This window comes from Pogona vitticeps, chromosome 1 (assembly GCF_051106095.1).
Source record: "Pogona vitticeps strain Pit_001003342236 chromosome 1, PviZW2.1, whole genome shotgun sequence".
NCBI classification, from domain to species: Eukaryota; Metazoa; Chordata; class Lepidosauria; order Squamata; family Agamidae; genus Pogona; species Pogona vitticeps.
The window spans coordinates 136999947-137072035 of NC_135783.1; the positions used below are offsets into that span (position 1 = coordinate 136999947).

Genomic DNA, 72089 nt, shown 5'->3' on the forward strand with positions numbered 1-72089 from the left:
GGAAAATGAACATTTTATCATTACATGGAAATATAGGAAGGAGCAACACTCAGGGACAGAGGGCATTCATTGTATGCAGAAGACCTCCAGTTCCACTATAGCCATCTTTAGTTAAAAGGATCAGGTGGGAGGTAGTGGGAAATACCTCTGGGTGACACCCCAAAGTAGCACTCTGCCCATCAGTGTCGATGCCACTGGATTAGATGGACTGGGGCTTGGTGTGACCCATTAGAAGCATTGATGCTTTTTGTAACCTATTGGGTGTTGCTTAGTGTGGTGAGTCATATTAGAGCAGGGCCATTAAACCAGTGAGGATTTGATGAGTTGAGGGCCCAAATAGATGGGAAAATTAGGAGTGATCCAGACCACATTTAAAACATCTTTATCTTTGGTGTCACCTATTTTATCTTGCACTTGAGCAATACTTCTATTCACACAGGAGACTTTTCCCCACGAGAAGGATCCAGACAGCATTTCAGAGCACTCCAATTTCTCCCCCTTTCGATTATTGACACTCCTTCCTGGCTCCTTTTCCTGCCCTTTCCTACTGCTGTCATTGCATGGGCCATAGTGACTTCGCTTTTGGGGGTTTAATTTAGGAAGCGACACAGCGCTACTGTAGTACATCAACCTCACATGGATACTCCCTTATACAGTATTTGAACTAATACTGTGTCACTTAGGAGAATATTTTTAAAAAGCGCGAAAAGAAGAAAATAGAGGAGAGGGATTCTCAGCTGTCCTTTCTACTATCACAACCCACTACGTACATCACAGGGCTGTCACTGAAGTGAATGATGCCCACAGCTTTATTTGGGAACAATCTGAGCAACCACACAGTCTGCAGGATGGGATAATCAGGAGTGCTCCCAATCGCATCAAGTAAACTGCAGCCCTAACACTGTACCAGAAAAGATTAGAACAGTTTTCAAAAGAGGTGGGATGGGTTGCTTTTAGTTAAAACACGTGTGGTTGTTGGAAAATAGGACAAACCACAGAAATCTTTAATAAAAGGAGAAAGATTTATACGAGCGGCCTCTCCATGGCTTCCATTTTGGACCAGTACGTGGACTCGCTATCGCACGCTGCTTCCTCGCAGCAGAACCGCACCAGCCTGGGCATTCCGCATATGGGATATGGCAATGCTCAGTGGGAAAAGGAGACACCGATTTTTAACAAACAGAGGATTGATTTCACCCCTCCCGAGAAGATTAATAGCCTGGTAGTCTCCTCCAACCAATTGTGTATGAGCCTTGGAAAAGACATACTTTTTAGACTTGACTTGGCAAAAGCTGATGAGCCTAACCAGGTAGAACTCGGACGAAAGGATGAGGCCAAAGTTTACAAGCTCTTTTTGAATCACACAGGTTCTCACCTTATCATTGCCCTGAATACCAATGAATGCCTGTATCTGAACCGAAGTGCTCAGAAGGTGCCGGTCCTATCCCGCTGGAAAGGTCATTTGATTGGAAGCATAGGGTGGACAAACCAAAGTGCACCAAAAGCAAACCAAATAGCTAGCTACCGTCTATGCTCATCTGATAACTCCCTAAGTTGCGTTGATTTCAATGGACCTATTCTTACTATGCTAAAGTAAGTCACAACAAGCGGAGGACCATTTTAACTGGTGGAACCTAGGGAGGACCTGACTCACCAAATCCCCATTGATCCAATGGACCTATTCTAGTGTGACTTTCTATGCTAAGCAACAGGGTTACATCCACAGGATTACTTCTTTTTTAAAAAATTTCAAGCTCTAGTTTGGTGGTTAGACATTTGCTTTTTATGATCTTACTGATCTTTTCAGAAAATACGTGTTTGTAAAAAACTAACATGCACGGTGCTTCCTCACATAAATTCCACTTGCGCAGAACACCAGAAACTAGTAATGCTTTGCATTATTGATCTCTCTAGCTTATTGTTCTTGAGGCTTGTTTGTTGATAGTCCTCTGATGAGTTCCAGTTATATATAGAGAGAGAGATTCTTAGAGCAAAGGGACTAGCATACTTAACATTTGAGTAAATAAGTAAACAAATGCCATGGCTTATTACTTCAACTGAAGCACAGGACTCTATTAGGATTATAGCACAGGCCGGCTGAGTGCAAGCCCGAGTACTTTATCCATGTTCTTGACTGGATGACTGTTAAATTAGTAAATTGGACCTAGTAATTAGGTTACTGAAGAACATTTAAACTGATGGTTGGGTCTGATGGGGAAAGTATTTGTACAACTAAATGGAGAGTTCAGAATGTTAGCCTGCCTGTTTGACTCTTTTTATTGGTCATTTATTCAAACACAGGTCTATGTTTCTTATTTTTCTTGTGGGGCTAGCTCTGACCGGGGTTTTTGTGAGAATCACCTTAGCTGAGGGGTCAGTCACATCTGTTGTTGCAGTGTAACTTCCATGATATAGTGCCCAATATGGTATTGTGGACAGAGTGATGGACCCTGGCTTCAAATCCCCACTCAGCCATAGAAATTCATTGGATGTGTGTGTGTTGGAACTAGTAGAACCATTCCTTAAATGTTACCTTAAAAGCCACATTAAGATCATTATAAGTCAGTTATGACTTCATGGCACATAAGATACCGTAACTTTCATAATCTCTCACATGGATTCTGCTGGATAAGGCCAATATGAGCTGTGAACCCGCTGTGGGGCCACAGAGTTCACACAGTTCTCACTCTTGCCTTATCTGCTTTTGTACATGCACTTATCTGGAAGTATATATTACTGAACTCAGTGGGACTTACTTCTGGGTACATGCAGCCCAAATATATTGACTGTTTTCTGTAATGTGAAAATAATCCATTGTAGGGCTAAAACCAGAGACCTTGTGATATGACCCGGGTGGGGAGTGGGTGGGAAACCAATGGTATGGATAGGAGTTGGAACTGCTTCTCAGCCAGCTGATTGTAGAAAAGAGCAAGAAGGAAATCTGAGCAAATGGGCCCAAAATTTCAGTAAAACCTGGCTAACCAGGTAGTTAGTCACAGGGAAAAGCCCACCTCCCTTTTTGTAGTCAGGCAGTGGGCAAAAATGCATCAAGCAACTACAGTATAGTGGTTGCTTTTACTCATTGTCAATTGCTGATGTTCTGCCAGGGTTCGCAGCTGGGCACTTGGACTTGCCTACAGAAACCTTGACGCATGGGGAGTTGTTCCAGGGCCTCCCCTGCTCACCAGGAGGAGTCTTTTTCAGGCCCTGTTCTCCATCTGATCTAGAACAGGAAAAAAATAGTATTTGGGTTGTGCTCACTCAGCCTGTGCTATAACATCTACCAAGATTTGCATCACTGAGAAGGCTTAAGCGTAGCAGGGCTAGTCCTGTACTCCCTGCCTTGCTCCAAATGCCCCAACTAGGTCCCTCCTCAGTCCCCTTGGTAGTGCTTTTGGTAGTAGCAGCACTGCATCTTTCATTTGGGCCATTGGGCATTAGTGCCTAGGAATGGGTGGTGATGAGTGCCCGGATTCTAAAACAGAGATGGGCAATCTCCAGAGGTCTAAGGACTGCACACACAGCCTCCATGCCTGGTAGGTATGGCTGTTCCTGCATTTCATTCTACAGAGTATTTTTTTTTATTTACAAGGAAACTTGATTGGGGGACAGAGGTGTTTGGGAACCCCTAGAAGTGTTGGGAGGGCCACATGCATCCCATGGGGTGCTTTTTGACCATCCCTGCTTACCTTGAGATAAGAGGAGTATTTGACACCCCTGTTTACCTTGAGATTTGTCTCTGTAGCTGGAGACCTGGAGAGGCATAGTGATCCCCCAAGATCTCGGGTCACGGCCTCAGACCTGGGCAACCTTGATTGTGACTATCAGGAAGCTACCCCTCCTCAACTTTGCAAAATCAGCTGCAAGGTCTCTCATGCTGGATTGAAGGATGGAAGTGGTGTGAAGCTCAGGGGGCAAATCCCCTTTTTTTTTTTTCCACAAATAAGAGACAAGACGGGAAAATGTAAAGGGAGTAAAGTTCTACCTCCTGGTCTGTACCCTTGGCTAGCAGGGACACGAGAGAAGCAAAGCCATTGTAAGGGCAAAAACTGAGACCTTGTAATACCACAGAGGTAGGACAGGCAATAGCATGAAGGAGAGCTGGAGCTACATGGTATTTACTTCTTATATTTGTGTGATACACAAGAGGTCAACGTGGCTGGCTGAAAAGCTCAGGGATTTAGCTATCTGGCTGCAAAGCCAGAGGCTGGGAGTCTGATTCCTCACTACCTACAAGCACAGCCAGCCTGTGTAGCCTTGGGGGCAAGCTGCACAGTCCCAGGGTGCCCTCAGAAGAAGGGAACACTAAATTGCTTCTGAGTATTGTCTACCTGAGAAACCATGAAAAGGGCTGGCATGAGTCAGAAACTGACTTGACAGCACCTGATTATTATTATAATTAGTGAATAACAAGAACAAAAGTCTTGATAATTTTGCTTTTGGTGTGGCAAATGGATATAATTTCTTATTTCCGCTCCTACACTGATCAGCATATATATGTATATCTCAAATATCTTGCATGCCTCTGAGTTCTGACATGATACCAGATTGTAGTTTTTAGGCAACTAAAATCAAAATAGCATTTGGGAAAAATTAGTTTGAGTCATGCAATAGATCGGTACACCATACAACATTGTTGTTAAGTTTTGGGATACAACTTTCTTTATGCAGACTATGTTCTCTAGCGATTTAAAGTAAGTCTTACTGTTACAAAATAACATAATAAATGAAACAAGAAACTGGAGCCAGATACATGACAAAACAGAGGGACAAGGAAAAGATATTTCATTAGAAAAACCCACAAAAAACACACACAAAAAACAAAACAAAAACAAATCAAGAGACAAAGAAAAAGTCTCTGAATAGCAAGAAATGCAGATTCAAGGGTCTTGGTATATATATATATACCGAGACCCTTCAATTTGTTTGAATGAATGTCTCTGATTGAAATCCCTTCCTCCTAGCCTTCCAGAAAACAATGTTTTCTACTTACTGATAGTTCCCGTTTCTGGGGAACAATATGATCTTTGGCTGAAATAATTATGCACTGAACTTCGTGAGATTATCACAGTTCAGATTCTATGGTGATGCACAGTTCTTTAACAGTGAACAAGAACAACAATTACAATTATAGTCTCCCAAGGGCTGGGTTCACATATTTAGCAAAGGCTTTTTGCTTTTGCTCAAACTGCCTGGAAACCAGGCAGCCATTTTGACTGATTTTGACTTGCCACTCAGGCACTAAAAAGGTCTAAGATAACACCTGAGTTAGAGAGACTTTGGCCCTTCATACAGCCTGGTTTGCAACTAACCATCATTCCCGCCCTCAACATGGCAGGGGGTGAGGACCTATGATAGCTGCTCTCCAAAGCACCTGGAACATTTGCTGTGCTCGCATGAAACCACATTTGAATGCAACCTTCTGTATTCAAGACAGAGAGCAAAAACTGGACCTCCTGTAAATCTTCTACTCGTGGTGTCTCTCGGCACCTGCTGTTTCTTTCTTCTTCAGCGACCCAAAGGGTAACTTAGCAGGCTTTGCTGCTCAGCAGTTCTCCTATCGTTTGGGTCTCAAAGTCTGAGAGGGGCTGGAGTGTCAGTGTGGCTGCAAGGTCACAGTGTCCACCTGGCCTTCTATCAGGAGGAGACGGTCACTGTGGAGTTTTCATGCCCCTGCTGCCTCTTCCCTCCAGAGGTACTGTATTTTTTTTTCTTGTTTCTGTTGCTGTCTTCTGAAAAATCGGGTGTCAACTGCAGAGTCTTCCCTGAAGAGTGAAAGACTGACATCCTTCATGCTGGCTGGCAAAAAACAAGTTCTTCATGCAGGGCTTTAGGAAGCAATTGGTGGCCAGCGAAGGGGGTTTTAATTGGAGGGGACGGGCGGTGGCATCGTGGTTTTTTAAAAAGCGCTGTTGAATTTTTACAATATATATTTTTAATAGTTCTAATTAGGAATGGCTGAATTCTTCTCAGTGTTTGCCTAACACTGGTTTAGATAACTTGCTAAATTCGGCCGGTGGATTCAAGTGGTGGAGCACACACCATTTGTACAATGGGGCACAAGATGAGGCATGTGATTGAGATGCACCCTGGGACCTTAGGTACGTTGAGGGAAGAGCTCAGCATGTGAGGGAAAGTAAACTCTCTTAATTATGCCAAAGTTTGCCAGCCATTGGTAATTCTCAGGATATCTCTCCTATGTATTCTCTCACAATCTGGACGAGGAATGAGATTTTCTTTGCTGTGTTCTATGTGTAAAATGACAATCACAGAGAATAAGATAGCCCTAAAGAAAACCCAGAAAGCAGGAAGCCAGGACGTGTGTGGAAATAGAATAATCAAATGGCTTGGAATTAGTTTTCATTGGTGTACTTTTTCATAGCTGTCCGTCATTTCACATGACAGGGCAGCCGGTGTTTAATGAGTTCCTTCAATCCTTTTCTGCATTGCCTTCATGGTGTCTGGAGCAGCTTTCATTTATCTCCACAAATTGAACTCTTATATGAAGGCTTGTGCAGTTAAATATTATGAAGAGGGATCATTCAAAGCATGGGCTGAATGTACCTCGGCTGCACGTAAGGCTACCTCTATGTAGGATTAACACTCCTTTTCCTCAATAGCTCTTGAGATTGAAACATGGCCTTGTTGGCCTAAAAATATAGGTACCCGTCCTAATGAGCAAATTCTCCAAAGCAATTATGAGTCCTCGACTGAGTTAGAATTTCATTCCATTGTCATTACGACAAACCACCGCAATTTATTTCTTTATAAAAGGCATGGCAAAGTACATGAGATCAATTTTATTATCAAGGAAACTGGGTATTTAAAAGAAAATATCCTGTGGAACACATTCGGCTGCAAATCTCACTCAAAAACACTTTCCCTCTGCTTAATACACAATAATTTCTTCACATCGTATCATGGTGGAGGGCAGTAAGAAAGAAAGACTGAGTTGACCCAGCTTATATAGGAGATCACCTCCCATCGGGCCAATTGGTTACGGGAAAACCTTCACACTTTCAGTGGAGCTCACAAAGGCAGGCAAAATGAATAAACAACATTTAAGGTAACTAGGACTGAATAAGAATTTTCAGGGGGGTGGAAATGATATTTTAAAACTTATGGCAAAATACCATTAATGCACAATGAAAGGCCAGAACGCAAATGGATTGAATACTGGAACCCTGTTCTACTACTTTTTTCCTAGCAGATCTAGGAAAGATTCTTCAAAAATTTATTCAAAATATGGTACTGCTACATTCCTAAAGATTGTGAGCGATCTCAGACACCAGATGCACAAAGAGTTGCAATTTGTGGAACATCTGGTCTTGTAACAAATGTTTGGGTTTCCCCCCCTCCCTTCTTATGGTCAATTATCTAGATAAACACATTTGTTTACTGACACAAATTTTAATTTTCAAAAAAAAATGCTTTATGGAATGAAAGAGGGTTGGGCTTCTTTCTGAAAGGTCCCGCCTTGAGAGGAAGCTCAGTTGTGGTGGCACCACAGCCAAGGAAGCCCTATCGTTTATGCTTAGAGTTTCTCTCATGGATGGGCTGCACCTGATAATAGGCCTTTTCCCATTATCCACCTACCTGGACAAATAATAAACACTTACGTGCCATCAAGTTGATTCTGACCCGCAGCACCTCATTCCAGGCTTTCCTAGGTACAGAGTACTCAGAAGTGGTTTACCAGCTTCTTCTTCTTCTGGGGGTTCTTCTGGACTCTGCTGGTTGCCAAAGGCTCCTGAGGCAGGCTCTTTTACTACAAGGCACTGTGGGGAATGAACTCCTTACCCCTGACTTTGCAGCCTGGTTTTCTGATTCACTGGGATACTCTTAACTCCTAGGGATAGCCTATGATCTGAGAAGGAATGGGCCTTTACCTCACATTGGTAAGGGGATTCCCTCCAGTTTTGCCCATGCTCAGACAGCAGTAAATTGTGCCCCAAATCCTCTTGTACGACATCCAGCAATGGGCATATATAATTGAAAGGAACTGAAAGTTTCCGATCCGCTTCCTTTCAGGTTCTGAGGCTCCCTCAGGCTCTCTGTTGCCATGCAGAAGCCTTTGCTTAGTGACCACAGAATGCAGAGCCATGGCCGGGGGGGGGGGGGGAGAGAAGGGAGATGGGGCGGGAAAAGTCAAATGTCTTTTTCACAAAGAGTGGTTTGGAATTCAGAGCAAAAGAGCACATTTTAGGAAAGAAGGTTACCAGTTTGCACTGTTGGCCACCCAGTTTTGCATCAACCAGCCCAAGTTGTCAACCTGTGTGAAAGAAAAAGAGAAATTAAAATTTTAGAGTACAAATCTCTCCTCCCTATTTAATTACAAATAGTGTAGTGGTCTCAGGGCTCCAGGATTTTCTTATTATTAGGGACTATTACAGCATCTGGTTTTCTGATCTAGCTGTCGTCTTCACAGTAACTGTGAGAGAAATAGATTTTCCCAGGAATCGATCTTGTTGCAAGCTGTCCCTGTTGCCATGTGAAGTGCTGAGGGTGGTTTCATCTTAAATGGGCAAGCAAGAGCCATTCACTTTACAAAAGACCTGCTTCTCAGTTGTTGGTATGGTCCAATGCCGCTGCCTGCATTTTGGGCTCTCTTCAGCCCTGTTATTCTCTAATCCAGTGGTTCTTAACCGGATGTTTTTGAACTGCAACTCCCAGAAACCCCAGCCAGCACAGTTGGTGGTGAAGGCTTCTGGGAGTTGCAGTCCAAAAACACTTGAGTAACCCAAGGTTAAGAACCAGTGCTCTAATCCATCTTCAATCTTATCGCTTTGCTCACACAAGCAGCAGTTTCCTTCCTAATGAGGAAAGGTTCCAGCTTGCATGTATCTTCTACACAGGAAATATAAACTTTGAAAACCTGGGCTTTTGGTTTGTGTGTCAAGCCCACATGTAAGCCAGGTGTCTGTTTCGGACATGCTACTTTTTCATGAGAGGAAAACAAAAAAGAAAGAGGGAGGTTTGGCTTCTCCAGGAATACCTGGATAGGGGTGTTGTGGTGGCTTCAGGGACCCTCATCTTGGACACCCACACGTCCGGATTTACCACTGTACCACTAGGTACTACTCATCCATGAATCCCTTTAAAAACTCTTTAAACAGATGAGAGTAAAAGACACATTTGTCCTCTTAAAGTAGAATAATAGAACTGGTAAGCACGGAGCAAGTGCAGAAGAAAAAGTCAAAAGGAACAGCAGAAAAAAAAAAGGTCTTGTGGTCACACTGATGAAAAACATAATCTTCCTGGCATGCTATGCAGGATTTAATCACTTCCTCCTCTCTTCTGAATTATGCTGCCATTCACTTTGATGTTTCTGAAAGCCAGGCATTGTGAGAAATAAGGCAGAAAGAGCCTGACCAGAGATAGTTCTCTCTATCTGCCTGGGGTGAGTTCTGTTACAAACAGCGTCTCGCCTTTCGTGGCACAAAAAAAAAAAAGTTTGTGCAAAATGCAGAGACGGTGGGAAATTGGATTGGTTCCTGTAACTTCCAAAGAACTGGGTAGCTACACAATTACAGCTGTACTTTCCTTTCTTCTTTTCTTTTCCAAATACTGAACCAGGCCTTTGGGGACTAAAGGCTGCGTGTTTTTTCCCTTTCTTTCCTCGTGGCTACTTCAAGACTAATCTCCATCCTTGTTTCGGTGTTTGTCATTATGTGTTTTAATTATTGCTGTCTTGCCTACCAGGCTTAGAATGCCACTATAATAAAATATTAAGTCTTTTTGTGTGGGGGGGGGGGCGAGCGGAGGAGAGGGATAAACCCTTAACATACTTTTAAAGGCTGCACTAACAAGGTTTCTTTTCCTTCTGTGTTCCAAATGCATGCTCTCTATCAGATGCTTTGACTACGGTCAACTTTTGTCTTGGTCTTTGCTTATTACTTACAGGTTTATGGTTAAGAACTCTTGGCACTTATGCGTTGGAAGGGTAAAGAACATTGAGAATTTTATGAGCTCAGCCTCAGTTGAACTTGAAATGGGACAGTACTTCTAGCTAGTAAAGTCACCCCCAGTACCTGGGTATGTCACAGTTCTGGACTGCTAGCCCAGATTTCTTGAGTTGGGGAGGATTCTGGGAGTTGGACAGTGTGCAAAGAGTCAAAGATACAACCCTTAGAGTGGGTTTGGGATGCGTAGAAGGTTCTTGTGTTAGCCCCACTGCCTATGGAGACATTTAGGAATGTGTTTTTAAAAATGATCTCGGCTTACCATTTTGGATAAGCCCACTAGTTTCTATATAGCTTTGGAGTTGGACAACCTCCCTCATGAGCAGTTTTTGTTGCAGGTGGGTGGTGTCACCAGCCAAGGGCGGGGTGGGGGCTGAACACATGCTAGGTTTTGCTTAAACCAATAATCATCAGGATCCTACCTAGCGCCACTCTTTAGATTTTGGGATAACTAACACGGTATCATGGTGGCTACAGAGGTGGAGCGGAGTATCCAGGAAAGCTGGCAAGCACAACAGAGACAAAGGCATACTTTCGTCAACTTGGAGGCCTGCTTTGGTGCAACCCTGGTTGAAAAGCATGGTTGGGCTCTGACATCCTCTTTTCTGTCTTGTGTCTTGTAAGTTCTTCTCTCGTAGCTGTGATTCAATGATGGAGTTCTCTTCCATTTTCTTGCTCTCATCAGGCATATTTCCTAACAGCCTTAATAAATGTCACTTCAACGTTACCTTATGGTAGCTATGGTTGAGTTCTTTGAGGGTGAAGCACTAAACCAGATTTGGATTCTTTTGATTAATTGGCAAAGTCTCCTCTTGCATTCAAAGGCTGGTGGGGTGTGTGTGTTTATCATTCCACCATTACACTTTCAATATCACAACATCTTCGCTAATGGCTCCTTCCTGTTGTTGTTGTTTTAGTGACCCTAATAGGGCTTTTAAGGTAATTGAGATTTTTAAGGAGTGGTTTTACCACTTCCCCATTACGTTTCCATAGCCAAGCAAGGATTCAAACCCAGGCCTCCTGAGTCCTAGTCCATTACTCTATCCACTACACCACACTGGCTAGAGTAGTGGGTGACCAATCATAAATGCCAGTGTTAGAATTCTACATTTGAAGCTATCTGATGCAATCCATCATCAGACTATTCGACTGGTAGTGCAAGGTTGAGCATAGTTTAATCTTTTCCTTGGTTGTTCCTTTCTCTTCAAGACAGGATGGCTACTCAAGAGGAGCGTGTCTGTCCATCTGTCTGTCTGTCTGTCCATCCACATTCTGATTGGACCTGTCCAGGAGGATTCTCCCCTCCGTTCCCTACTGTGCTGTAGAACTTTGTAGGGTACCAAACATTTCTGCCATGTGCATCACCGGCCAGCGACATCTCTCTTCACCACCTTGACAGATGGGAACAAGATTCAACCCAGCATTTCTATGCTATGGAAGCCTGGCATCTTTGGCTGCCATGGGTTGCAAAATGCCTGAGCTTTCCAGCCTTACCTGCTGGCGTGGAAACTCTTTTGGACTGAACTGTAAACAGATTTTCCCATTTTGACAAGTACTGATTTTTTAGAAGACACTTGACAATTACTTATGAAGAGGCTACTACTGAGGAATGTGTTGGTGTGCAGCAGGAATAGAAATGTGCTGACATACACTACTAAGCATGACCCTTTAACTCAAGTACCGGTATATTTATTTGGTTCCAGTTATTTTTATTTAATGAAATTTAAGAAATTTCGCCTTTCGATTGGACTATTTCAGTGACATGGAGAGGGGGGATTTGCTGCTTGGGTAACAGCCTATCCTCCATATTATTCTACCCAGGCTTCGTGCTCTGGAGTGGACACTCATACAGAGCACGTTACCATAGTCTCTCCAGACTGAAGGATGCCTAACCTTCTTTGTGGAAAGAACTTGAGGGTCAAAAAAGTCACACATGAGACAAATGTAAAGCTTACCCACATCTTTACTCTCAGCAACAGTACTGTCTGGGTAGTATGCAACTGAAACATTAAAATACAGCAACAGTTAAAAATGAAGAATATGTATATTTCAATGGTGGCAGCAACACTAACAGTACATACACATCTGAAAATATAGTGGCTTAAAGGAATATCAATCCAAAATGTTTGAGAGACCAAGAACTTCAGCTAGCACCACTGAAGTACAGTGGGGTCTTGACTTAAGAACGGCTCGAGTTAAGAACATTTTGACTTAAGAACCACTCTCATAGGAAAATATTGACTTGACTTACATACTTAGATTTGAGTTAAGAACTGAAAAAAAAAACACGTGGGAGGCAGGGAAAGTGCAAAATTTGAACTTTCAGTTAACTGTTGACCAGTGAAAAGGGTGCCTGTCTGCTTCCTCACTCCTCCCAGCATTTAGAGAGTGGATTGGGAGACAGTCTTCAGACTGCCTGGTACTGTACTGCCTGGACTGTATTTTCCCTGCCTTCCCTGAACCTTTCTTGACCTAAGAAAAAAAGAAATAAAATATCCCCTTCTAGTGGTCGAAGGCGGAATAGCAACTTCCCATTAGTTTCTATGGACGGAAAAGAGCAGATACGGATCAAATGGTTCTCAATGCATTCCTATGGGAAATGCAGATTTGACCTGAGAACTTTTTGATTTGAGAACCGCCTTCCAATATGGATTAAGTTCTCAAGTCAAGACCCCACTGTATGTTAAAAAAAAAAGATACCATGGTAAGCTTTCTATGGAGGGCACTGCATAAATGGAATGCCACCCAAAAGGTCCATTCTTCACTTAGCATCCATTATGTAGAACTTGTATGGCAAGTCTAATGCACTTTGCAAGATATGTAGCAGAAATGGCCCAAGTTTCCAAAGAAATACCAAAAGGGAAGGAGCTCTGATTTCTATGGTTCGGAAAGAGGGATGTGACAATAGGAGAGCGTGACTCTTAAAATCTGTTTATCAAAATCCCATGCTCTTACTGCATTTCACTTCAATTTTGGGTTGTGACATTGCCCCTCCCCCCAAAAACAAAGAAAAACAAAACCGTGCATCTTTTAATTCACAATTTTTTAGTATGTACACAGTTTTGCATGTGTTTTTCTAATGTATGCATTTAGGTAATTAACTATTTGTTGGATAAAACATGTTTATCTGCATTTTTTTTCAAATGTACATGCTTTAACCATGCATGTACATACGTTAACCCTCATGTACGTATGATTCTATGCAAGTGCTCCAACCTCCAAATATGCCACAGCTCTCCAAAATATAGAGATGTCCAAGGTTAAAGATACTTTCTTCCATTGTCAATCTTAGCAGGTGCACAAAATGTGAACTCAACAAGTTTCTTTTCCAACCGTAATCACAAATATTCACCCTTTTTCCAGTGCTTAGATGTAACTAGTTACAATTAATCTGTAACTAGTTTCTTCTGGAATAACAAGCAATGTAATCAATACTTACAAAATATTTTTTAGGTTTAATATGTAACACTTACATTAGATGTTACAAGGAACATCTAGTTACTTTCAAATGTTACTTTTAAAAAGATATTTAAGGAATTGGGGGCATTTTGGCAGGAATTTCTCAGGTTTTGTATCATTCACATATAAATCCTAACTTGCAAGAGAAACATTCTTCAGCTTTGTTATTTGTATTGTCATAAATACCTCCAAGGTGCAATCTCATAATTGGTCACTAGGGGAAGCCAAAGACTCTTCACCTGTATTTTTCTGTCCTGCTGCTACTGGCAATACAGTTTGTAACAATATACATATATAACAGCCAGTTACTGTATTTGGGAATTTGGAGCAATGATAACAGTAAGGACAACTTGGCTATTGAGAGGAGGTAAGGAACAAAATGGTATAACATTCCAAGCTCCACCCATTTCAAAGCAATGCTGATATTTACAGGAAGGAGAGTCTTTCCTAACATCTGGCATTCAGTGGCATAAAGGATTGGCTGTTCCTCTGGACCTTTCTTGGGTAGCTTAATAATTCTTCAGATAGACTAGAAAAGAGAACATTTATTCTGTTTCCTGTCTGACAACCTGTAAGACTAGAAATGGAGATGTTAAAGGGGGGTGACAGCTCATTCATGACCGTATCTACAATCCAGGGAGCAGGGTTACATTGAGTCATGTGAAAAGCACATCAATATTTTATACTATTTTTAGCGGTGCTTTGCTGAAGCACTTCCATAATTCTAAAACATGTTAAACCTTAAAAAACACTGCAATAAAATAGATATAAAACAATCTGCAGGAGATTGAGCACAAGTCAAGAAAACAGCCTTGGAATATGAATGAAAAAAATATTTAAGAGTGGTCTATTCATCGCAGGCCACACAAAAATATGTGATATGTGGCCTTTTAAAACTAATAGATGACAAGGAGCTGAAATAATAATGTATAAGAATGTCACAATTACATTATTTTATTCCATGCTATGCAAAAGACGAAGTGCCTGAAGGCTGGCTACTACCAAGCCACAGTTCTACATTTGTAAACATGGGTAAGTTCAGTTTTTAATGGGAAAGGTAAATAGATGCTTGAATCTCTCCCAGTGACATCCATTGACCTCACTCTTCAGGATGCAGCCTGTGATGTAACACAATTTTTTTTTTACTTAATGGTTAGAATATAATAAAATTGTTCATCTCAGTATACAGTGGTGCCCCACATGACAATGATAATCCGTCCTGTCAAAATCGCTGTACAGTGAAATCATCGTCATGTGAAAAAACCCCATTGGAATGCATTGAAAACTGGTTAATGCATTCCAATGGGGAAAATACCTGCTTGTCCAGCGAAGATCCTCCATAGGGCGGCCATTTTGTGAGCGCCAATCAGCTGTTTTTAATGCCTCTCTTCCGAAACAAGGGTTGGAAAACAGCGGGAGGCCATTTTAGAAACCCTACGACCAGCTGGGAAAATTGTCATCGAGCGAAAAAACGGTTCCCGAAGCAGGGACCTAATCATCATTAAGAAAAAACCCCATGGGAACCATCGTCGTCAAGTGATTTTGTCGTCATGCGGGATCGTTGTAATGCGGGGAGATACCTTGATTAGGAATCTTCAAGCCACACAAGATGTGAGCAATAAAAGAAGGCTGCTCCTTCTTGTCCAGGTCTCTGTAATTTGTCTTTATACAAACCTGATGTCCTTTCCCTTTGAGAAGCAAGGTGCAGACAGAGAGAAAACGTGGAATGTCTGGCTGATTTATAGAAAAGAGGCAAACAACCCCTCTGAATCTTCTGAGCCTTAAAAATGTAGGCAACAAAAGCGGCCCTTGTCATTTTGCTCAGTGGGTATTATTTGTGCAACCATGTGTAATTTGTGCAAAAATTAACGCTTGTACTCCTCTCCTCTTGTAAAGAGCTACAGAAAATATTTTGTTGTTTTGCAGGCTGAGAAGGATAATTTTCTGCTTCCTCATCATCAGGTGCAACAGTGGAATGGTAGTTTCCTCCCAAGAACTAACAACAGCCGAAATGTCTCCCTTCATAATATGAGAGAAGTTATGTTCATGGAGCATCGAGAGTTACAGTAAAGTGGCAGGCCTGTGTTCAGCTTCTTTTGAAGGGGACCTGAGACATGACGGGATACCTGAGACCACATTATTCCTCCCAGGTATGGTTTTAGGAAGTCCATTCCCCCAAAACTCTAATCCAAGGGTCAACACATTGGGGGATGGAGTTCCTAGAAGGGGATTATGGGTACTAGAAATGGGCAAATGGGCAGCTCAGCATGCATTCTCAGACCATGGAGAACGAGGTTTATGGGAAAATTGTACATGGATGGGTAGGATAATGTGCCTTAGAAATAATCCAAGATCAAATGCAAACCTGAAAAAACAAATTATTTAATGCCAGTCAATGATGGTTGTTGTGGGTTTTTCGGGCTTCTTGGCCGTGTTCTGAAGGTGGTTCTTCTTAACGTTTCGCCAGTCTCTGTGGCCAGCATCTTCAGAGGACAGCAAACTGTGCTCTAGGTAGGCTTGGGAGTGGAGTATTTATGGTTGTGAGAAGGCTAGTTTGCGAGATAGGCTATTGTCCTAATCAGGAGGTGGGTGATTAGTGTGTTTTGTTGTGGGTGTATTGTTCTGATATGGAGGGGGGATTATCTGTCCCTGTGGCTGATGGGTGTCATTAACTGGTCTTTTGTGTGTAGTAATCCCCTGACCTTGTGGCTGGGTGGAGTTCGTTCACCTTTTGCACTCTGTGTTTTTGAGAGCTGGGAGCCAGGTTTTGTTGAGTTTCAAACTTTCCTCCTTCCTGTTGAAGTTTTGTTGGTGCTTGTGGATTTCAATGGCTTCCCTGTGCAGTCTGACGTAATGATTGCTGGTGTTGTCCAGTATTTCAGTATTTTGAAATAGAATTTCATGTCCAGTTTGTTTTAGGGCATGTTCAGCTACTGCAGATTTTTCTGGTTGTTTTAGTCTGCAGTGTCTCTCATGTTCTTTGATTCTGGTGTGGATGCTTCGTTTTGTGGTTCCAATGTATACCTGGCCACAACTGCAAGGTATCCGGTATACTCCTGCAGTGGTGAGGGGGTCCCTTCTGTCCTTTGCTGACCATAACATGCCAGTCAATGATGTCTGAAAGATTTCTAGCTCCTGCACTGGAGATATGCCAAAAGACACTCTCTTACCTAGTTCAAGCATATGCTGATATGAGGCTGGCCCAAGATATTTTGCTGCCAGAAGCATCAAACCAGACAGCCAAAAAATTTCCAGCTCAATCCAAAAAACAGACCACATCTCCCTTCATGTTCCTCCTTGAATGTTCATCAGGAGACGCCTGTCTCTCTTCACAGCTGAGTTTTGTAGGGACACGGGAGAGGCCTTCTCTGTTACTGCTCCCAGACTCTGGAACCCCCTCCCATGGGAGGCCAGCCTCGCCCCATCTTTGCTCTCCTTCCACAAGCATATGAAGAATTTTCCCTTCAGGCAAGCCTTCCCTTAGTGACTGGCTGCCTTAGTAGGGTTTTTAAATGGATTGTTGTACTTTACTGCTCTGAATGCGTTTTGGTGTTACTTATATGTTCTAATATAATATAAAATGTCATCAATGTACCTCAAATAGAGGAATGGGTTTTGTGTGCACTAACATCCCATATAGAGACAAACTACAGGTAATTGCAAATACCATTCAAAACAAGGAAGAAGCCCACACAAAGCTGAGAAAGCATTGTTCTAGATCAGCCATGAATATGTTTGCATATTGTGTGGCCATACAAATGCCCCTGGCAGTTCCCTTGATCTGGAGGTATGTTTTATCGTCAAAGGTGAAATAGTTGTGTGAGCACAAAGCTGAAGAGAGTGGTGATTTTGTGGGCTTCTTCCTTGTATTGAATGGTATTTGCAATTACCTGTAGTCTGTCTCTATATGGGATGTTAGTGTAGAGTGTTTCTATGTCTAGAATGGGAAGTTGTTTGTGGATTGAAGTTTCCTTAGAAAGTTTGTGTTATCTCTTATGTAGCTAGGTGTATCGGTGGCATATGGTTTGAGGATGGAGCACATACCAAGATACCTTGACTGTGACAGTGTTGATGCTAGATACAATGCTAGATATAATGGGTCTACTGGGGTTAGCTTGTTTGTGTATTTTTGGTAGTAGGTAGAAAGTAGGCTGGTTGAGAATCTTGTAGTGTATTGCTTAGAATTTGTTCACACATGTTTTCAGGGAAGTTTTTCATAAAATTTTGTAATTTCTTTTGATATTTAGGAGTTGGCTCTTTGGTTAAGACCTGGTAAAATTTTACATTGGATAATCATCTCTCAGCTTCTTGTGTGCAGTTTGATTTGACCACAACAGCCACAACACTGCCTTATCTGCCTCTTCGATACCTATATTGGAATTGTTTTTTAGGCTGTCTATAGTGTCATGCTTAGAGATGGGCTGTTCATGCGTTGCACAGCTTTGTATGAAACACTCAGCATGGCGCTACAGGTACCGTGCTGGCTGATCTTCCCTCTTTATTTATTTATTTATTTTATTTATATCCCGCCTATCTAGTCGGTTAAGACCACTCTAGGCGGCTCTCCCCCCGTCCGGCCGGGTCACTAACTGGACTCTGTGCACTGCTAGGGTCCTTCTTTGGCAATGGTGCTCCAATCCGAGAAGAAATCCAGCCAGCCCTTCCCTGCCTCCTCAGGCAGCTGACCACTCATCAGCTGCACAAGGAGACTCTCTATCCTGCCTGCTTGTTCGAGTGGTTGGTTTCCTGAGGAGGTGAGGAAGACCTGTCTGGGCTCCTGCCTGGATTGGAGTGCCACTGCAGAAGAAGGACCCTGGTGGCACACAAAGTCTGGTGAGTGTCCCAGCCGGCCAGGGGGAGGGGAGATGGGCCAGCATGGCACCTGTGGTTTCTCTGACAGCGTCATATAAACCTGTATGAAGCACAAAGCGCCCATCTCTAATCACACTCTGTCAGCGGTAATAATTAATGTCGCACTATCAACAACTTGTGCCCAGGAAAGAAACAGTCGCTTTGTTTCAGGGCCATGTATAAGCTCACATTAAAATATAGCAATTAGTCTTTAAGCTGCCACCATGTTTTTGTCTTCATTTTTTTATATTTCCTTTGTTTTGGCCTGATATGAAAGTAAGAAGGTGGCTTGAAGAATGAATAGTGGCTCCTTGCGGAGCCATTTGTGTTGCTGGTGTTTGCCTATGGCAAATGACAAAATCAGAAGAAGAAAAAAACTGGCCATGTTTGCCTGGAGAAATCCATTACCTTAAAACATACACACTGAAAGCCAATGGATACCTATCAGAATATAATTGGAAGTAGTCACCTGGAGAATGAGTTATTTTGAACAGGTTTTTGATTGGGCTGGATGTTTTTCATAATAGAAAACCCAAGCCATACATGATACTAGAAGAAGAAAACAACATTCATCAATCTAATCGCAAACAACACTTGAGTCACATTCTTCTGTTCTTCTATGGGACTTTATTTAACACTTGAGAGATGTTTGGAGTTATTCAGTGGTAATAATAAAAGAACTGCTTATTGCTCAGCTGAGCAGCTCTTCTCAGACAATGTACTACACCATATCGTAACGCGTCGTTCCTAGTCCATCAGAGGACTTCTATCGCAGTAAGACAGTGTGGTTAAATTAATTGTTCAGTGCTACAGCTTGCCCCCTTCAGCCTAGATCTGAACATGGTCCCTTGAGTCTCATTACCTGTGATAGAAGGAAATGACATCTTCCATGATGGAGAAGAGAGAGCTCCACGGCAGCTGTCTGAAACGTAAAAAGCTTGACAGAGGGAAAAAATAATGAAAACTGTAAGCCGCGTTAGGAGCAAGGCCTTCCCTCCCATCTCCAAATGTAATTTTAATGCAGCAAACAACACTGATGTATGTGCTCAGAGTGAGGACGAATTGCTTTGTGGGTTTTTTTGGTGTCAGTAATGAGTAATTACTCTGGCAAGCTCACAGTTGCTTGACAAGAACAATATCAGAATGTATCAATTAAAAGAAATAATGAACCCAACACTTGCAAAAAAAAATCTTTTGAAAGCAAACTCCGTCTGCTTGACTGAGAGTGCGAAGAGGCAGAGAGCAAAACAAAGAGAGAGTGCGAAGAGGCAGAGAGCAAAGCCTTGCCATTACAACAGGATTTTGGTTGGATGTTGCTTTGCAAACGAGTGAGAATAGGGCTTCTCTCTTTGTTCTCTCCCTCCTCCTGCCTCTCCCCTTCTAGGTCAGGAAGGTTTTATAGATGTTGATAAAACACTAGATGGAGTAAAACAACCATTCTCAGCCAACAACAACATCGTCTGCCAATGCTACCGTTTGACAGGGGCAAATGTAGTGATAGCTACACTGCATTGCAGGAAAGCCATTCAGAGAAATCTAAAGCTTTGCTTAGCCAGAAATCTTATCTTATCTTACTTAGCCGCTCAGAGTGGTCGGAAGACCAGATGGGCGGGGTATAAATCAAATGAATAAAATAAAATAAAAAAAATATTACTCCAAGCAAATCATTCACACCTAAATAGGTTCCTAAAGTAATCTGAACTATCATAGTTTTACTTCTCATTTTTTTCAAAATTGTTCTAAATCATCAGTATAATGCTGATAAAGAGTGAATGATAAACAGAAGTGTACTGGTGATATTCAACTGGAATCAATACTAACCCACACTTTTTGCATATATATATTTCCAGGATGGATTTTTAAGTGGTTCTCTCTCTTCCCCCTGCCCCATTCCTTTAGTACATCCAGGATTTATCCTTTCTTTAACTGTTACATCAGACAGGATGTTGATTGCACTGCCTTGCTACTCATTTTACAACTGAGATGTGTAGCATTTATGTGGAACGAAAACCGCCAAGCAGGTGAAATGCCAAACACCAGTTAATGTCTTTGGTGCTAAGCAATCCAATTAACATTCTCTTCCATGGGCACAATTTATGTTACAACTCTAATAGAACTGCAGACAGGACACACAGCACATGAATATGGCCCTCTTGCCTTTTACTCATTAATAGAACCTCTCTTAACAAAGAGAGTAAAAAGGCATCCATAATTAAAAGTTAAAGCCTTTTTGGGAAAAGGTCACCCTAATTTACAAACAATTCTCTCTCCCTTTCTCTTTCTGTGCATGCACGCTGTAAGTTTATCCTTTTGTAGTTCATATGGCTATGTAGTTCATATGTTTGTGGGTCTCTTTTTCATCAAAATGTGTGCCTTGTAATGGAACCATCTTAGGAGGATCAGGAAACAGGTACTCACTGCTTTGGGCGGTGGACATCATGGGCGCTCTGACTGGTCTGCATTTACACAGCCCCACAAGCCTTTCCATCATGGCTTGCATTAGGTTTTTCAGTAATTTGAGCTGCAGGAGCTCTTCTGTGTGATCAGAACAGACGGGATAGCTTTTGTTCCCCATGTGCCTCAATGGGTCTTGGGCATCTGTGACTCTGATGCCAGTTCACCAGTTGTCCTTCCTTGGACCACTTTTGGTAGGGACCAACCACTGCATACCAGGAACAGCCCAGTGTTCCTTTTTGGAGATGCTCTAGCCATCACTATTTGGCCCTTGTCAAAGTCACTCAGCTATTTTTACTTGCCCGTACTTCCTGCTTCCAACACATGAAATTCAAGAACTGACTGTTCACTGGCTGCCTAATATATCCCACCCCTTGACGGGTGCCATTGGAACAATATAATCAATGCTATTCACTTCACCTGTCGGTGGTTTTAATGTTGTGGCTGATCATCAGTGTATAATGAATAATCCAGGTGGGATGTAACCAAGGCATGTGTCACCATTGCCAGATCAGAGTTCTCCAAGAATGGATTCAGGTATAAAAATAAATTGAATACCTATTTCCTGATCTGACTTTTGATTTCATCTCTCTCTTGTCTGGTTAAGCTTTAGTTTATTCATCCTCATTCTATCAGTTATTGGGAAGGAGGGAGGGAAGGAAGGCTAAACAGAAGCCCAAGGGACTCCACAGACCAATGGCAAGGGATAGAACAGGATTCCCAGAGTACTACCTTGTGAACACAACCTTCCAGGAAGGAAAAAAAAGCTACTTTAAAACTGTACTGTACTTCCAGATGTGATGTCAGAGAGATGTCCCAGAAATGAACGGTATTGAAAGCTTCTGAGAGGTCCAGCATGGAGAGACATTTTTTCCATCCTATTTCTACAGTATGTTGTCCCGGAAGGCAAGTGAAGCTACCACTGTGCTATAAACATGCCTAAAGCTGCCTCATCCAAACAATTCTGGAGATGCTATCGCACACTGAGCCCAGTGGTGCAAGGTTAAATCTGCCCTTAGATTACCATTGATGGGGGTGAAGTATCCCACTGCAAATCTCACTTATTCAGTTGGACTATATTAGGGTGAAGAGCTGATGTGTCTCGGTCTCTGAGCGGAAGGAATTTCCCATGTATTCCCCTAAGGCATTGTGTACATGGCATTGTGAAATATTTGGAGGTTCCTTTTGTTAAACACTGTTGGTTTGGGAGCAAAAATGTCAAACGTGTAGCTCAGAGCAGAAACAGATGCTGTATTTTCCCGAAATAGAACCGAAAGCATGCTAGTGTTGGAGAAGCACGACTGAGGCAGTCTTTTGTGCTTTAGAAATTGGACTTCAAGGAATGTCAAGCTTTAGTCTTTAAGACTTAACAGAAGCAAAGCACACTCATTTGCTAATGTTGGGCAGTGGGAGGAACTTATACATCACACGCAGTTTGCCTCAAAAGGTTTTCCTATTCTGTCCTTTCTTTCCCCACCTAGTATACTGGAGCAAACATGTGTGTCTTCTAGGAAAACAACAACAAAACCCTTGGGCAATGGCTTCTTTTTTTTAATGTCTTGGCCATGTGTTTTTCTGTTTGTAGAGGTACTTCATAAGCCTAGTGACAGGCTAGGACTCAGGAGACTTGAGTTCAAATCCTTGTTCACTCATGGAAACCTACAGAGGTGGCCCTGGTAAAGCCACCTGAAAACAGTTGGTCTATGTTATATGCAACTTGATGGTTCATAATGTAACATAGACACTTTAACTGGGATGGCAAAACCTCCCCCCCAACACTCCTCATGAGATTCCAGAAAGGAAGGAAGGAAGGAAGGAAGGAAGGAAGGAAGGAAGGAAGGAAGGAAGGAAGGAAGGAAGGAAGGAAGGAAGGAAGGAAGGAAGGAAGGAAGGAAGGAAGGAAGGAAGAAAGAAAGAAAGAAAGAAAGAAAGAAAGAAAGAAAGAAAGAAAGAAAGAAAGAAAGAAAGAAAGAAAGAAAAAGTGATTCAGCTGCTTTGTGAGGCTGATAAGGCAATGGAAATCTCAAAGACTAAGAAAAGTGATGTACATGCATGAACCCAAAACGAGGCCTTTTCCTAGGAAGGACAGGCCTTACTTATAGAATCAGGAGATCCAATCACAATCAATCATCTTGTGAATGTGAGCTGTACAGTATTCTTTAGTTGCTTCATGTGCTAGAAACATCATCACATTGGTGATGAGATGATGGGATGCATAATTGAAGGATGCTTGCTTCAGAATAATGACCATTATCTGACAAGGCATAATCAACTTGCCAATCAGTTCTGAGACGCACGGCTGGGATTCCGATGAACAGACTTGTTAGAGAAGGTTGTTTTCTCATTTCTTTAGCAATTGGTTATAGGTCTGAAAGTAGAAAGTAGTCTCTCTGACTTTTTGTTTAAAATTAGACCCTTACAAATAATGAGGAAAATGAAGAATATTTTTCTAAACATTTCAGAGAAGAATGGAGTGTCCTGAGAAATGGAATGCAAATGATTCAAATTTAGATTCAATTCCTGATACATAGAGAGCTAACAATATCCTTATAGCTGAGCATTATTTGAAGTAGGGGGAAACCCCTGATCCAGACAGATGATGGCTTTTGATGTAAATTTCAGTCCTTGGCTATATGCATACGGCAAACTTAAACCAGTTTTCTAGCAGTCTAATTAACATAGTACTAAAAACAATAACAGAGAACTGAAAAGCATTGTTTTACATGGCGATGCATAATTTATACCTGTGGAAAGGTAATAACATCACCTGCTGTTGATGTCATCATCTTTGTGTAGAAATAAGTCATGCCAAAAGGTTTCCACCATTAAGTTATTATTAAAGATTATTATTGTTGTTGCTGTTGTTGCTGTTGTTGTTGTTGTTGTTACTACAAATCTCAGAATATCCCAGTAAGCTGCCATGCTGCCCGGGATATTCTGGGAGTTGTAGTGCAAAACAAACAAACAAACAAACAAACAAACAAACAAACAAACAAACAAACAAAAACAAAAAAGAAAGAAACTTCTAACAATTATATAGGGAAATTAGAATTGGAATAGAAATCCCTGCCACCATGTTTTAGACCAGTGGTTCTTAACCTTTTTGAAAGAAACGCCCCCTTGAGCCAATGAGGAAGTTATCATCGCCCCCCTCCCTGAGGTGATATCTTACCCACCCACCCACCCACCTACCTACTTACCTACCTACCTAGTCTCCCTTCCCACCCGGGTGCGAGGCAGCGCTTCACGGGGTGAGGATGAGGACCCAAGAGACCCTTTCCTTCCACCCGATCCACACTCAGTGCTCCTATAAAGGAGAAAGGCGAGACATGGCAGGAAGAAAGAGCTGGATCATCTGGCGGCAGCAGAAGCACCGGATCTACTGCCAGCACTGCGGCTGAGGTCGCCTTCATAGGTTTGGCTTGCTCCAGTGCCCCCCTACCGCCCCCTTCTGTTCTTTCGCCCCCACACCGCCCCTTTTCGTTCTACCGCCCCCCTGAAAAATGAAATCGCCCCCTGGGGGGCATTATTGCCCACGTTAAGAACCACTGTTTTAGACCATGTATGGGTATGCTCAGAAGATGTGTATGTCTGGTTTGATTCAGAGCAAGAAAAATAACTATAAAATGCTAATATTTAACTTGATTTTATCCAAGAACAGGCATTTGAAACTCAATGTGGTGCTTGCTTCCTCTCAGTGAGGAAGCTCTTTGAAGTCTGTTCTTCCCAGAAGACACAGGAAGTACAGTGGCTCTTTATTGCTTAGGTCAGGGGAAAATGGTTTTTTTCTTGTAGGATTACAATTAATATTGTAGGATTACAATACAGATATTGTAGGATTATAATTGGTGTGATTTCCCACCATTGGCTACACTAGCTAAAGACTACAGGACTTGTAGTTCAAAAAATGTCTGCAGGGCCTCCTGCCACCTGCATTTAGCTCAAGGGTTGCAGCGAAGCCCATGAGACTCCATGGTGCCCTGATGGCCCCCAGTACGGTATCGACCAACTCCCCATTTAGCCCCACAACCTCCAGAACATTTGATATAAAAATACTTATAACAACACGGGGGCAATTTCACCAGGGTTTTAATGTTCCTCCTCTCCTTTGAGAGTTTGTCCCCACCAAAAAAAACTGGAAGTGAATTTTGGTCAGTTCCAATTTTGAAAAAACAAAACAAAAAACCCTTCCCGGTCTAAAACAGGCAGTGAGGGACAAATTACCCCCCTCAATGCCTCGAACATTTTTCCAAAGACTTAAGAAAATCAGGAGGTGAATGGAGCTCTCTGACAGCTTGTGTGGCTCCCCCAGATCTCTGGAGGTAGCTCATTACTACGGTAATTTAGGTGACCCTGCACTGCTTTGTGCCAGGAGCTGGGACTCCCTCTGCAAATGGTCCTCCTGTACACAAGGGGGCAGGCAACATGCTGTGTGCAGTGTCAGGGTAAAGGAGCACTTGGGACAGTACACCGATATGGTAAATGTAATGGCTATATAGGACTTTTAAGAACTGTAATATCATGACCACATAAGTCTTTTAATAACACAAGGAGGTCCTTTATTTTCCTCAGCAAGCTGAACTGCTCTTACTTGCACTGAGCCAGGAGGTGAAGGGAACCTGAAGGCACAAACCATATAGATGGAAAGCAGGAGGGTCCCTAGCATTTGTCTTTAAATCGCATGGATTCAGCCCTACTCATTCTTACAGGAACGTAAGCCCCATTGGACACAGTGGGTGAAAACCTGTGTAGGCTCATCGTGTATAAACCAGATCCGAAAGTAGCACAGACCCACGTAACACTTTTTCAGTTCTGTAGGGCTATTTGCTTAAGTGCACAGTGGACCCTCGACTTACAGACGGCTCGACTTACAGACTTTTCGAGTTACAGACTTCTCTGGCTGCAAAATTTAGATTCGACTTGCAGCCAGAGAATTGACTTACAGACCAGAAAAAAAACAAAATGGAATAAAAATAGAATAAAAACCACTGGTTATGGGATTAATCAGTTTTCAGTGCATTGTAGGTCAATGGAGATTCGACTTACAGACTTTTCGACTTGCAGCCACCATTCCAATACGGATTAATTCCTTAAGTAGAGGGCCCACTGTACAGAGATCTGTATTCTTTAGGATTTCTTTGAAAATGCAGCAGAGGTAATTTATCTAAATGAAAGAGGGGATTGTATCCTAAACTGCAATATATGTCTGGCATGAAGCTGTATTGATCTCTCTGATTTCACTAACATATTAAATCAAAATCATCAAATAATCCACTCTTATTTGTGCTTCAGTTGACTAGGGATTCCACTTTCCTTCTGCTCCCACTTTCCAAATTACATGGGAGTGAATGGAAAATTGTCCATAAAAGTCTCATTTCTAATTAATGTCTTCCCTCCTATCTTGCACTTGGATTGATAGTTTTTCTTTAAATCCATCAGATAAGCTGTGTACCACGTGAAATGCATATTTCTTAAGCAATCACAAACTGTGAAACAAAGCATCCATTATCACATGGTTTTCCATCAACCCTTAATAACACCTGTGAGCTTTTAAGTGGTTTGTGAGGTGTTACAACTGCTATCAGTACTGCATCTAAGATCAAATTGAAAGTCAGAGGCAATTATGATGCAGTCTTTTGCTTTCTCCACAGACTGTGAAAGTAAACATCATGTATTTTATTCATTGTGGGCCTTCCCAAATGATAATATAAACAAACTTTTCCCCGTTACTGTATGGGGAGATAAAGCTGCATCTTCAAGAACCATACCATCGTCAGCAACCATACTGTGATCACCAATCTATCAGAAAGTGGTCAACTTTTTGAATAAATTTTACTCTTGGTGTGTTAAAAATGGGGAGTGCCACAGTTTTGTAAAGGAAGAAAGTGGTTGGAGACATGTTATTGAAATTCTTCCATTTGTCCATATGCCATAGCCAAAGCTACTGTTATCTTATTACCTCCTCAAACTTTATTATTAATTTTTTTGCAGTAACTAAGGCATCACATTACTTTTATAGTAATGTATGTGGCTTGTGTATGGCCAGTGGCTTGCATACTTCTGATTTTTTTAAAAAAGACTAAATGATATACATGTATCATATTAACTCTCAAACTTTCTGGGTCTTGGAATAGCAGGACTAACTTTTTACAGTCACTTTTAAAAAGTGACTTTCCAAGCTGTTTATGATGTTACCATGCTGCCCTTCTAAATGCATTATTTTCTTCATTTCTTTATTCTTGTATTGCACCCTGTCTCCTAACTGGAGCCCATAATGACACTTAAAATCAGCTGCAGGATTGAGGCCAGCCTGACCCAGGATCGGCCAGGTGTTTGCTGCTGGGCCACTCACGAAGCTCACCTGAAGGCCTGGAGGGAAGGGCTATTGAAGGAGTGGTTCTTCCTCCCAGAACTTGCCTCAGCAACAAAGCTGTTCTAGAAGGGCTGTGTTTGCTGCCTTGTGGCTCCTGAGGTCCAGCGTTCCTGCCTTGGCCTCTGCTCCTGCTGCTGCTTGCCTGCTGCACCTCGGCACCTGGTTCCTGTTCTGTGTTCTCAGCCTTGAGCTCCCACTTCTGCTTAGTTATGACCAACTGCACAGAGAGTGCCGTGGGACTTGATACTCTGCGCGGTGGACTGGGTCCTGGTCCCCTTGCCCCTTGTGCAGGACTGCCTGGGATATCTTGGACTGTGACAGCACCTTAAAGAAAAGTTTTATTTGGCATCAGCATCATCCCCGGACTGTGTTGGATGAGATGGGCAGCAGTCCCCAAAGCTTCTGCCAAATAAAACCTGCTGGCATGACTCTCTGTGGTTTTCACTGCAACAGACTAACATGGCTGCCCACTAAGGAATTTCTGCAGTGACACGAAGGACGTGGACACAAATAAAATCCCACCAATTCATAGGAGAACGACAGGCAGATCAAACCACCACATGATTCTTTTTCAGCAGCTCTAGGCTTGATAAAATAGAAAAGTCTTAGAGCTGCCCATAAGGAAGACAACTGGATCTCAGGGTTACAGGAATTTGGGACACTCATAGAGAAGTCTCTTACCTACTCCACTAGACCTTGGTATTGCCTGGGCAGAACACCGGATCCTGTCGTCTCCCTTGCAGATGGTACTGCAAAATCTAGTATCTATTGGAAGAACCCAGTATACATCAGAGGGCCCAATGAAAAGGCCTTTAAATTGGACAAAAGCTCCCTCCAAATTGCCCCAGATAACATGAGAGCAAGCTTAAGACCACGTGTCTTAATTTCTAGACCAGGTATAGTGCTGAGAAGTTATTACAGCATCAGCATTCATTACAGAAGTTATCACAGCATCAGCATTCCTGGACCCATTCCATGGGTCCAGGAATGAATACAGTTGCCATATCTGCCTGAGCTAGGAATAGCGCTAGGCACGAGCAGTGTGGAATATTTCACAGTGCAAGTGTCTTATAAATGCTATGTTTCTTCCTTTTTCTTCTATTCTCTTTCTCTCTCTTGTCTCCAGTCCAATTTCCAGGGCTTGTAGACATCATTTACGGTGCTTAACAGCACAACCCTATGTAGACTTGGGAGTAGATCCCACATTTGGAAGTGTCCTTTTTTGGACTAAAACTGCCAGAAGTACCAAGAGTTTGGGATCTGTAATCTAAAAAGTAACATGTCTAAGGGTTGTTGTGGGTTTTTCGGGCTCTTTGGCCGTGTTCTGAAGGTTGTTCAACATGTCTAAGCTCTGATAAACCCTATTAAAGTATCTGGGGCTTACTTCTCAGTAAACACATGCAATGTTGTGCTATACATCAGTTAAACTCCATTAGTTAAATCCAGGTAGTCTACTCTTTCTGTTGAGTTGCATCTGGGTTCTTTGCCATTGGCAGGTGTTATTTCCTGCATCAAGTTCTGCTCAGGAATGCTCCCACCAACAGGATATTCTGCCAACAGGAAATGTGTGCTGGATGAAAAACCTCTCACTAATAGAAGAAGCTCTTCCATCCATGAGAGGCCTTTTTTGTTGTTCTAATACACACTGTCTTAGCATTTAGAAGCCTATGACTCAGTAGCCCAGCCTTTATGTGATGTCAGAGCAGCTAAGACAATAGGAGCAAGAGCAGCCATGATAGTCCTCAGATCCCATTCTCAGTCCTAATCCGAGACACAGGTGAATCGGACACCTACAGTTCCTTCAGAAAAAATGTGCAGTGATTCACCTACATATGCAGAAGATCTACTGTTTTGAAGAGGTTTTTTTAAAACATCTTGCCGTTTCTCCCTCTCACATAATAAAGTGAGAGATATTAGCCTGATTATTCAGATGTAATAGAAGTATGATAGTCAGACAAGAGTGGATGTACAGTAGATGCATTTCCTGAAGAACAAATTAACATGCAGAAAAGCCCTTTGTATTTTTTTAAAAAATAAAGATGGCAGCATGGTGTTCATTCTGTCTGAAAGGAAAAAATCATCATCAACAATAACAAACTGGGAAGAAAAAAACTGGCAACTTCCATTGAAGAGGCAAAAGCTTAATATAAAACACAAGAGCTCAGTATCATGGAGAGGACAGCAAAGAGAACGGCACATAAGGACCATCGAATCCGATATCCAGGAGAGGGGTCAGGAAAAAAATATCCGAAGTGATGGAATCTGACGAATATATTTTGACATGTCTCGGTCCCATAATACAAGAGGTTTATTAAAAGTCTGAAGTCCCCTCATGAAGCCTCGATGGAGCCAGATGGGTGGATGGTAAATGAAAACACCTGTGACTTCTGACAGGTGTGTTAATTTGAAGAGCAGAGACTGCAAAAAAATATGAAGCAGCTGCAGAGAAAGAAAGCAGTGGGGTAATGCAGAAAAAAATGCTCTTGAGGAGGTAATGAAGACTCGGAACCTGACACAGTCGTCATGCACATCAGACTAGGCTTTAAAACAGATGCTGCTGGTTACTGCAATCCTTCTTTAGGATCCGGGTCTGCAGAGACAGCAGCCTCTGGTTTGAGAATGTTTCTTTCAATGTGCACAAGTGCCTAGTTGAAATACATGTGCGTAAGTAATCATAATACCTCAGAAAAATCCACTTATCTAGAAAACCTTTCAGAATCCTTACAGCATGCGTGATAATGCTCTAGATAAACATGAATAGTGGAAACGGAAAAGCCCTACAATATGTCTGAGTATGAAATACAGACCCAGCGTTCCTCTCCCAAGTGCCGGGTGTAATGGATAAACGTGATTCGTTGGACAGAGCTTTAATACTGTGTGGAGAAAAGACCATTCCCAGTGCAGTTTTTTCCCCTGAACCTGTGAACCTGCATAAACATAATACCTCAGAAACATCCACTAGCTGGAGAAGGGAAGTAGATGGCAGATCTTCTCAAAGCCCAGTGGGGTACGCAGCTCTTTTATATATGATTAATATCAACCACATATGTCACTCAACAATTTCCAGAGTGACACACTTGAGCATGTGACATTAGCCCAAAAAAAGCTTGTGAAGGTGTGTGTGTGTGTGTGTGTGTGTGTGTGTGTGTGTGTGTGTGAGAGAGAGAGAGAGAGAGAGAGAGAGAGAGAGAGAGAGAGAGAGAGAGAGATTTGAAGAAGCTGAGCATTTTGAAATACTATACTGCAGGCATAAATGAGGAAAATTCAGGGCAGAGGTGGAACAGTTAAGCCATTTTTGTATAGCCAGACAGAAGGCTACAAGGAAACAGAAGCTAGAAAAAATGTGCCGGACACTGCCATAATTGAATAAGGAACAAAAGAATGTCAGATCTTTTTAAGTGGCCATGTGGAATAGCCAAAAGTCACATAAAGAGCTAAGTGTGTGAAATATATAATGTCTTCAAAAGTTGCTCACACAGCATACGTCTATGGAAATGGTCAAAAATGTCTATGAGGTGGCACAGTGTGGGGGTTACTATTTGGGCTCCTTTCTCTGCAAGTAGTTTCAGAACTTGGAGTGACAGTGGGAAGGCTCCTACCTGTTCAGACAAATGGGTTCGGGTAGTAGTAATCAAAACAACCTCTTTATGTTCCTAGCCATGTCAAAAGATTCCCCCTTACCGAAAATGCAAGAAGGCAGAATAGTGGGAAAGAGACACACAAAAGACGTTGGCCTATGGAACCCAGGTACCTATCTTTGTAAAATGATGTGATCAAGGGTGCAACTACGCAGTAATGGAAATGTGAAATCACTTGCATTCTCTTGTGAAGGCATACTGGAGGATTTGGTTCCCTCTGATTTAAGTGGCTACACAGGCAGGGGAGGAAAAGTCTGTACTTTTACTTTACTTTATTTAGACTTATACCCCGCCCCTCTAGACAAAGTCTACTCAGGACGGCTTACATAAATGATAAAGTAACAAAGTTCAGGTTGCCCTATACAGCACATGCTCCACCCGCCTCAGCTCTCAGTTCCATTTTTCCACCCACGGAGTTGGAACCTCTCGTCTAGAGCTAGTCCTTTGCCTTGCTATTTCACTTTTCGGTATTGACTCGGCTTGCCTCTTCGTTTTTGCGCTTCTCTATTGCCCTGATTCGGACCATTTGACTGTTCTACTGCCTACTGACGCAAGTACCCTTTATTGGCTTTTCCCGCCTTGTTAACCGCCTGCTGAGGCGGCACGCGCTGTCTTCCTGAACCCCTTTACACCTCATTACTGGACTTCCTTTCCATATTACCAGCTTATGTCACGTTCAGGACCTTTCAGCCGCTGCACCGCTTGTTCAAGAAAACTACCCTTTTCTGACGATCATAGCCTTTGCGTTTTTTGCCTGGGAGAAAATCATCAGACCCATCTTTGCAGACATTGCAAAGGCTTCACCAAGGCAGTTCTTAAGACACATCAACAACCCCTGAAATATTTTCTCTGGAGCCAAACACTCTCTGCCTCCCAGCTCTCTGCAATGGAGTCAGCTACCTCGTCGGTGCGTTCTGAGATCTGGGTTGCCTCACCACCTCCCCTTCATACGACTAAGGAGGTCTCCGATGGCCGCGGGAAAGTTCTCAGTGCTTCCTCACTGCCATCGGAGACCTCCTGAGGGTCCAATCGTGGCAGCAGGGGAGCAATTTTAAATTTCCTATCCTTTTCCACCACCGCGATCAGACCCCCAGGAGGTCTCCGATGCCCTTCTGCTGAAGAGTGAAGGAGTCCACACAAATCTGTATGGATCAGCTATAGTGGCTTTCTGTGTTCCACTTTTCTTGGGAAAAGATGGCTTGATGACCTTTCCTTTCACATCTGGAATCACAGTCAGTATTCCCATCAATATCAATCTCTGTAGCAAGCTGATCTTTCTGCAACTTCAGAATTATATCCAATTGCCTATGTATAAATCTCTTATGCCACATGGCAGCACTGTTCTCTTCCTTTCTTTTGTGAGCCATAAAGACTCCATGTGGTTTCTCATACAGTGGACCCTCGACTTACAGACGGCTCGACTTACAGACTTCGAGTTACAGACTTCTCTGGCTGCAAAATTTAGGTTCAACTTTCAGCCAGAGAATCAACTTACAGACCAGAAAAAAAAACACCAAAATGGAACAAAAACAGCCAGTTACGGGATTAATCGGTTTTCAATGCATTGTAGGTCAATGAAGACTCGAGCTACAGACTTTTTGACCTGCAGCCACCGTTCCAATATGGATTAATTCTGTAAGTAGAGGGTCCACTGTAGTTTAACTCAAACAATCCATTTCTCTGGACTCCCGTAAGATAAGTCACATTTCCAAATGGGACACTGCAACCTTCTTTATCAAACTTCACTTCAAAGTTTTTGTTCACCAGTGTGGATGCACTTAAAAGATTTGCTGTGAGCTCTGGAACATACAGTACTTTTTCTGGAACAAGATTTTCAAAGCCATTTTGGAGCAAAATATTTCCTATACTGTGTACTGCCACCTGCTGGCCGCTTGTACACATTACATGTTTCACTGGACTTGTTCAGTGAACAAATCAGCATCTCTAATTAGATGCTGATTAGCTATTGTATCAAGATATAAACTCGAAATCGGGTGACTTGTATTAAGACTGCACGCGTGCATGACTGTCTTCTTTTCATTATTATCATTTTGGTTAGGCTTTTCTTTTCTGGCTTTGCTTCAGCAGTCTCTAGCAAAATGTTGAAGTTTTGCAGAGATAGCAAATCCACCGTTTCTTTTTATGATTACTATCACCTTCCTTCTTCTCCTTCTGGCTGGGATTTCTTTTTGACTGTTTGAAGAAGCTGTCAACTGTAAAAACAGCAGAACCAGTTTAGTAACTTGAGCTCTGTTGTCTGATATGCTCTTCTTGCAAGCAAGGGGTCAGATTATCCAGCCCTTCCTTATGCTCCTTATACGATCCAGAAAAATAACTGAATTCTGGAGGCTTTGAATTAAGGATCAGAATAACTTGCATCTTTTTGCTTAGAGTTTCACCTGCCAAAGCCAATTTTTCAAATATTGCTTGCATTCTCAGAATATATGGATTCAATGATTCTGATTTCTCATGCCATTTGGACTGTGCGGCTTGTTTTAGTAAATTTGTGATATTCTGTCCTTGATCGCCTTTTTGTAGTGATTTTAACTCGACAAGCATACTCTTGGCTGTTTTCTCATGCCTGATTTGAACCAATCTCTCTTCTGTTACGGATTGAATTATAAGACCCTTTGCTTTTGCATTCTTCAGTTTCCAATCTGCATACTGGTTATCTGTTACATCAGGTTCATCCTCTGTTAAAACCTCAAGCGCTCCCTTGATTTCACAGATTCTCCAGGCAAAATAACCAGTTTTGGAAATTAGCAGACTGGAACTTTGGCATGGAATATTTTATCTGACATTTTTACTCAAATTTAGAATGACCAAATTTTTTTTTTCCAGTCTAACACCTCTCGGTGACCACAACAGCATTTTACTCTAACTGCTTGGCCTTCAAGTTTGATGACTCGTAGTACCTCAGCAATGGAAGAGTAACAGGATCACAACGAACCATCCTCTGCTACCATGTGTTCCAACTAATTATTTTCAATGAGCTAAATTAAGTATAGAGTCAAAAACATGGATTTAACTTGTAATAACTTTAGAAAAGGTTTACGAACTACAGACTTTAGTTTCAGTAGATCAAAATATAGTAGATCAAAATATATATTCAGCAGGTCAAAATATAGCATTTGAGTGAAAAACAAAGTACTGTATTTGTCTTATATACTCCAGGTAAGTTTCTCTAGCTTTAAATAACGTTTCTAAACTGGGCAAACCACCCCATAAAGCTGGATGGCATGGATGCAAGTGTGGATGGAGAGGTAGCAATCAGATAGCTTGTGCTCAGGGAATCTCCATCTTGGAAAAGGCCCTTCTTCAAGGAAGAAGGCACACACAGAGAGGAGGTGCAGGAAGTGACCAATGCACAATAGTGCTCCAATAGCAGGGTAGAACTGATTGATTGACAGAATCACCTACTGCATACTGGGACACTTGATCTGCCTACTTCAACAACTTCAACAATGCAAGTTTATTGTGAAGGATAAGGAACAGAACAGACAGTTGTGTCTTCTCCCTGACCTGCCAACATCTGCTGCCAGAAATTAACCCTGCTACTAGGGCAGACAAAAGTAATATAAACAAAGGCAGAAGAATTGTGAAGGTGGAAATATGAACTCTTGGGTATCAGGAACAGAGAGAGGTCCATCTAAGATTCGAAGGGATGAGGAAACTAACAGGCACAGAGGACAAATGCATGCTTTCATCTGCAAAAAAAAGCACAATGACTTATGCAGCCCTTAAAACCAGCCAAATAAAAAGAGACTTATATCTGTATATGTTAATATATAGAGAGTGAAAAAAATTGAAATCATCACTTCAGTTTAATGGAAAACAGTTCATCTCACTATAGATGAAGAAATTGGGACAACGTGAGTGATATGCTTGCCCTACAGGTTATTGTCCTGGGGCACGGACAGTCCTTCAAGCATGTTTTATTTCTTCAAATCCTTCAAATACGTCCTATTTAGGAATGGAAGACACTTCCTGTTTGACAGTCTTTCAAATAATAGATTTGACATAGACAGTTTTCCGTTCATAGGTCCTCAAAGAGAGCCCTGCCTTTTGTAAAATGTAAGATGGGAGATCTTCACCTGGAAATTTGAATTTAGCTGCCACATTCTTGGTTAAGAAGCTTCTCATCTGAATATATTTGGTTGAGAAACTTTGAGAAATGCAAGGACACATTGGGTTTTGTTTCAAAAACAGATCATTGAGGATATAAACCACATACATTTGCCTTTAGTTGCCTACTGGTGGGTCAATAAGGAATAAGGAGAAGATTTTATCTTATTTTGAGTAACTGTACATAGTTGCTCTTTCCTAATGTCTCAGTTGACATTTAAGTGTTCACAACTCATGCATTTCTAATAATCTTGAGGAAAATGTCACTGTATTCTCTAATGGGGTGCTTCTAGAGAGTAACCTCTGGCTACATTGCATGAGGGCTCTCAATGCCATCTCTTATTGCCAGACCACTGCATCTGATAAAGTGTCTAACCTCATGTCATTGAAGAAGCAGAGAGCATGTCCCATACAACTCAGGAGAGGAGGGTTTACTCCCCTATCTTCTCCTGTGTTGCTATGGCACAGATGCACAAACTTCCACAAGATGTAGAGAGGCTGTTTAAAAGTTGTTGTTTTGGATTTTTTTGTTGGAAGAAAATACATTACAACCTGAGTGGAGAAATATTTCAGTGAACTGCTTGTTTACTTGAAGAAAGTAAAGCAAGAATCCCCATGGAGTTATGAAAAGAACTGAGGCGTTTCTAGCTGAGGAATATTCATAGGCCTGGAAGGCTGTCCTATGGATTCTAGAGCTACCATTCATTCAAGTACAGAATCTATCTATCTATCTATCTATCTATCTATCTATCTATCTATCTATCTATCTATCTATCTATCTATCTATCTATCTATCTATCTATCTATCTATCTATCTATCTATCTGTCTATCTGTCTATCTGTCTATCTGTCTGTCTGTCTGTCTGTCTGTCTGTCTATCTGTCTATCTATCTATCTATCTATCTATCTATCTATCTATCTATCTATCTATCTATCTATCTATCTATCTATCTATCTATATTTTTCAATCTATATTTTTCAATATATTTATATTTTTCAATACATGTATAAAATAAATATTTGGTCTATGCCTCCTGTTGTACTTCCATCTGCAGACTTATATTCCATATTTTGACATAAAATGGACTTTCTCCCCAAATCAGGATTCCACAACTTTATATGGCAGAGTGATGACATGTCTTGCATATTAAGCTTCGTTTATGAGAAATGTCTCAAAATAAGCTGATGAAAAAGCTAGGTTCCTTCACTGAAATCACTGAAGTATAACTAGAGATTGGGCTGTAGAATTGCTTAGCTAGCCAATGTAAGGGTAAGAGCAAAGCTTGAAAGTAACTGCATTCTTGAAGGCTTTCACAGCTGGGATATGATAGTTGTAGGTTTTTCGGGCTGTTTGGCCATGTTCTGGAGGTTCTACTTCCAACACCTGTCTTCTAAAGATGCCAGCCACAGAGACTGGCAAAACATTAGGAAGAAAAACCTTAATTTGCCCTTACTAAATGGTGTTGGAGGAATCTCATGTAGTTCAGGCACTTCATTTATGCTTTTATGAAGATAAAGTAATTATTTTAGTTACTTTTGAGAAATATAAAAATGCTTTTTAAAAGTAGGGGTGTAGGGGGTGACAAACAGAATTGCCACTAATTATTTTTCATAATGGAAAAAAGTATAAAATAACTTTCCCAGCCTTATGAGTGAAACTGAAAACACCGAATTCCTGTGCTTTTAATCAATTTGAACATCAGATTTGAGGTCAGGTCCACTGGAGCTTTGACCCAGGCTGCAAAAACCTAGACAGCAAAACACTGGCAGCAGATTCAACCATTTTGAACATTATATCCAGCCACTTTTTCAAAAAAGAAGGCAATACAAAACAGGGAGGGGCCAGTGTGGAATCAAGATGGCTGCTGTTGAGCTCTCAGACCCAGGCATTCTCCCTGTCCTCTCCTTGTGTACACCAGTGACAGGTGACTCAAGCTTAACCACGGCTAGAGCAATGAAACCTCAGGTGTCAAAAATGCTAGTTATGTGAGGGACCATCTCATCTCATACTGCTCAGTTTCCTAGAACAGGAAGGAGTTTGTCTCTGCCTGATCCTGACTGTGTTGATAACAGCAAGAGATAGGGGATTCTCGGTGGATTCTCAGGAACACTTTCCTCTGTGAAGCAGAGCTGGTTCCCATCCATAGTGTCTTCTCCTTCTTCTTCTTCTTGCAGACTGATGAAGACTTTTTTTCTGGATTGTCTGCAGTTGTGTTGTTGTTTTGAAAAAGTTTACTCATGTCTTTACTCTATGTTGTCATTTTAGCTTTATATTAAAGTGTGTTTGATTTTTTGACACCGATTATTGCAAGTCCCCCCCTACACCTTATAGCTGCTGTAAGCCATAAATACTAGAAGGGTTCTCCTAAATAAGTATATACTTATGTAATCTTATTGGCTGGGAAAGAGAACATTTGAGAACCTTTTGCAATGCTCCATTGTTTATTACCCTGCATTTCTCTTTGTGCCTCTAATTTCTCGGGGAAGGAAATGAGCTATGCCAGTTTTAACAGCAGCATTGTGCCCCCAGATTCCAGGGGTATGTGAGGGAAATGGGAGGGCTTTCATCATGTGGATCCAAGACCTCACCCAGCATGCCCCTAAAATACAGTGGTGCCTCACACAACGATGTTAATTGATTCCAAAAAAATCAACGTTGTGTGAAATATCGTTCTGTGAAACACCATTTCCCATAGGAATGCATTGAAAACCGGTTAATCCGTTCCAATTGGAACGGATTGCCGTCTTTAAGTGAAGAAACCCATAGGAAACATCGTTGAGTGAAACAATGTTTCCTCCATTGGAATGTATTGAAGCCGACTCAATACATTTCAATGGCTTTGCGAAGTCCGTTTTTGCTCATTTAAAAGTGCCTTACAATGTTTGGAACAGGTTTTAAATGCTTGCAATCGTTAGCCCACCTCCTGAACCCTATGCAAACTTAATTTGGTGTTGTTCTGAGTCATCTTTAATTTTTGGTGATTTTTTGAATTTTCTCTCATTGGAATGCATTGGATGGAAAGTTCAATTGATTTAAATGGGGAAAATAAAAAAATCACCAAAAATTAATGAGGACTCAGAACAAAACCAAATTAAGTTTGCACATGTTTCACAAGGTGCACTATGGAATCCAAGCATTTAAAACAGGTTTCAAACATTTTAAGACACTTTTAAATGAGCAAAAATGGACATCGTTAAGTGAAATTCCCCCATAGAGAACATTGTTAAACGATGGGGGAAATTCCTCAAAAAAACCCATCGCTGTGTGAATTCATCGTTGTATGAAGCAATCATTGTGCGAGGCACCACTGTACCTTGTTTCTTTCCTTTTATGATGTTGACCCTTCCAGATTTCTGAAAAGCAATGTTGAATCTTGAATCTCTCTAACTACCTTTGCAAAACTAGCTATAGCAAATCGGATGACCTCAAGATGCTTTACAGGGAAATATAGGATTTCATCCAAAGTGAATGAATAAATGGCTCTGCCAAATTACGCTACTGATAGACCATCTAAAGCTGTGGTTCCCAACCTTGAGTGACCCAGGTGTTCCTCGACTGCCATGTCCAGAAACCCCTTGCCAGCACAGCTGGTGGTGAAGGCTTCTGGGAACTGCAGTCCAAGAACACCTGGGTGACCCAAGGTTGGGAATCACTGATCTAAAGAAATGTCATTGGTAGTATCTAAAGGAAGGTAAACCTGAAACAGGAGGTCTGAAACTTTAAGTCCACATGGCTGATATATATCATAATGTAAATCACATTATATTCACAGCTTGGAAAGTTTGCTCAGCTTTTCTGTTTTCTCCAAGGTGACATTCATTGGTTTCCCTTTATTTGACTAACTGTCTGACTGTGTACACAGCAAATGTTTTCTGTTTTACAAATCTCCTTAGGAAAAGCAAACTGCTTCAGTCTTTCAGCAGATAAGACTGCTGCAAAAGTTTATATGGTGAAAGAAAAAGTGCCTGAGGATCAGAGGAAGGAAAACCCAGTTTTAATTGCTTTTGTGAGCTGCATAGCAGTTGGACATCTGTCCTGCTTAAAATCACATTTTTGCCATTTAAATCAGACGCATATTTAAGCACAATCTGTATTTTATGTTAACCTTGCGGACAATCACTCAGAAAATGAAGTTTTTCAAAGTAAGGAGAAAGGTGGAGATTTAACATGGGTGCATTCCTGCCCAAAGTTTTCAAGCCACAGTTGTTTACTCCCAAATTAGTTTCAGCAGTGCTCCTTCCCTGTCTACAAAGTTCCCAGTTGGTATTTCCAGAAAAAAATAATACTGATATTCTTCTCTGTTTTATTCCAAAGTTTGAGAAGAAGAAGAAGAAGAAAAAGGAAGAAGGAAAGGTTTGAATTTACAGGCAATGTCCAAGAAGCAGATGTTGAGGTGGTAGTGTATGACTTGATAAGACATCAGACCAGTGTATGGCAGCTGTGGGAAAGGTAAATTCTGTATTGAAAACTTCAGGGGGAGAAAAAAGAAGAGAGAAATCCATGTGGAAAGCCATGCACAGCATATAGCAAAAGTAAATCTCCTAAAGGTAAATTAGTCCTACTCAGGCACCACGCCTTGATACCCTGTTTCCCCCAAAATAAGGCCTAACCTGAAAATAAGCCCTAGTATGAATTTTCAGGATGCTCATAATATAAGCCCTACCCCCAAAATAAACCCCAGTTAAGTGAAACCCTGCCCTCCACCATCGTGCAGCAACCAGAAGAAGAAGACATGACTGTATCTGAATAAATGTAGATTGTTGTACATGAAAAAAATAAAGCATCCCCTGAAAATAAGCCCTAATGCATTTTTTGGAGTAAAAATTAATATAAGGCCCTGTCTTATTTACGGGGAAGCACGGTACAGTGATAACCAAATAGGTTCCATGAGGAGAAGTGTACATGCACGTCCCACACCCTGCCCCACCCAGGAGTCATTCACACTTTTACACAATGAGTGTGACATTCTGAAAAGAAAAACACTTATAAAGTATATTTGGTTGTACCTGCCTACAGCATACCTGTGATTGGGAGCTGTGACAAACAAGGGATGTTCTGTAAATATGTTCTGCCAAATGATGAACAGATGAAGGTCTGAGTGACATCTGGGTGGGTGGTAGGAGCATCTCATGTTCACCACTGCAAACCACTAAGCCTTCAACATGTTTTCAGGCACAACACCTGTATAGCACTACTGTGGGGCTGGACAAGATTAACAACAATAACAACAAAAATTGAAAGCTATGATGGCTTTTTGAAACAATATAGAGAAAACACACAATTTTGAAATACCCAACAATTATTGTATAGAATAATATATTATAGAATAATATAATATTATTCTATGAGAAAATGTAGAGCAAAATAAATTAGGCCCATGTAAAGATGATTCTCTAAAATTTTGGAAAGAAATTTGGGAAAGCTTAAGTGGATGTAACAAAAAAAAAAAACGCCTCATGGATTAAAGACATTTATAAAGAAACTCGAGGAAAACACATGGATGATACTGTAATAACAATGAAAGGATTAAGAGGAAAGTAAAGGCTGTGAAAAACTGGAGTGCACCTGGTCCAGATGAGCTGCACAGAGTTTGGTTAAAGCATTTAACAAGTCTTCATTACTGTATAGCAGTGCAATTTAATAACTTACAGTACTTCAAAATTCTGCAACTGAAGATTGGACGACGACAGACTCCACATTTCTGATAACAACAGATCATTAAAAGGCCAATGGACCCAGTAATTATTGAGAAATTATATGCCTTCCAACAATGTTCAAGCTCCTCACAGGAATCCTTGCAAGATCAATATCTAATCATTTAATTGAAAACTCCCTATACACAACTGAACTGAAAGGGAACTTTAAAAAGTCAAGAGGCATGAAAGAGCAGCTGTTTATTGATAAAATGATACTAAAGAATGCAAAAAGACAAAAGACAAATCTTACCATGGCCTGGATAGACTATAAAAAGGCATTTGACTCATTGCCACACAGTTGGATTAACATCGGCCTAAAATGTTTGGGATTATTAAAAACATTCATAAATTCCTCAAGGAAAATATGGAAAAATAGAAAACCGTCTTAATGGCCAGTGGTGAAGAAATTTGGGAAGTTAACATCAAAAGGAATATTTCAGGGGGATTCTTTGTCACCACTGCTGTTTACCATCTCACTAATTCCCATGTCAATAATTTTAAATAAAACTGGATTGGGCCACCATATTACACAATAACCCGGAAAAATCAATCATCTCTTATACATGGATGGCCTAAAACTATTTGCGAAAAGTTCCACAGAGGTAGAATCGCTGCTGAACAGTGCAAATATTTAGTGAATATATTCAAATGAAATTTGGAATTGACAAATGTGCAGTTGGAAATAGATGGAATAGAGTTAAAAATGACAATATTATAAAATCACTATCAAATGATGAAAATTATAACTACCATGGAATACTAGAGGCAGATAATATCCTGCACATAAAAGTTAAAAGAACTGACAGAAAGGGAATATATCAAAAGACTTTTAAAAATCTTAAAATCAAAATTAAATGGTGGAAATACAATCTAAGCCAGTTGGGCAGTTCCACATGGGCAGTTCCAGTAATTATATACCCAGCTGGAATAATAGACTGGACAAAAATGAATTAGAAGAACTGGATTGAAATACATGGAAATTAATGAACATGCATCATGCACTATGTCTAAAAAGTCATGTGGACAGATTATATTTACCACGAAAAATCGGAGGCTGTGGATTACTGCAAACACAGCATGTAACAGAGAAGGAAAAAAGAAGCCTAAATGATTATATCAGTACAAATAAGAGAAAAATACTTAAGATAATGAAAATGGAGAATATTTTGAAAACAACAGAAACAAAGGCTCAATATTTGAACAGAAATTAAACAGCTGGAAAAATAAACCACTACATCGACAACACCTGAGAAATATTGATGGAAAGCATGATCATAATTCAACATGGGCATGGCTAAAACTGGGGACCCTTAAGAAAGAAACCAAAGGCAAGAACAAGCACTCCAAACCAAGGTGATGAAAGCTAAGATTCAAGGAATTAGTGCTAACAGCAAATGTCGACTCTGCCAAGAAAAAGATGAAACTGTGTCACACCTCATCTGTGAATAGCCAAAGAATGCACAAACTGATCACAAAATTAGACATGACACAGTAGCCAAATTAGTGCACTGGTCATTATGCAAAAAATATAACTTGCTGGCCTCCAAAAACTCATGGGAACATCAGGTAGAGAATGTGTCAGAAAATGAGGAAGTCAAAATCTTGTGGGATTTCTGAATCCAAACCAATAGACACCTTGAACTTAACACACCAGACATAGTAGTGATATAACGAAGAAAGGTCTGCATCATTGACATTGCAATTCCAGGGGAGGCCAGAGTTGAAAATAAAGAATTGGAAAAAGTAACAAAATACAGAGATCTGGCAATCAAAACATCTCACTTATGGATAAAACATACTTCAGTGGTTAACATAGCCATCAGTGTTTCGGGAACAATGTCAAAATATTTCACACAGTTGCAGATCTCAGAAATAACACGATTTTGTAATGTGTATCTGTTATATAATATCAGACTATGGTGTCCTCCTGGATAGGCTGGGCGGGTTGGGAGTTGGGGGCACCACTTTATGGTGGTTCCGCTCCTTCCTGGCTGACCGTATCCAGAGGGTGGTGCTGGGGGACAGTTGCTCTGCCCCATGGTGTTGATGTCATGGTGTTCCTTAGGGCTCGATACTGTCCCCCATGCTGTTTAATATCTACATGAAACCGCTGGGAGAGGTCATCAGGAGGTTTGGGCTGAGGAGTCAGCAATATGCTGACGACACTCAGCTCTACCTCTCATTTTCCACCAATCCAGGTGAGGTGGTCTGTGCTGAACTCGTGTCTGGACCTGATAATGGACAGGATGAGGGTTAATACATTGAAACTCAATCCAGGCAGCACAGAAATGCTGTTAGTGGTTGCTTCACCAGACAGGCTGGAGAGCCATTTCCCTGCCCTGAATGGGGTTGCACTCCCCCTAAGGAACAGGGTCTGCAGCCTGGGGGTGCTCCTGGACCCCAGTCTAACACTGGAAGCGCAGGTGGACTTGGTGGCCAGAGGCGCTTTCCTTCAGCTGCGGAAATTATACCAGCTACGGCCCTACCTGGACGAGCGGAGTCTCATGACAGTTACACATGCACTGTTAACATCTCACATAGATTACTGCAATGTGCTCTATGTGGGGATGCATTTAAAGACGATTCGGCAACTGCAACTGGTCGAGAATTGAATTGTGCGGCTGGTGAGTGGTGGGGCTGCTAGAGAACACATCGCCGATTCTGTTTAAGTTACATTGGCTACCAGTTGCTGCCCGGGCCCAATTCAAGGTGCTTGTTTTGACATATAAAGCCCTAAACGGCTTGGGCCCTGGATACCTGACGGGCTGCTTCCTTCTATATGAGCCTACCCAGCAGTTAAGATCCAGCCAGGGGGCCCTTTTGAAAGAGCCATCCCTCAAGGAGGTAAGAAGGATGACTTGTAGACAAAGGGCCTTTTTGGCACATGCCCCCAGACTATGGAACACCATCCCAATTGAGATTCGTCTGGCGCCGATGCTGATGACATTTCGGTGCCAGGTTGAAATAATATCAACTGTGGGTCTTGATGGCAATTTTTAGAGTATATACTGTATTTTAATTCTTGATGGCAATTTTTAGAGTATATATTTTAATTGTTTTATCTTTTTAATTGTATTTTAATTATTGTGAGCCGCCCAGAGACCTTTGGGTAGTGTGGGCGGCATATAAGTTAAATAAATAAATACAATATTTTATAATTTTGATTGACTGTGCCTCGTGGTCTGTAGTAGTAGTAGTAGTAGTAGTAGTAGTAGTAGTAGTAGTAGTAGTAATAATAATAATAATAATAATAATAATAATAATAATAATAATAATAATAATAATAATAATAATAATAATAATAATAATAATAATAATAATAATAATAATAATAATAATAATAATAATAATAATAATAAATGTGTTGTCAAGTCAATTCTGACTTATGGTGACCCTTTCCTTGGTATTCTAGATACAGAATACACAGGTTTACCCTTCCCTTCCTCTGTGGGGATCCTGGGACTGACTTTGCAGTTTGCCCAAGGCCACACAGGCTGGCTCTACTCACTGGAGGCACAGTGGGGAAATTGAACTCCCAACCTCTGGCTCTGCAGGCAGATACTGAAACCAATAAACTATCCAGCCAGCAAAGATGCAGAAAAGGGAACTAAAATGATTTGGATTATTGAGCAGCTCTTTCTGAGGAAAGGTTGCAACAACCAGACTTTTCAACTTAGAAAAAAAAAAGATGAGCAAGGGAGGGGACGTGACAGAAGTGTGGGAAATGATGCATAGAGGAAGAGGACAGGGAGAAGTCTTGGTCACTATTTTCTAACAGCAGAACCCAGCCAAATTTATCCAGTGAACTGGATTGGCAGGAAACTGAGGAAGAAGGAGGGACCTTTTCATACTGCATATTGTCAAACTGCAGCATTTGCTTCCGTGAGATGCGGTGACAGCCATCACCTTTGGTGGTTTTGAAAGGGGACTCAGTCCTATATACTACCTCCAGTAGCAAAGGCAATAAACCTCTGATACCAGTTGCTGGGGAATGTCTAGTGGGATGGTACTGTGACACTCCCGTCCTTCCTATATGTCCTTCCTATGTTCTTCCCATAGACATTCTGGTTGACTGGGCTATATAGGCCTTCATTGTGACCCAGTGGGACTTCTCTTACCTTCTTGTGATCACACAACACTAGCCACAAATTTCTACATTTTTTCCGTACTGTCACGTATTTCTGAAAATCCATAGCATGCATATGAAATGTTGCTCAGTAAGCTTCTTAGGAAAAGTATAACTGAAGACATAAACGTAGGTGGGTTGAGGTATCAGAGGCCAAACATTTCATGAGATCACTTAGATTGCGTTCACCAGCCCTTACCTTGCAAATGTTAGAGGCACACATACAGCATTTTTGGGAGCCCCTAGAACCTGTGGAGTACCTGTGCTTTTTGAAAAGGTCGCTTTATTGTGTCATCTCCCAGGGAACCATTTTAGACTAATGGTGAGGAATAATCTTTTATGTCTAATTAGAATGTTACAAAGACACATACACACAGCAGTTAATGGAATTCGGTCACTAGCAGCTCCTTAAGGGATTTCTTTATTTAAAATATTTTTTTACCCGACCTTTCTCCTTGAAAGGGACCCAAGGTAGCTTACATCAGTGAAAGACAATATTTAAAGCTGAAAACAATGAGCACACAATGGTGGTTTACATCATTAAAAGACCATATTAAAGCTAACACAATAAGAATACAAATATGAAAAAGGAACAAAGAAATACCACTCTGATAGATGGTAAACGCAAGTAATATTAAAGACTCAGAGCAGTAATACATAATAATCCATGTAAAAATCACACACAGGTAGCTAGATTACTGAGGGAAGGCTTGCCCGAAGGGAAAGGTCTTTGCCTGCTTGTGGAAAGACAGCAAAGAGGGGGCCAGTCTGACTTAACCAGGTATTAAATAAATGGAAAATAAAATATTGTTGTTGAATCTAGATGGGGGGGGGGTAAAAGCTGGATTAAAAAAAAAATTAAAAAATTCCTTTTATTTTTTGTTTGTTCCCTCAGTGAAAATGAGGAAGAAATGCAAGGTTCAATGGTGTGAAGGGTGGGGATGTTGTATTCATGGCTACCCCTTCATTGCAGTGATGAGCACAATGGAACACCATGCAGATATCTGACTGAAAATGTAAAGTACTTCCTCCTCCTTCATAATGTCTTTCTGACTTTAATATCTGGGTTGTTATCCATTTAAGCTTCTATTAATTAAAAAAAAGCCAACAGATTTCTTTCTTTCTTTCTTTCTTTCTTTCTTTCTTTCTTTCTTTCTTTCTTTCTTTCTTTCTTTCTTTCTTTCTTTCTTTCTTTCTTTCTTTCTTTCTTTCTTTCTTTCTTTAAAGAACACCAGTGAAATAATTCCTTCACAGGAACACCTGCCTTTTCTGGGTAAGTAAGAATGCAAACAACTGTGGTTTTACAACCTCAATTAAATGGACCAGAGGGGGGCTCTTATGCGTGGGAAGAATGACAATTCCAAGGGAACAATAAAATTATATAAAAAAGTAATATCAAGGAGGCCAACAGCAAAAGAATTAATCATGCCTGCTCTTGATATGGTTTCTGTGCCTCATTCAAAACAACATGGCCCACTGAAGCAACAGAAATAGCTGGAAATAGCTGAAGCGGCAGAAATAACTGCTCGAATGAAAACAGAAAACTTGCAAAAATCTTTAACCTTTGTCTCAGTTTTTTTTTTTAAAAAAGAGAGAAAACTGTAGAACAAGCTTTTCCCTGCAGAAGTTATCGCTCTGTTTTTCTAATTTCTCTTTCGACAAAGCCATAAAATGCCATTAATCTCCAACTGGTGAGTGAGGGCATATGTATGCCGTGTGCACTGCAGGTGTTAGGAATGAGTTTATTATTTTTAATTATAATCATTTCTGTACCATAGCCGGAGCCAAATAGCATTTTTATACCTCTGGTTGTGAAGAAATATGAAAACAGAAAAATATATCATTATAGCTTAGTGAGACAATAATGAAGCTTCTTTGCCCACATGTGGGGGGGGGGGGAAGCATTTTGCTCGCTTTTTCCACTGTCACTCAGTATAGCATAATAGGCTTCCTGGGCGTTTACCGAGAGGAGGCAAGTCCCACAGCAAGGTCAAGTTATTATAAAACACCGCTAGGTAGCAAAACTGCAGTCAGAGCAACAGCAGGCCCAAAAGTTTTCCAACATCTAGATTCTCAGTGTGTGAAGTTAAGAAATGGATGACGGAGTTTCCTCTCCCCCCCCCCTTCTTTTTCGTTTTCTTTTTTGGTTCTTTTCATACATTTGGTCCCAGAGGAAAACTCAGCATGAACTAGGTTGGTTCACAACCACCTCTGTCTGAGAAACCGCCTTTCAAGTACTTTTGCTATACTTATTTTCTTGAAAAATTTATGTCCCACCTACTGAAAGAGAGTTTCGTGATATATATATTTTTTTAAATAAGAAAAAAAAAAAAAGAAAATGCGCTGACATTGAGAGAATTGAAGGGTGTTTTTCTGGGCCCCGTGAGAATTCCAGTGGTACGATTATGGTCAGGATTAAGAAACATCATGGTTAGGATCATGCCTTCATATATAGAGCTTATATTTCTTGACTCAAGAGAATTCTAACGCCCACTTCCTGGCAATGAGGAAGGGGGGAGGGCGTTGGAGGGGGCAGCCATTGAGGTGGTGCTGGGTAGGGGAAGGAATGGTGGTGGGGGTAGAACATGCCCGCATAGGAGAAGAGAGGTTAGATATCTTACATCTATCCCCTCTTCTAGTCCTACCTCCAACCAAATGGTATCAGGCGACCATATCAGCAAACCCTCGAGCCACACGGTGCTGTTGATGAACGCCAGGTCAGTACAAAATAAAACTGCCCTCATCCATGATGTAATTCTGGATGAGGGTGCTGACCTGGCGTGCATTACTGAGACCTGGGTGGGAGAGGAAGGTGGTGTCCCCCTCTCCCAGCTGTGTCCTCCTGGGTACTCAGTCCAGCACCAGTGTCGCTCGGAGGGTCGGGGAGGGGGAGTTGCTATAGTCTATAGGAGTTCTATCTCCTTGACCAGGCTTCCTATCCCTTTGAGAGGAGGTCTTGAGGGCCTGTATTGTGTGTTGGGCTCACGAGACAGATTAGGGATTCTGTTGGTGTACCGCCCACCCTGCTGCGTACCAACAGTCTCCCTACCTGAGCTGACGGAGGCAGTCTCGGACCTGGTGTTGAGGACTCCCAGGCTGCTGGTGCTGGGGGACCTCAACATCCATGCTGAGGCTGCCTTGACCGGGGCGGCTCAGGACTTCATGGCCGCCATGACAACCATGGGACTGTCTCAATGTGTCATCGGCCCGACACATGAGAAGGGCCACACCTTGGACCTTGTTTTCACAACGGGACTGGAAGATGGTGGTTTGGATGTGGAGGGGCTGGTTGTGACCCCATTGTCATGGTCAGACCACTTCCTGGTCAAGTTTAGTCTTTTAGCTTCTTCTTCCCTCTGCAAGGGTGGGGGATCTATTAAGATGATCCGCCCTCGGAGACTTATGGATCCAGATGGATTCCTGAATGCTCTGGGGGAGTATCCGTCTGATATGGTTGGCGCTCCTGTCGAAGCTCAGGTCACCCTATGGAATAGGGAGATGACCCGGGCGGTTGACACGATTGCGCCTAAGCGCCCTCTCCCTGCTCGCCGAGCCCAGACAGCTCCCTGGTATACTTCTGAACTGCGGGCGATGAAGCGAGAGGGGAGACGGCTAGAGCGCAGGTGGAGGAAGTCCCGCTGGGAATCTGATCGAACACGACTTAGAGCCCATTATCGGGCCTATTTCGTGGCAATGCGGCTGGCGAAACGGCAATATTTCTCCAGCCGCATTGCTTCCTCAGAATGTCGTCCAGCAGAGCTGTTTCGGGTGGTCCGGGATCTTCTTCAACCGGGAAACCCGGTGGAGGTCCCGGACTGCTCATCAGCTCGCTGTGATGAGTTTGCTATTCATTTTGAGGAAAAAATCGCTCAGATTCGCAGTGGGCTGGACTCCACTATTACTGCAAAATTGGAAGATGTGTCCAGTGTGCCGTGCTTAGGTCAAATTTTAATGGATGAGTTTCAATTGTTGAGACCCGAGGATGTGGACAGGGTGCTTGGATCTGTCCGTTCTACCACCACGCCGCTCGACCCTTGCCCATCTTGGCTAATTGGAAGATCTGCCAGGGGGGTTCGCACTTGGGTCCAGGAGGCCGTGAACGCCTCTCTGAGAGAGGGAGTGGTCCCCACCGCCTTGAAAGAGGCGGTAATTCGACCACTCCTTAAAAAGCCTAACCTGGACCCAAGGCTGGTGGTCAACTACCGACCAGTGGCGAACCTCCCTTATTTGGGCAAGGTGTTGGAGCGGGTTGTGGCCGGGCAACTCCAGGCGCTGCTGGATGAAACGGATTTTCTGGATCCATTTCAATCAGGTTTCAGGCCGGGTTTTGGTACAGAGACAGCCTTGGTCGCCCTGTATGATGACCTTTGCCGGGAGAGAGACAGGGGGAGTGTGACCCTGTTGATACTCCTGGACCTCTCAGCGGCTTTCGACACCATCGACCATGGTGTCCTTCTGGATAGGCTGGCTGGGTTAGGAGTTGGGGGCACTGTTTTACGGTGGTTCCGCTCCTTCCTAGCTGACCGTATCCAGAGGGTGGTGCTGGGGGACAGTTGCTCTGCCCCATGGCATTTATGTCATGGGGTTCCTCAGGGCTCGATACTGTCCCCCATGCTGTTTAACATCTACATGAAACCGCTGGGAGAGGTCATCAGGAGGTTTGGGCTGAGGAGTCAGCAATATGCTGACGACACTCAGCTCTACCTCTCGTTTTCCACCAATCCAGGTGAGGCGGTTTCTGTGCTGAACTCGTGTCTGGACCTGATAATGGACTGGATGAGGGTTAATAAATTGAAACTCAATCCAGACAAGACGGAAGTGCTGTTAGTGGGTGCTTCGCCGGACAGGTTGGAGGGCCACTTCCCTGTCCTGAATGGGGTTACACTCCCCCTAAGGGACAGGGTCCGCAGCCTGGGGGTGCTCCTGGACCCCAGTCTAACTTTGGAAGCTCAGGTGGACTCGGTGGCCAGGGGTGCCTTCCTTCAGCTGCGGAAATTATACCAGCTACGGCCCTACCTGGACGAGTGGAGTCTCATGACAGTTACACATGCACTGGTAACATCTCGTATTGATTATTGCAATGCGCTCTACGTGGGGCTGCCTTTGAAGACGGTCCGGCGACTGCAACTGGTTCAGAATCGAGCTGCGCGGCTGGTGAGTGGTGGGGCCGCCAGAGAGCACATCAAGCCGATTCTGTATAATTTACACTGGTTACCAGTTGCTGTCCGGGCCCAATTCAAAGTGCTTGTTTTGACATATAAAGCCCTAAACGGCTTGGGCCCTGGATACTTGAAGGACCGCCTCCTTCCATATGAGCCTACCCGGCTGTTAAGATCTAGCCAGGGGGCCCTTTTGAAAGAGCCATCCCTCAAGGAGGTAAGAGGGATGGCTTGTAGACAAAGGGCCTTCTCGGCAGCTGCCCCCAGACTATGGAACGCCCTCCCAACTGAAATTCGCCTGGCGCCGACACTGATGATATTTCGGCGCCAGGTCAAAACCTTCCTGTTCCGGAAGGCTTTTAATTGAAATAACATTAACTGTGGGTCTTAATGATGGCAATCTTAATTGTATTTTAATTGTATTTTAATTGTATTTTAATTGTATTTTAATCATTTTATTTTATTCCATTGAATTTTAATTGTTGTAAGCCGCCCAGAGACCTTTGGGTAGAGTGGGCGGCATATAAATTAAATAAATAATAATAATAAAATAATGAGACAGTGTCTGGAAATGAGTTGGTGTAACTAACCCGGGCATAAATGGTGAGGATGTCAGCAGCCCGTGTTGTTAATTCTTTTAATTACGTTTAAAGCTTCCTATCCCCATCCTGAACCTCCCTAGGGATCCCTTTTCACATAGGGAAGCCTTTGGGAGCCTTGGGATAGGATTAATATTGGAAAATCATGGCCACATTGCCACCAGTGGGATCAGAACCACTGGCAAGCAACCTAGCAGCTATTTTCAAATTTTTTGGCCCTAATAATTTCTGCTGGCTGGGACAAAAAAGTATTTGAGTGGCATAAAAGGAATGGATTTGTTGGGCCCATTATTTGTCCTGTTTTCAGTTTGTTTTTGTTTGAATGTTTAAAAGTAACCCTACCTCTCAAGTGACGGGAAGCCAGGTCTGTTATTTACAGTGGACCCTCTACTTAAGGAATTAATCCGTATTGGAATGGTGGCTGCAAGTCGAAAAGTCTGTAAGTCGAATCTCCATTGACCTACCATGCACTGAAGACCGATTAATCCCATAACCAGTGGTTTTTATTCTATTTTTATTTCATTTTGGTTTTTTTCTGGTCTGCAAGTCGATTCTCTGGCTGCAAGTCGAATCTAAATTTTGCAGCCAGAGAAGTCTGTAACTCGAAAAGTCTGTAAGTCGAGCCGTCTGTAAGTCGAGGGTCCACTGTATAACTTTCAGGTGACAATATTGGAAAGCCAGTCATCATTCACAAAGAGAGTTGGTACCTTGAATCAATGGAACTTACAGAGGAGCTGGCTTACCCCAAATCCTCACTGATTCAATGGACCTCCTCTAGTTGCAACTTATTTCTGTATTTCAGCCATACATCCGTAGCTTGTGTGTAGTTCTCTATGGGTTTTACAAAAAAAAAAAAAAAAAATCAGGGCTCTGGGGACGGCTCAGCCAGTGCTTGGGAGTCTTCTGGCCACCTCAACACTGGCTTGCTGGAGCTGTTGTTTTTGTCTTGGTGGGGGAAGTTCCAGTGGCTTCTCTTTTTCTTGCATGGCAAGTGGATAAAGCTGCCGCTTTCAGCACTGGCCAGCCTGTGAGCTGTGGATTGCTCCATGTCCTGCTTTAATACAAGGATTCACATTACAGCAGGTGTGTTTAAGAGACAGATTGATGCCTCTTCTCAGGCAACCCACAGGAAAACAAAACAAAACAAGCCACTAGTTAAGAAGTTGGTGGCTGTACTCCTTGTCATGGACCAAGTCACATGGCTGATGCTTGCTGCAGAATACAAGTATTTCCTTCCTAATTTGTGATAATCTGCTGCTGTGGTTTACACCCTTTGACTGACTCTAGCATATATAATAAGATTCTGGCAAATTTGTTACAACACTGGTACTTTTAATCCTGAGCTTTGACAAGAGGAAACTTTGGCAGACAAGTCAGTGTGAAATCTTCGAAGGTAATGCATGTGAAGGCCTTATTAAGGCTATAGGCCAGATTTCTGTAAGAAACTGCCAGGGATCACGGTCCCACAGAGAATAAGTGAGTACAAGTGTTCAGCAATGTAAATCTATGCAAATAAGGCTGTGATAAGTAACAAAAACAGATTTTCCAGTACGATTCCTCCCTTATTTTTTCATATGATGTTTCCTATTAAGCTTCTTATGAAGAATTAAATCAAAGCACCCCACAGAGCATTAAATCTTCTATTATTAATAAAGAAATCAATTACCATACATCAGCAATTTACCATTTGCATTTGTTCTGCATCACTTCAGAGGTTTAATAATCATAATAGTATGTAAAGAAGTTTTCTGAAGAATAACTGTTCCTTAACTCCTCAAACAATGCTTCAGTTGGTTATCTAACAAAACAAGCCTTTTAAGAATAGAGGTAAAATAAATTCAAATGTTTTTTTTAAGCTTCTAACAGACTTTTATCAGAACAGGATCTGTTTCCCATTTCAGTATCACATGAGATGGCTATAAAAATTATATGTTATAAAATTTGTGAATTACTCTATAAAAACGTCTGAATATCTCCATTCCATAGAAAGCATGCAAGTTGTAACAAATGCATTTGCCTATTAGTATATATTAAGCATAAGATGTGCATACATTCCTTCAATCTACAGCAATGTGTCACTATTACTAACACTGTTGTTATAAGTTTCAGCAGGGGAGCTAATAAAGAAGCCTAGCAGTCTGTGTTACTCAGAATGTCTCATTTCCCCACCTCCACCCCCGCTTCATATTTGTAATTAGGAGTCTGTAACTGACATAAACACTAGGTTCTCAGGATATATCTTTTCTAATACTGTAGACTAGCCCAAACTGCTTTTCCAGACTGACTCTAAAAACAAACTTCTTTATTTCTCTAACTCTCGGTTCTCATGTTCTGCTTTAAATTGACTCACACACCAGACTCCTCTCGAATACATTCCAATCATACCAACCAATCAAAATTAATCCACTCATCTGCCAAATACATTAGCACTCCACCTATGCATATGCAATATACAGTGGTGCCTTGACTTACGAACGTCCTGACTTACAATGAATTCGACCAGCTTCAGCCAGAAAATTTTGCTTCGACTTGCACCCGGCGCTTCGAGTTGTGAATGGAAAAAAGGCAGGGGAGACAGGGAGTTGGAACTGCTTTCAGTTAAGCGTTGGTCAGCAAAGAGGCTGCTTCTCTGTAGCTCTTTTGCCCCAGCGGTTAGAGAGCGTGCATTCGGAGGAGGCTTCGGACTGCCAGGTACTGTACTGTACTGTACTGTACCATATGGTACTGTACTGTATTTTTTTGGCATTTTTGTTTTTTGGATTTTTGCTTTTTGACTTTCTTTTTTAAAACAGAGACTACCTATTCTGGGTGAGTAATGTATGTACAGGGTTTTTGCAGAGTGGGTTTGGGCTGAGGGGGTTATGTTTCTGTGCTTTGATGGATCTTGCAGTGTGTAGTTGTAGCATTTTTAGTCCCTGCTAGAAAGTCTCTCACACCCCCCCCATTGTCTTCTCTCTCTCTATCCTCTCTCTTTTTGTGCTGAAAAGCACAAACCTTTGCCTGAGGGGGTCTGTGTGCCCCAGTGATTACCTTCTTTCTTTCCTCTTTTTCCCATTGTTCCCTCCCTCTCTCCTTTCCTGCCCTTTTTTTAACCTAAGTCATCTTAGGTTAAAAAAAAAAGTCTCCCCCTAATGGTAGTGGATGGATTAACCACTTTTCCATTAGTTCCTATGGGAACAAATGCTTCGACTTGTGACCAGCGCCTTGAGATACAACCAAAAATGGCCAGAAGGGATTAATCATGTTTCAATGCATTCTTATGGGAAATGGTGCTTACGTCCATTTCAAGTTACGACCATCTTCTAAAACAGATTAAGTTTGTAAGTTGAGGCACCACTGTACGGGTATACAAAGCTATTCCCATACAAATCTGGCACTGCTAATTATAAGGCTAAATCCAGTTAACACAAGTTACACTGTACATTGCCAGCAATGTCATTAGACACAGCCTTGTTTGGGAATTAAAAGTTTCCTATCCACCACCATCCTGGTCCTGGGATCCCCTTTGTCCAAGGAAGCAGGCAAAAGGAATCATTCAGGATCTCTGGAACCTGGTGGTGGCAACGACAATAGGAAGCTGTTACTGTTGCCAAGTCAGCTGCAGCATGGCCGTGGCTGGTGATGTCATCACGGTTGTATGACATAATTTATGCATCATGCTTCCAAACACAGATCTATGTATAAATACAGGTTTAGAAAGGATAGAATTATCATACCTTGGATCCTAGAGAGATGCACCAGTCCCACACCTACTGTTTTTACTTCCCTCAGACCTAAAAGAGGTCCTGGGTGAGTTGCCTCTCCAGAGACTTCTGTGGGCTAAATCGGCCATTTTTGCCTTCCAAATGTTGGGGGAATAGAAGGGTAGGTGGTTCACGAGGGCAAAATAACGCTTTGGGGCCACATGCATCTTGTGGCTGCACTTTCTTCTTTCTTTATCTGTATCAGAGAGTTGCACCATCATTCAAAATCATGGACAAACATGAAACATAGTCAAAATCAAAAACCAATTAAAATGTCAAAACGATTAGACTAATTTTGACCAAAAAAGGTCAGAACTTGAGATGGGTACAGAAACTTTTCCTTGACTTCAGCTGTCATCCAGAGAGTTGGCATCCATGTAATGAGTGGGTTCGATGCTGTTCTACTCTAATGCTTCTGGAAGTGAAGTGGCTGCAGCATGTCCATCCCTGTGTAATGCCACAACAGGTGTGTTGGGGGGAGGGCATGCAGTCCCCCCTCCTTGGAAACAAAATTCGGTCAATTTCATTGTATTTTCAAACAAGAAACTTTTATACATTTGGGGTGAGGAAAATGTAGTCACAATTAACAAGGAGTCCACAAGAAAGATCTAAAACAGTTTCCTGAGGGAAATAGAAATATGTACACATGCAAAGGCTTATCTTAAAAACATAATGCTAACAAATTAAAAAGGACAAATGCAAATACATGCATTTGCAAAATACTGGATTATAAACAAAGTATTGTACAAACAAATTAAAATACATGCTTTTTAAAAAACCATATGGGTTCTTTATGTTTCCTCAGCTTTTGGGCAGCTACTGCAAACCTTGTTACTCTATCTGTTACTGCTTTATTAACATCAGATGGATCATTCTGTTTTGGTCACTTTTATCTGGTATGTCATCTACCAAATTTGATATAAACTTTGCTCTAAGTTCAGAATGGAAAGAGCAATGTAGTAAGTAATGTTTTACATGCTCTACTACTTGGGCTCCTTTTTTCCTTTTGGTGGCTTGGAATCCTCCATTTATCCTCCTTTAAGGAAGCTTAAAGTAATACAGTGGTGCCTTGCTTAGCGATTGCTTCGTTTAACGATGAAATCGCTTAGCGATGACTTTTTCGGAGCGATCTTGTGCTCCGTTTAACTATGGTTTCTATGGGCGATTTTCGCATAGCGATGTTTGGGACCATGCTTCACATAGCGATGACAGTTTGGGTCCCCCTCTTTCGCTTAACAGTGGTTTTGAGAGCCTCATGTTGGCTGTTTTTTAAATGTTTAAAAATGTTTAAAAATGTTTAGAATGCTTGAAATCATAAGTGCACTTAATAAACCCTTTGTTAAACTAATTTGACTTTGTTCCGACTCTTTTTAAATTTGTTGTAATTTCCCCCCCATTGAGATGCATTGAATAGTTTTCAATGCATTTCAATTGGGGAACCGTGTTTCGCTTAGCGATGTTTCCTATGGCGATTTTTGCTTAAGGACGGCAATCCATTCCCATTGGAACGGATTATCCAGTTTTCAATGCATTTCTATGGGAAACCGTGTTTCGCTTAGCGATGAAATCACTTAACAGCGATTTTTTGGGAACCAGTTATCATCGTTAAGCGAGGCACCACTGTACATGAATGCTGGATGCGAAGGAAATGGATAAACTGTCAGAATGGCTAGACACAACAAGAAAGATAAAGTATGAAGATTGTTGGCATAAATCCTATGATTGGCTTAGAAATAGAATGCAAATTAATATTTGATGTTTGAAAGCCTAAAATTAATTTAGAAATATAATATATATTATAAATTACTCACACCGGAAACTTAAGGTATCTTTGAAATATAATAGATAAGAATGAATACAGTAAAATGTTCATGTTGATTTACAACCCCTGTTTAATCCCATGTCCCCTGTCCCCTAACCCTAATCCTAACCCTACACCTAACCTATAAAAGAAAAAAAAAAAGTAATTCAATCCACCCTTTATGGAATTGCTGCCCTGCCTTGGCGAAGGGGCTTGAGTAACTCAAAGAAGCTATGGGCTATGCCATGCAGGGCCACCCAAGACGGACAGGTCATAGTGGAGAGTTCCGACTAAACACAATCCACCTGGAGCAGGCTTTGGCAAGCCACTCCAGTATCTATGCCAAGAAAACCCCATGACCAGAAACAAAAGGCTAAAAGATATGATGCTTGAAAATGGGTCCCTCAGGTTGAAAGGTGTCCAACATGCTACTGAGGAAGAGTGGAGGACAGGTACAAGTAGCTCCAGAGCTAATGAAGTGGTTAGGCCAAAGCTGAAAGGACGCTCAGCTGTGGACATGCCTGGAAGTGAAAGGAAAGTCCAATGCTGCAAAGAAAAATACTGCATAGGAACCTGGAACGTAAGATCTATGAACCTTGGGAAGCTGGATGTGGTCAAACAGGAGATGGCAAGAATAAACATCGACATCCTGGGTGTCAGTGAACTAAAATGGACAGGAATGGGCGAATTCAACTCAGATGATTATCATATCTACTATTGTGGGCAAGAATCCCGTAGAAGGAATGGAGTAGCCCTCATAGTCAACAAAAGAGTGGGAAAAGCTGTAATGAGATATAATCTCAAAAATGATAGAATGATGTCAATACGAATCCAAGGCAGACCTTTCAACATCACAATGTGATGTGCACAATCCAAGTTTATGCACCAACCACCAATGCTGAGAAGACTGAAATTGACCAATTCTATGAAGACTTACAACACCTTCTAGAACTGACACCAAAGAAAGATGTTCTTCTCATTCTAGGGGATTGGAATGCTAAAGTCGGGAGTCAAGAGATAAAAGGAAAAACAGGAAAGTTTGGCCTTGGAGTTCAAAATGAAGCAGGGCAAAGGCTAATAGAGTTTTGTCAAGAGAACAAGCTGGTCATCACAAACAGAGCCACAATCTTTTCCAACAACACAAGAGGCGGCTCTATACATGGAAATCACCAGATGGGCAATATCGAAATCAGATTGATTATATTCTCTGCAGCCAAAGATGGAGAAGCTCTGTACAGTCAGCAAAAATAAGACCTGGAGCTGATTGTGGCTCTGATCATCAGCTTCTCATAGCAAAATTCAAGCTTAAACTGAAGAGAGTAGGAAAACCACTGGGCTAGTCAGGTATAATCTAAACCAAATCCCTTATGAATACACAGTGGAAGTAAAGAACAGATTTAAGGAACTCGATTTGGTGGACAGAGTGCCTGAAGAACTTTGGATAGAGGCTCATAACATTGTACAGAAGGCAGCAACAAAAACCATCCCAAAGAAAAGGAAATGCAAGAAAGCAAAGTGGCTGTCCAACGAGGCCTTACAAATAGCAGAGAAGGGAAACAAAATGCAAGGGAGATAGGGAAAGTTACAGAAAACTGAACACGGACTTCCAAAGAATAGCAAGGAGAGACAAGAGGGGCTTCTTAAATAAACAATGCAAAGAAATAGAGGAAAATAATAGAAAAGGAAAAACCAGAGATCTGTTCAGGAAAATTGGAGATATTAAATGAACATTTTGTGCAAAGATAGACATGATAAAGGACAAAAATGGGAGGGACCTAACAGAAGCAGAAGAGATCAATAAGAGGTGGCAAGAATACACAAAGGAATTATACCAGAAAGATTTGAATATCCTGGACAACCCAGATAGTGTGGTTTCTGACCTTGAGCCAGACATCCTTGAGAGTGAAGTCAAGTGGGCCTTTGAAAGGTTGTCTAACAACAAGGCCAGTGGAGGTGATGGCAATCCAGTGGAACTATTTCAAATCTTAAAAGATGACGCTTTTAAAGTGCTACATTCAATATGCCAGCAAATTTGGAAAACTCAACAGTGGCCGGAGGACTGGAAAAGATCAGTTTACATCTCAATCCCAAAGAAGGTCAGTGCCAAAGAATGCTCCAACTACCGTACAATCACACTCATTTCCCACGCTAGCAAGGTTATGTTCAAAATCCTCCAAGGCAGGCTTCAGCAGTATATGGATCGAGAACTCCCAGAAGTACAAGCTGGATTTCGAAGGGGCAGAGGAACTAGAGACGAAATGCGCTGGATTATGGAGAAAGCCAGAGAGTTCCAGAAAAACATCTGCTTCTGCTTCATTGACTATGCAAAAACCTTTGACTGTGTGGACCACAGCAAACTATGGCAAGTCCTTAAAGAAATGGGAGTGCCTGACCACCTTATTTATCTCCTGAGAAACCTATACGTGGGACAGGAAGCAACAGTTAGAACTAGGTATGGGAACACTGATTGGTTCAAAATTGGGAAAGCAGTACGACAAGGCTGTATATTGTCTCCCTGCTTATTTAATTTATATGCAGAATACATCATGCGAAAGGCCGGACTGGAGGAATCCCAAACTGGAATTAAGATTGCTGGAAGAAATATCAACAACCACCTTGCTGACAAAAGTACAAATAGTCAAAGCTATGGTTTTTCCTGTAGTGATGTACAGAATTGAGAGCTGAATCATAAAGAAAGCTGCCCACCAAAGAATTGATGCTTTTGAACTGTGGTGCTGGAGGAGGCTCTTGAGAGTCCCCTGGACTGCAAGGAGAACAAACCTATCAATTCTAAAGGAAATCAACCCTGAGTGCTCACTGGAAGGACAGATCCTGAAGCTGAGGCTCCATTACCTTGGCCATCTCATGAGAAGAGAAGAATACTTGGAAAAGACCCTGATGTTGGGAAAATGTGAAGGCAAGATGAGAAGGGGACGTCAGAGGATGAGATGGTTGGACAGTGTCATCGAAACTACCATTATGAATTTGACCCAACTCCAGGAGGCAGTGGAAGACAGGAGGGCCTGATGTGCTCTGGTCCATGGGGTCACGAAGAATTGGACACGACTAAATGACTAAACAACAACAACAATTCAATCCAAGAAGCAACTGAAAAAATGGGAACCCATATATAACTAGATCCATTCTATAAGTTGAAAGCCAAATGCGATAATTTTAATACAAAACAGTCAAATAACTCTAGTTGGAAGTACTGTGGTGCCTCGCAAGACAAATGCCTCACAAGACAAATGGTTTTGGCAATGGGTTTGAAGACTCGCAAGACAAATGTTCCTATGGCTGTGCTTCGCAAGATGAATGTTTTCTGTTTTTTGTTCCTGCCTCACGTTTGCTGATTTTTAAATGTTTTTCTATCATGTTTAAAAAGTTAAAGATTTTTGATTGATATTTTTAAAATCATCTGCACAATATGTATGGCTTTAAAGAGCACTTAATAAACCCTTTGTAAACCAAATTTGACTTTGTTCTGACTTTTTTTTTGCCTATAGGAACACATTAATTAGATTTCAATGCATTCCTATGGGAAAATGCGTTTCGCAAGACAACATTAACTGCGGAACGAATTAAATTCATTTTGTGAGGCACCACTGCATATAGGCAATTAACAGATACAAAAGTTCTTAATGTAATGATATGTGTAAGTACAGATAATATGTGACAAGAAATGACATGTTATATTCACTGTTATCCCAAGTCCTTTTCCTTTACCCTGGGAATATATGTAATTCTCACTTGTTCAATCACTTGGCTATCCAGAGACAATTTATGCTTCAAAGGTCACTTTCCAAACACTGCAACTTTAAAGATATTCCTTATGACAAATTGGGCCATAATCTTTCAATAAGTGCCTAATAATAATCATCACCTTAGAAGAGCAGAGCTAGAAGGGCCCCTGTGGATTGTCAATTCCAGCCCCTGTCAAGGAGATGCAGCGGGGAATTAAACTCCCAACTTCTGGTTCTACAGCCAGATACTTAAACCGCTGGCCTATCCAGCAGCTCTAATCCCCCCTTTGAGTGTGTGATATTTAAACCATATCATCTGCATACAGCAGAGTTGACAATTTGTGGGTTGAGGCTGAAACAGGAAAATATAATTTATATAAGATTTAAAAGAAGAGGACCTCATAAATAGGCCTTCCGTACTCCCTTAGAAGTTGGAATTAGATCTGACGGCCATTGCGGCCAACTCTCACTCTCATGCATATATCAGTGTACAAAATTCCAATATGAGTAAATAATCTATCAGTATTGAAATTCCAAAGCTTTATCTACAACCTTTATCAATTATTCTATCAAATGTTGCTGCAAGATCTGCAAAAACTGCATGCAGATGGGCCCTTAGAATATTTATTTTATGACATGATATAACATTGATCACTACAGCACGGCTGCCTTTCCAAAAACTGGCCTGTTGTTTGGCAATAGTATTGTTAGACTCTGCCCAGTCTTCCCATTTAATCAAGAGATCCCATGCGTATAGTTTTCAGGTCACATCCAATAAGCCCATAGGCCTTAGCTAGGCCTTTATCCCCTTTGATATAAGCTGGAACAGTTATATTTGTCTCCCAGCCTTTAGGCAGCTTACCAAATGTATTTATATAAGATAAAAATTTTGCCAGCACTGGTAACCACCAATTAATATGCTTAGGAATATTTCAGGTGCTGATGTATCTTCACCAGGAGCTTTCTTATATTTCAATGCTTTAATCAAATTAAACTATTAAAGCTGATGGAGTCGCTGGAAACCATGGATCTGTTTCATTCAGCTCTGGATAATTGTTGTATAACACTGCTTCATGACCTTTGAATTAAAGCTCTGTTCAAAAGTTTCTTCCCATTTATCTAACATTCATTATGTTTTGGATGCTTAGATTTTTGAGTCACTTATGCCCAAAATTTAGCAGCACCTTTCTCCACTGCTGCTAGTTCTAGATGCTCCCAGAGATGCTTACAGGAAGACATTTTCAGTTCCTTTTGCAGATGCTTATAGCTCCTGCAGGCTTCTATCAGATCTAATTGTTGTTGTTTACTCGTTTAATCGTGTCCAACTCTTAATGACCCCATGGACCAAGGCACGCCAGGCCCTCCTGTCTTCCACTGCCTCCCGGAGTTTGATCAGATTCATGTTGGTCACTTCAATAACACTGATAACTCCAGAACTAATAATCTATTATGGAGTCTATTATGATTTTGTTGCTTTTTGGCAAATTATTTTGTTCTTGGTTTTTGTTTTTGTTTGACATTCCCCATCAAACCTTTCAGCACTGGATTTACATTGTGCTGCATTACAATTAGGTTTGGCAAGCACTATGATCCCACATTACTACAATGAGGGACTTTCTGCTCACCAGAAGCTCAGGTAGATGCCACATCAACCAATCTCCCAAATGTCTTGATGAGCTGACTTAAGAGTAGGCATTTATTCCCCAATTCTGGCCATTTTGACACTTTACCCAGGTGACGAATGTTGCTGAGTTTTGAATGTTTGGTTAGAGTCCTCTAGCTGCACAGCTGAAGTGCAGGAATTCAAAGAGCAGAATAGTTTCAAGTTCCCTAGATTAGTCCGCCCCTTTTCTCATCAACTGTCACGTACAGTTTCAATAATTCACTCTGACACGTTAGGAGGAGAAAGAATAAAAAATTTTCATTATTTGCAATAGAGCAGATCACTTAGGAGACTGACAAAGGTGGCTGCCTTCAACAACAGACTTCAGTAGACTTACTACTTCCAATAGACAACGTGGGTAGGGGGAGAAGGACTCTTTTTGAAATCAGAGGCAGGAGGGAACAATTGGTTAGTGCTGGGAAGATTGACAGTCACCCCAGCCCAGAAAGGCCCTTCACAGCCAAACCTACTAAAGACAGCATGCGAGGTTGCAAGAACTCCAACAGAGAATTTCTCATGGAGACAGAGGTTTCCTGAGAAGCAGCGGGGAGAAAGTCAGAGCCCTGTTTTCCCTCTTCTCTTACTGATTACCTGCAAAGGATTAAGTTGGGCAGTCCTGCACTACTTGGGCCTAAATTATTAAACCCCCATCCACCTGGATTTTTCTACCTTTTTGCTACTCTGGTGAATTCCAGGCTCTTAGGATGCAATCACATAAGCTCACCTTTTTGGACCACTTGGTCTGGTGTGAGCTGTTTCCCAGCAATCTCACGAGGGACAGGGAACAGAGATCCAGCCTGCCTTTTGGTCCAGCTGGAGGGCTACTACTTTTTAGGGTGGGGCTGGAGCGATTTCCCTCCAGATGGCTACTTTGAGGGAGATCGTCTTGGCAAAGCAACCTTTTCTAGTAGGATCAAACACTCCCTTTCCTTGCCGTGGGATTACACCCTTATTCTGGTCAGTCTGAAAGGGTTACATCCGTTATAGGTGAATATTGCTTTTGTAACTTTCCGTGTCTTCATATTGGTCAGTTTTACATGGCTGTGTTGATCAGAAATTGGCAAGAGGTACCGATAACAAATCCTGCCAGAAATGGCATTAGTTCCTCTGAAGTATCTAAGGAATTATGCAGATTTCTTGGGAAGAAACTGAAGACATTTTGCTGGCCAAGAAATAACAGAAGGATGATTTTTTTTAAAAAAAAAATGGGTGGAAATATTATATAGAAAGCTGTGAGGCCAAGAAGCATCTCAGAGCCCTACTTGAGAATGAATAACATGCACTTGGGATTCTGGCTGTGTTTTGACTGTGCCACTGAATTGGATAATAATACAGTAGTTTGAAAGGGCTTCTCTGTTCATTCCGGGCTGGAGTGTGTGCTTCTATTGAGGCTGTGCACTTTTGTTAATCTTGTAATTAAAGGGTAGTGAATTGTAGCACACAGCAATATTGATTTTATACCGCATTCATATTTTGCCTTCTTACATTCGTTGCCACTGTGTTTACTTGCATTTGATTAGCTTAAAGACAGCATTAGCCAGCTGAGAAAATAAGATTTCAACAAGTTGTTCAGTGCTTAGAAAGGTTCTTCTTTCACGAGCTTTTTTTCCTGACTAAAACATTTGCTGCAAAGCCACTGGGAAAGGAAGGAAATGGAATTTTTTCTGAAGTTGTAGCAGCTAGGGAAAGAAAAAGCTCCTACCAAAACCCTGATCAATGAAGATGGAACAGAAAAATGAGTGTATTGATCAGAACTTGGAAGAGATGGTTTTTGGATTACAGCTTGATTGGCTGGGGGATTCTGGGAGTTGTCGTCTAAAAAGGTAACATTTTCAAGCTCTGATATTGTTTCTCTAAAAGTGTAACTACATCCTGCCTTAAGCATAGTTAGCTGAAAGGTGGGATAGAAATTTAACACATTTTAAAAAGCCAATAGGCCACAGTTCACACTCTAGTAAAGGGCAGCTCTGAAAAAGCCGAACCCAACCAAGCCCTATTGGCCAGATATTTATATTTCTGGAGCAAAGCTACAACCCAGAACCTTTTCTATATGAGGAACCTGGGTTAATTTGCACAATCCTGCCCCAGGAGTATCTCCAGATCTCTCTCTAGACTGGAGAAGGCCTAGTTTGTTGGTGAGGACCCAGCTGAGTTCACCTGGCCCATGCCACAGGTGGCTGCAAAACTGCCTGAATAAAACAAAATACAAAATGAATGAAATGATTAATGAATATGGAGGGAAAGCTCTTAATGTTTATGTAATATTTTATTTATCCCTTAACTCTTCTCTTATTTAGATCAGACAAGAATACACAGATACAGGATGCAATTAAAAGAAGACATTTGATTCATTGCTTTTAAATCACTCAGACCTACCCTTCACCCTGTCAATTATTTAAATATGTTTATGTTCATTCTTCTAGGAGAGCATCTGGGTCATTGTTTGTGCTCCTTACCTGCCTTGTCATCTAATGTAATGACAGAGGGAGATGAGACGGCAGGCGAGGTAGGGAAGCGATGGCTTCTTGAGGGAAGTGTGGAGCAGAAGTCCTATGACGGGTTTCTGTCCACACAAATCTGTCTCATGATCTAGTTTTTGGTGAGTGGATGAGAAAGAAAGATGTGTCATGAGAATCAAGGGGATTAGGAGTAGAGATGGGCATGAATTGCTTTGTACTGGGTTGTCTCAAATTGTCTGTATGGCACCAGAGGTGCTGCACATTCCCTTCCCCAACCCCCTCCACTCCCTCAATCACCAGCTGGAGTTTGCTGCTCTTTCCGCCACCTTCATGCAATCTTTCAGTCCTGGCAGGAGTACAGAGCTCCTTTCTCTGCCTCTTTCCGCAGCTGCCCACTCAGATGAGGTGAGACAGGGATTTCCGCAATAGTGCCTTTGAGTGGCCAGCTGCTGGAGGAGGCGGAGAAGGGAAGTCCGTGCTCCTGCTAGGACTGTGAGATTGTGCAACAAAGGTGGGAAGCAAACAGTGCATGCTAGCTTTTGAGTGGGAGAGCCGGTGGAGTGGGTGTGGGGACTGAAGAAAGGAATGTGCGGCATCTGTGGTGCTGCACCATTGACTTAAGAAAACCCAGCACAAAGCAATTTGTGCCCATCTCTAATTAGGTGTCAGACAAGCCATAAAAAGAAGCTGTAGAAACTGAGCATATTTATGCACCATATACATTACATATTCCAAATTGTTTATCATGTTTATACATGCAGTTCCTGTCACCTCCATGAGAAAGGTGTGTGTGAATGTATGTGTTTTGTAACAGAAGTTTATATAGAAAGTTTAGACAAAGTTTCTATAGAAACTTAACATTGATGCCACAGTCCTGTGCTTGTTGAGAAGCTGTCCCAAGTTTCATAGCAAAGGTTCTTTCTTCCTTTCTGACAGCAGACAAAGCGAGATAAGGCACTAGATGACGAGAAAATGCAACCTCAGATCCTGATAACATGCCCCTGTGGGAAGGTCTACAATCCTCATACCATCAGCGTTATAGCAACACCGGGGCGGGGATGGAGTGGGGTTTGCAGGTGAAGAGAATAAGACTGTTGATCCAAACTTTCCAAACCCTGCCTCGAGCTACCATTAATAATGCTGTTCCCACCACAGACAGAAGGCAAAGGTGTTTCAAGAGAGGGAGATTATTGGCAAAAGAGCCACTTGGACTTCTTGGTCTTCTATTTCTACCATTATGAACTCAAAGGACTTTGGTTATCTCCAACACTGGAGTCCGTGCCCTCTGTGAGGCAGAGAGAAAGAGAAGAAAACAATGGCGTGTAAAAGTGAAAAAGAAATTGGTAATCCCAATTAAAGGAGACCCATTGAATCAATGGGATTTTCCCCAAGGGACTGCCTGCTTTGAACGTGTTTTGTTTTTGCTTATTTTAGGAGGTTATTCAATGGATGAACTTGATTTGGGATTAGGAATTGCCGTATTTTTTGCTCCATAAGACACACTCCCCCCCCCAAAAAAAAGGGTGGGGGGGAAGTCTGTGCGTCTTATGGAGAGAAGCTGGCGATTTCGCCCCCACTGGTCCCGTGGGGGGAGCCTTGCAAGGGTCCGAGTGAGCCTTCCAGGACCCTTGCGAGGCTCCCCCCACCCCCCATGGGGCCAGCGGGGGCGATATTGCCAGCTTCTAGGACCTTTTCTGAGGCTTGAAAGGCTCAGAAAAGGTCCTAGAAGCTGGCGATTTTGCTCCTGCTGGCCCCATGGGGGGAGCCTTGCAGGGGTCCTGGAACAGCCCCTAGGACCCTTTGGAGGCTCACCCTGCCCCCCCACCAGGCCAGAGGAAGCGAAATCACCACCTTCTGGGACTATTTTGAGACTTGGGAAGCTTCAGAAGAGTCCCTGAAGGTGGCGATTTCATCCCCTCTGCCCCCCGGGGGGGGCAGGGTGAGCCTCCAAAGGGTCCTAGGGTGTGTTCCGTAAGACAGACCTCTCCATAAGGCTCACCAAATTTGTAGGAGAAGAAAACAGATTATTATTTTCCTGTTTTCTTCTCCTAAAAATTTGATGCATCTTATGGAGAGGTGCGTCTTATGGAGCAAAAAATACGGTAGATTCCAATCAGAGTTTATAAAAGCAAAAATTTAACGTTGTGCTGTAGTAAGTTTAAAATAGTGGAAAGTGAAAATGGTCATTGTGGAGATTAACAGATCATGCTTGTAAGTTTCATTTGGCTTATTTTCCTCTTCCCCGTTCTAAAGCAGTCAACCCACAAATGCATGGTGTGTTCTTATTTTAAATATTTCCTACAGGTGAGTTGTAGGTTTGCACTTTTATAAAACAAGACTAGTACAGTAATTCTTTTGAAAGAGGTGAATTGCTAGGTTTTCTTTTATTACATAATGCAATGCTATATGGTTCTTTTTTGCCATTAGACTGTTAAAAAAAAACTGCCTGTGACAAGCCATGCAGACACAATGAGAATTGTAAGTACAACTCCATTTAGTTGTATAAAATATTACTAATACATACCGCACAAAGAATGACTTGAATACACTGTCACCTTTGGTTTCATCATAGTGAAGTCTATCTTCATAAATGTTTAAAAACATCAATTTGACAAGGGTAACATTGAATCCTTTGCAGATCTGGAACAATATTAAAAGCCTTTCTGCATTTGCAGGCACGTCCACATCACATCGCATTCACAGCAACATTTTTGCACGGGGAGCCAAATAAATATTTTTAGTCCGCTTTACCACCTGGGGTGGGTATAAAATTCAGTGCATTAAAACATCCACAAGGATTTACCAGCCACATGTTTGTATATACCCCTTTTCGGACTTTCTTTCTTTCTTTCTTTCTTTCTTTCTTTCTTTCTTTCTTTCTTTCTTTCTTTCTTTCTTTCTTTCTTTCTTTCTTTCTTTCTTTCTTTCTTTCTTTCTTTCTTTCTTTCTTTCTTTCTTTCTTTTTTTCTTTCTTTCTTTGCACTTTCCTGGTTTTGTTAAGCTTATACTTTAAAGCCATTTAATTTTTCTCTCTCTATAAAAATGAACACTGGAAATCTCATGTTCATACTGAAGCTCACCAAGCTCCGTAGAGCAGCACTGGCAGTGCCAGGGGTCATAAATTCACAATTTCCAAAGAAGTAAACCAGATGGAAGCAACTGGCCGCCTCTGTGGCACACCTGGGCCCTACCTCCTTTTGTTGCCTCCTGAAGCCCTACCTGCCATTTCCCCCTATTTTTTAAAAGAGTGATATGCCCTCCTGGAAACTTTCCGGAAACAGTAGCCTCTGCTAAGATGAGCCCCACAACACTTTCTTTTGGTGAAAAATAAGCTTTTAAAAGAAAAGTGGATTTCCAGCCACTTCTTAAAATGTTGAATTAATTATTTACTTGGTGAAGTAGGATTTGATTCAGTCTGTCAATAAATTTCACTTACTGGCCCCAACAATATCCTCCCGAATGAGAGGAGAAAGTGTCTTATTTGCTTTTCCCAGACAATACATAATTTTATAAATGATGAATGCCTTTGTTTTGCCATGATTCATTGCTGAAGAGTCCAAATGCTTTAGTCTGTGAGGGAGGAGAGAAACAAAACCCTACAGATATTTTTTTCCTCAGGTGACAGGGCCTGGGATACAGTGTATTTGGAAGGAAGTCCTTTGCTGAGGCAGCAGCCTCAGTCTCGTTTCCACTCACCCACCTGACTCTCTTTAAGGCTCCATCCCAGGGCTGGACACGCCATGAAGGAAAGTAAGGCAGCCACCTCAAGGGGTCGGTGCTTGGTTCAGTCTGAGCCCCTCAGGACTCCACTCTGTTGCTGAATGAAGCTATATTTGCCCCGTGGCATGTGTTGCCATCTCTAAATCAGCTTTTAAACCTCAAGTGTGGTGGAGTTCATTGTCATTTGCCATACTGAAGATTCGCTTACCATTCCTGTTTGCATCTGAACGCAGAAACGCAGAAGTCTTGACCTTTGCTTGAGGGAGACAGATGTCTTGGGCCATCCCCGTCCAGCCTAGCCCAGCCTTTCTCAAGTTTTCTTTGTCCAAGTCTTGGGCGCATGTCCTGAGACTGATGTCTATCTACCTCAGCTACGATTAGCCATGAGGCCTTCTCCATTCTGGTCGTCTTTACTTGTACTTCTTTGAGTGCTATGCCTCACAATTTGTGGACATAACTGCGTGCCACATTGACTTTGTAGAGGGAAGCATAGGGCATTGGTCCACTGTCATTAAGATATACATTTTAAAATACCTTGCAGTCTTTATATATGCCTGAACTGAAAGAAACATTTGGCTCAAGACAGCAAGTGAAGGTATCACAAAATGTTTTGTTGAAAGACCCATTGTAACTGGTTGGACCTTAATTTTTCGAAATAGGACTGGGCTGTGTATCACTGTCTTGCACTCCCACATGGACTTTGGAGCCCACGGCAACAACTTTGTGCCCTTCAAATATTTTAGACTATAATCCTGATATAATCCTGATGATTGGCCATGCTGGGTGAAGCATCTAGGAGTTAAAGGTAAAGGTTCCCCTTGACAATTTTTGTCCAGTCTTGTTCGACTCTAGGGGGCAGTGCTCATCTCCGTTTCCAAGCCATAGAGCCAGCGTTTGTCCAAAGACAATCTTCCGTGGTCACATGGCCAGCGTGACTAGACACAGAATGCCGTTACCTTCCCACCGAGGTGGTACCTATTTATCTACTCGCATTTTTGCATTTTGCATGCTTTTTGAACCGCTAGGTTGGCGGGAACTGGGACAAGCAACGGGGGCTCACTCCATTGCGTGGATTCGATCTTATGACTGCAGGTCTTCTGACCTTGCAGCACAAAGGCTTCTGCGCCACCATGTCTAGGAGTTATATCCCCACATTTCTGGTGGGCATACGGTTGCATACTGCACCCCCCAAATTCATTCTGTTGGATCCAAACATATTAATACGTACTTATAAATAATAATTACTATGTGCCATCAAGTTAGTCCTGACTTATGACAACCCTTTCCTGGTATACTGTACTCAAAAGTGGTTTACCACCCCCTTCTTCTGGGGAGTGCTCTGGGACTGTGCCACTTGCCCAAGGCTACACAGACTGACTCTTGTCCTATAAGGCCTCCTTGACAGGGGCTGGACTTGATAATTCATAGGGTCCCTTCCGGGTTTTCAATTCTAAGATGACAATGATGACAATAAGGCACAGTGGAGAATTGATCTCTGACTCCTGGCTCCACAACCAGATGATGATGTTCATTCCACATCAACAGTATATACTCTGCAGCTTCATCACCTAAATGCACTACCATCTGTATGTGTGTGTGTGCAATTTCAAAACTTTGGATATGTTGGTTTGCAGTTCCCTGCTCTGATGAATCTGAAACACCCCAGATCTGACATGCTGTCACTTGATTTTAGGAATGAAATTGTTTAAATGGACTGAAGATATTTTGCTAACTGTCACTCTTCATTGAGGTTCCTGGAGTTTCATTTTTGTTTGGAGGTAGAGAACAAGGCAGCCTGAAATATCAAACAAAGTCAAAGGCGCTATTGTGCATAATGATGGTGGTTCGAAAATAGCTAGTGGCTTAACAATTCCATCAAACTGTCATTTATCACACAGTCTATTTTCTGTCAGAAAGGGTGTTATAAAACCAACTCACTCAAATGATGCCCTCTTTCCTTCTCAGGCTAGAGGATTCCTCAAACATTCTCTCAAAAGAAGTTATTTCTAAATGAAACATCCTGGCTACTCTTTGAAGAAACAGCCTTCAGATAAATATTTCATAAGTTTTTGTGGGGCAGAATTGATGGTCATATAATTTTGAAACTCTTTCTTCAATTATGTTTTGGTTAAAAAATTCGAAACATAGCAGAAATATTAGCAACATTGATGTCCCACCTTTATTTCAATAAGATCAAACCTGCATAGTATGTGATCCTGTGACGTAGCTATGCAAATAGCATAACTTTAGGAGACAGTTTGCCTGCGGGTTCACTCAACTCTGCACACAATGGGTAATGCCTATGGTGATTTCTCAACATGCTTGCTTTATTTATTTGTTTGTTACACCAGCCCATTGTGAAGAAATGCTCTAGAGATGGTGTACAAACAGCCAGGATATTGTATTACAAACAACAAAATCAGCAATTAAACATATTAATAATCAGTAAGCAGACAAAATCTAGTAGATGGGTGGAGGAAAGAAAGAAAGAAAGAAAGAAAGAAAGAAAGAAAGAAAGAAAGAAAGAAAGAAAGAAAGAAAGAAAGAAAGAAAGAAAGAAAGAAAGAAAGAAAGAAAGAAAGAAAGAAAGAAAGAAAAAGAGGCATAATATCCTCTGCTAAAATGAAGGTATTTGAATTAAAGTTAAATTAAAACCCGAGGCTAACATCATGACTACCTAAACCTAGAATAATATGGCGAATGCTAGGACAAGTGCTCATGGGTTCTCAGGTGCAAGAGTAGTAAAAATTTTCCAGGAAATTTCAGTCTCTAGCATTTTTCTGAAGGTAGGAATTTGGGGAAAAAATGGTCACCTCAATTAAGCACAGATGATTGTCTGAGGCATATGTTGTGGGCAGGTCCAGAAGTGGCCTGTTTTAGCTTTGAATATATTGTAATGGATCAACAGTGGTGAGAATCCCTGCTGGCCTAATGCCAGTGGTGTAAATTCCAGCTATGAATTTTCATAAGTTAAGAAGTCAGCCTAGCAGGCTGCCTACCTCAGTGGTTTAGTTATTTGGCTGCAAAGTACATTATATTTCTCTGGCTTGGAACTTTAACAGGTAGTCAGCATGGTTTGATTTTGTGAGCTTTCACCATGGGAAAAATACATATATTTGAAAATTGCAAAGATAATCATATGCCATCCATCATTCAATGGTATTAATTTGTATTAATATAGCTAACACATCACTTGCATTCTTCCTTCCCCATTCTTTTCCTTTTTCTTGTTCCCAAAGTATGTATAATTAAAAAAAAAAGATTTTAGAAAGAGAGAATAACAGAGCAAAAGAAGCAAAGGGGGGGGGGAGTAAAGAAAAAAGTAGGGGTGAATATTTTGAAGTCCCAAGCAATATGTTTTCCCTATGGGATTTCCATGCATTGGAGAAAGATATGTTAGATATCTGTGTCTTATGTGCCATTGATGTGCCAACACATGGTGACTCTAGTAGGGTATTCAAAGTACAGTGGTACCTCGCTAGGACGGTGACTTTTTGCGATCACTATAGTGATTTGCAAAACAGTCATTCCAATGGGGGAATTCTGCTGGATGTCGATTAGGTCCGTGCTTTGCGGACCGTTTATTCGCAAGACGACAGTCTTTACAGCTGATCGTCGGGTTCCTAAAATGGCTGCCCTGTGTTTTCTGGACCCATGCTTCGCAGGGCAGCCATTTCAACAGCTGATCAGCGCTCAGAAAATGGGAATAGTCAGAACGGCAGCACTAGGAGGGATCCTATGGATCACTGGGTCAAGCCTCTGTCAAGGAGGCCCAGTGAGGAATCAAACTCCAAACCTCTGACCCTGCAGACAGAGGCCTAAACCACTAAGCTATCCAGCAGTTCTTCTCCTGTACTTTTAAAGTTTTTACCTTGGAAGTGAGGGTGAGCTGTGGTTTTTTAAGACAAATTCTTCACAATTTCTTCCTCCTAACCTCATTTAAGTCAAATGAAGAGAATTGAACATAACCAGGATCTTATCCTGTTCGACGCAATAGTCTTCTTACAGGACATGCAGAGAACAACCTTGTTTCCTTTTAAACTTTACCAATTAGTATAAATTAGCATAGCTCTGTTAATTAAACTGTAAATTGTAATTTGCTATTGATTTTGGTGCTGCCAGCTTCCTTCCACCGAAAGATTAACTTCTTTCCCCACCATGCTCCAATACTCTGAGATAAGGTAGGATTTAAACCTTCATTTAAAGACATCAATAGGGATTTATTCTGAGTTGAAGATTTTTAAGCCAGTCATTGAATTTGTTCCTGAATGACAAACAACCGAGCGTCATATAAAGGCCCTATAAATATTTCAAATGTTCTGCCGGTCGGAGTGTAAAGAATGCTTACTAGATTCTTCTTTCTTGTTGATTTCATGACTCAGAAATAGACCTCATGGAGCAAGTTTTGAGGTGAGATTCCCCCTCTCCAGATACGTGTGAGGCAAAGTCTCTATAGTTTGCATGTGTCATCTTGACACAAAACTAGAGTACTTTCCATTTGAGAAGTATAGCCCATT

General features: G+C 41.7%; 1 long non-coding RNA gene across 1 annotated transcript; it reads left to right on the forward strand.

Moving 5' to 3' along the window:
• Positions 1 to 12653: 12653 nt before the first annotated feature.
• LOC144587486 (uncharacterized) lies at positions 12654 to 47024 on the forward strand. The gene is made up of 2 exons (XR_013542641.1): positions 12654 to 15571; positions 45581 to 47024. It is a non-coding gene; the product is annotated as an uncharacterized LOC144587486 (long non-coding RNA).
• Positions 47025 to 72089: the final 25065 nt, after the last annotated feature.